This window comes from Heterocephalus glaber, unplaced genomic scaffold (assembly GCF_053883595.1).
Source record: "Heterocephalus glaber isolate CG9 unplaced genomic scaffold, H.glaber_assembly_v1.0 deba00000347, whole genome shotgun sequence".
In the NCBI taxonomy this organism is placed as follows: domain Eukaryota; kingdom Metazoa; phylum Chordata; class Mammalia; order Rodentia; family Bathyergidae; genus Heterocephalus; species Heterocephalus glaber.
The window spans coordinates 27,576,015-27,648,103 of NW_028258143.1; the positions used below are offsets into that span (position 1 = coordinate 27,576,015).

At 35.6% G+C, this 72,089-nt stretch overlaps 1 non-coding gene and 1 pseudogene across 1 annotated transcript; both read left to right on the plus strand.

Annotated features, from left to right (window-relative positions):
• The first annotated feature begins 30,758 nt into the window (after positions 1–30,758).
• On the plus strand, positions 30,759–55,599 carry LOC147829886 (putative T-complex protein 1 subunit zeta-2 pseudogene; annotated as a pseudogene).
• Positions 40,826–40,931, plus strand: LOC147829887 (U6 spliceosomal RNA). The gene has a single exon (XR_015447512.1). It is a non-coding gene; the product is annotated as a U6 spliceosomal RNA (small nuclear RNA).
• Positions 55,600–72,089: the final 16,490 nt, after the last annotated feature.

Here is a 72,089-nt window from a genome sequence, read left to right on the forward strand (position 1 = left end):
TAATTTGGGGGTTTATCTCTTCATTAATTACCTCACCCAGTTACCCACACAGTCATTTTCATAATTATTGTTTATTAACAATATTACCATAAATTTTTGTTTGTTTTAAAATATAATATTTTATTTGATGGGTCGTGAGAATGCTCAAAGACATAAGAGGCAGTGCCAAGACTCCCCAGGGAATTGCAGAAGTTGTCCTTTCTAGGACCAAAGCTCCTAGCCTTTATTTATCTACTTGGCTTAACATCCAAAGATCTCTTGTCTTGGGAAGAAAACAAATATCTAAGTACATCAACTGTGCTATCTTGAATGTGTTATAGAAGAAACTGAATGAAATAGGCACATATTTGGAAGAGTAAAATGTCATCAGAAAAATCTTAATATAAAAGAGGGAATGCTTTGGGGAGGCAAGAAGGGGTATTGTAGGTGCTTATTAAAGTGGAAAGGGAGAAAAAGAAAGTAGATGGAGGACAAGTGGGCATTCTTGAAGCATGACCACACACTGAAGTGTGTATTAGAACACAGCACAGAATGGTGAACAGTGTGGTCTAGAGGAGGAGAGGTGCTTGTGCTTGGACTGATGGCATCAGGCAGTGGCTCTGGTCGTCCTTTGGAGCTGGGGCTTCAACTCTGTGGCAAAGGCAGCCATTAAGAGCTTTCATCAGGGCCCTGGCAGTCACTCCTGAGGCCTCAGGTTAGCTACTATGCAGGGAGAGGGAATGTCCACAGCTTGGAGCAAATGGGTGAGAGGAGCATCCTCTGTCATCTTCTACTCAGAGGGAGAATCAACTGGACAATGCCTTCACAAGGGGACTGGAGTAAACAACCAATGATAAGGAATACTTAATAAATAAAGAGTTCAGGGTTTTCCCTGACCCCTCTCCAGGGGGAGCTTGGTGGCAGCTTGGTGACCCAAACTCTTGCTCACTAAATTATGCTCTTTCAAACTCTTGCTTCAGAAAAGAGAGCATTGCTTTAATCCAATGTACTTGTTAATAATAAATAAAATGCCTGATTTTTGATAACAATAACTAATCTGTTGAGTAGACCAGTGCTCACTCCAACAGGTTTTCCAGGAATCATATCACAGAATACAGACATATCCCTTTGACTATCACTATTTTTGATAGACTGGCTGCTTTGAAGTAGTTTTTTCTACTTACTCACTCAGCCTTAATTAAATCTGCAAATATAAAAGCCAGACATTTCTAAAGGTGGTGTGATTTCATCTAAATACCTAAATACCGTAGCTTAATGCTCTTTTTGGATAATAAAATATAGAAATAAAAATACTTTAGTATACTTGAGGTGCATCAACTAGGAAAGTTGAAAATCTGATAGTTCATTTAATCTAAAATTCTATCTCAAATATTTTTAAGGAGAATTTCTGCAGAATATTGAATCAGGTAGAAGAGGTGACATGGCTATCCATCAGTCATTATATGTAACAGCTAACTACACTTAAAGAATTGACAACTGATTGTAACAAGCAATTTTTAAACTTTTTTAGTACCTGGTAGTACTTATTCCTATATTGTCTACCTTTTCTGGTAATAAAGGGAAAGTAATAAATACGTAAGTGTGCACTAAATGTATAATCACAGACCACTTTGGTGATCCACTTAAGCTCATCTTCAGGTAATAATAATAATGGTAATAATAATAATAGTTGTTCAGACATGCCTATGGGGCCCGAGAGGGAAAATGCTACACAGAATCAAGCCTGGACTCTAGAGGGAATTTCACTGTGTGTCTTCTTTGGGCCAGGGCTCATCTCCTTTATTTATCTGTCTTGCATGTCACATTCCAATTTATCCCAAACCCTTTACAATTAAATGGAGATCTCTTGCTGCTATAATTCTGTGTGAAACATGTATTATGTACAAAATAAAATTGTTTAGAAGTAAATGAAAAAAATACACAGAAAGTTTAACTTATGTCTTATGTCAGTGTTTAAATGAAGACTGAAAATATCAATTTTATTTTTGCTTAGGATAGGGACTGAAACACTGTAAAAAAAAAAAAATTAACAGGAGAATCATTAGTGTAAGCCCAGATTGGGCTACATAGGGAGAGCCTGTCTCAGAAAGAAAAGAAAGAGAAGGTTTTTTTGTATTTTCTCTTGGTTTTCTGCCCTAAAATGGTTGGTCATTCCCACATTGGTGCCAAATTTCTCTTCAGCTTTCCTCTCCATCCACATGGGCCATTGTCCTCAGAGACATCCACTGGATGAGCAGGTGGCTCTTCTCCATCTGTGTGAAACTTGGGATGTGTTTCTGTAACTGGATGAATCAGATATGCACCTGCAATCACTGTGTTAGCAAATGCATTTCATCTCCAATGGTCACTAGTAGGGATTCCTCTTAATGACTGAAATGTGGGAAGATGGCCAATTTGTCCTTGTTGCCTTTTTTCCCTTTTAATTATGTTATTAAAGGGACAGAAGCCTATCAGCCATTTGTGTGTTCAATGTAATAAAGCTAGTAGTAATCAAATCAATTTTAAAATGGCTGATTAGAGAATCACATTTCCTATTTCATAAGTCCAAGATAAATTTAAACAGGGGCAACTGACATACATAATAAAGATAATACAATTTTACTTATCATCACATTTTTAAATAACATTTATGGGTATTATTCCATGTGCCTGATAAATAATAAGCCATTTAGTGATCCTAGCAGCCTTGTTGATATCTCGCTCCTAAAATATCTGGCATTTTACAGAAGAGGACACAGTCACTGCGTGACCTGACCTCTCTAAGTTTACATAGTTTTGAGTGATGAATTGTAGCTCTGAAACCAGAAAAACCCCACACCTCCTTCTTTGTCTTGCCATATTTTCATCTGTGATTGAAGATGGTTCATCTTTTCCAACACCTGCCTTCCCATCTCATTGCTCAATCATGCAAAAGGAGGTGATCTACATCAGCAAGATAAAGAGTACATACACTTATTAACATGTCCTGTAGCTGCCAGACCTTTGGCAACACAAAGGACTAAAACCCTCAGCTACCAGACTCTAGGATAAAACCCTTTATGAAGGCGCTCCATATAAAGATACCCCACACCCAGTAGGTGGTCATGAGACAGCAACAGACCTTTGAAATCAGGCCCATTCATTCCTTTGGGATAAATTGGAATGTGATATGCAAGGCAGATAAATAAAGGAGAGGAGCCCTGGCCCAAAATGGACACATTGTGAAATTCTCTCTAGAGTCCACGCTTGGTTCTGTGTAGCATTTTCCCTCTAGGGCCCCATAGGCATGTCTGAGCAATTAGTAGTAGTAGTAGTAGTAGTAGTAGTAGTAGTAGTACCTGAAGATGAGCTTAAGGGGATCACCAAAGCTGTCTGTAATTATACCTGACATTTAGTATACACTAAAGTATTTATTACTTTCCCTTTATTACCAGTAAAGGTAGACAATACAGGAGGCAGGACTCATCATCCCTAAAATATACACACAGATTGCCTTATCACCTCCTTATGGGAAACTAAAGATCTCCTAGGAGCCAGAGGAGAGTGGCTTTTGAAAACTCCAACTGTAATCACACAGTTTTAACTCAATATTGGTGCTCCTAGAAAATCTACAAAGCGCTAAATAACCTAGGAAAAATATATTTTTTGATAATTGCTGCTGAGACCCTTTTTCCATATCATCAAACCCTCATAAAATGCCAATCTCTCACCCTGACTGAACAGCTACTCTCTGGCTCCCACCCTTGGCAGCATATCTTGATCTATATAAACTCTTGTCCTTTCTACCCTCACTATTGATAAATTCCTTTACTGGCCTGAGTCACCAGCCACCCATGTGCTGCCTTGCATGGCATGCGCCCACACTGAAGATGTGTAGTCACCAGACAGGGTCCAAGGAGTTCTCCAAGCTGACACAAGGAACCTAACCACCCTATCCATAGAATGGGTTTGCAAATTCACTGACTTTCTCACAGAAAAATAATTTTCAGGACTAGTCAGTAAGGTGACAGGAACAATTTTATTAGGCAGAAATTTAAGTGAACACCCAAAGAAATAGGGTGTTGGCCAGAGAGAAAGAGAGAGAGAGAGAGAGAGAGAGAGAGAGAGAGAGAGAGAGAGAGAGAGAGGTGTTTTTTGTTTCTCTTGAGGGAGTGAAAACTCCCCAAAAAGATGCCTCTCCCCAGGAAGTTGATACAGTGGGTGTTGGGCTCCTGGGAGACAGGTTCCAGGTTCTTATGAGTGAGGAACAAAGGACTGGAAATTACACACAGAGCCCTAAGGAAAAGGCAGGTAAATTTAATGAAGTTAATGGGGAAATGTGTTTTCAGAGTGAGCAGATCTGTGCCAGAAGAAAAGGAAAAATAGTACAAGCAGGGAGAAGAAAGTGGCAAATGGCAGGGAATAAGTTGGGCTTTAGGATTCAAAAATGTCCCATTCAGTAATTGTGTGCAAGACACGTGGTGGTCCATGGGTATGAACTGTTAACAAGTGACAAAAGGTCACTAGATCAGGTCAAGGCATCTAACACTGTGGACCCTGGCCTGGAATGTTAGGAATTTCCAAAGGTCTTTGTCATTCTTATTCCTGCTTCCCTTAGAACAGAGGAGGGGATTGGCTGTGGGCCATTACCCAAGTGCAGGTGAGTAGAGGAAGAGTGGTCCATAGCCCTAATTGTACTATATATATTAAGGAGACTAGCTCATTCCACAGATATTATTGTAGATAGGTAAGTTAATTAGATATTTCACAGGCAGTTAGATAGGGCTGCCCTCAAGGAGTCAGCACATCCAGGAGGAGTCAACATGGAGAATCCTTGAGGCACATTTACTGGTTAGCATTACAAAACAGAAAAGAAGTAATACTTCCCCTAGAGATAGATAGCATTGATTGATATTCTAAATGGGGAAATTCCTCATATGTGACTTGTTTTTCAATTTCCAATTTGATCCCCATTTAATCAATATAACCCAGATGGCTGTATTTGTAATCATATTGGTTGGTCATGGTTTTATCCCTTCTCATGCCCACCTTGTAATTTTCCATTAGGTCTTATAGTTTTGTCCCACTTTGAACCTGCCTCACTTTGTGGCTTTGCTCCATAATAACCCGCTGGGAAATAGGGTCCTGGGCAACCCACTTTCTGGTCCCCCTTCTGTCTCTCTTAGACAGAAGCTTTCTTTCTCTCAATTAATTTTTCCTACTTTTAACCTCCATTGTTCCTAGAATTCATTCTTTGATTTTAGAGAACATGAACTCAGGTTTCAAATATTTAGCAAATTTGGGAGTTACATCTACTCCCCCTATGTCAGTATGGGACCAGTTTGGTGTGTATGTGTGTTGTATGTATTCATTTCTTTATTTCTTTTAGATAGATCATTTAAACATTCTTTGAATTCTCTCAACTTGTTCCTTTATCTTGGGATCAGGTTCTTGCTCTTTACTTTCTCAAGCCAATTAATGGACTTTCAGTATTTCTGAGGAATTTGGGTATAATGAATCTGGAAGGAAAGGAGTCTAAACTTATGCAAGGGAATGCAGACATGGATCTGGTTGGATATCTTTGACTGGGTCCCCAAAATTTTAGTCTTCTTAAATGGACACTTTTTAGTTATGATTCTTTCCTTTTTACCTCTTTTATTTCTCCTGTCCTATCTCACTCTCACTTGAACTTATTAGAGGGCCAGCAGAGGAGGGCAGGAGGAAAGTGAAGGGAACCAGAGCCACTGTTAATACCCAGCCTAATCAAAGGATCATGGACTGTTAGCACTAAAGTCTCCATCATGGCCTGGAACCCTTAACATGTAAAAATTAAACTTTGACTTTTTTTCTACTAAAAGAAAAAGCCAGAATCATTTTGCAGCTGTTTTGGAGCATGGCAGAAGTGCTGCATAAAAGATTTGTATATTTCTTAGATAAATGACCTCATAAGTAATAGGTCTTCCACTACCTCAGCAGCTATTATGTATAGTAGCTGCCCTCTTCCTATCATGCCTTGCCCCCTCTCCTGTGTGACATCATGCCAAGATGGTTGCTCTCACCAAAGAATGAACCCTTCTTCCCAGTATGCCCCTGTTCCTGCCTAGAAAGTAACCTAATACTCGCTCACCTCCTACCACCTAGTGACATCACCGGCTCCTCCATTCCCTAGTCACTACCTCACTCAACCCTACTTCAGCCCCTACAAACCCCACCCCAGTCCCTATAAAAGACTCTCCCTGCCCTGACCATATTACTTTTGTCTCTCCTTTGTTCAGAGACAGCCCGGCAGATCTATTCCCCTAATAAAGGCTTGTTGTGGCCTGGTCTGGTCTTGGTCTTCAGCCCTTTTACCTGACAATAAGGTGAGCTTATTTCTTGTGTCCATCTTCCAGATGGGTTCAGTGAGCTTTAGTGAAGGGATGTGACTTCGTGGGCACACTGCCTCTATAAGATAAGTCTCAATCACTCACTTAAATGTAAGGCAATTTTTGTCCTTCTTGTCATTCTTGTTCTATTTTGTTGGTAGACATTTCCCTATAGGAAGTTTTCAAAACTGCCTTGAAAGCATAATCCCACAAGGACAGGCTGCCTGTCACATAAATGCCAGGAGTAGATGCCTTTAATTCCATTACATGCCTTCTCCTTTTGTGTCTATAATTATAGAGGCATTGTGTTTGAAGTCTGGCCAGTGTCACCCATTCTTGTGCCTATGTTTGGTTCTGAATCACTCTGTAGGGACAGTGGGTCAAAAGGATGACTTTCTCCAAAGTATTTTGGCTGGGTCAGGATAGTTTTTGGCAAATCTATTGTGCGATAAAATACCCCCTCTTTTCATATATTCTTCCTGTGACATTTTTCTGTGCCCTGAGGTTAGACTATATACTGCATCTCTGAGACTTGATTTCTGATTATATCCTCCATAAGAAAAAAGAAAACTCATTCTGAAGCTTCACTTATGAAGCTTCTGTCATTATGTGAAAATTACAAGAAAGGTATTGCAAACAACTTCAACTAGGCATTTTCTTTTTCTCATCTTGATTGGGTAATTAATTACAGGGGACCTGAGTTACAGAAATGTTGGGACTGTTATAGGTTATTTTTTAAAGCAGATGTTTTTGCTTATTTGACTGTTATAATAATACCTACTATTGTAAAAGATGTAAAATTGTTAAACCTTTCTGATCCTGAACAATAATAAAAGGAGTAAGTGGTAAATAAATGGCAGATAAGATGGGTTGTGATTTGTCTTTCAGAGTTAAATTAATCATTTCTATGTTGATAGGTATTTAAAAATATTAGTCCAGATAAACATATTGCCAATCTTACCTTTCATTTTAAATGAATCACATTTCTTTTGTTTGCATTTCAATCCACTTTAAGGAGTCACAGATAAAATATATTATATCATAAAAATCATAAAATGCAGGTGTTAGGATGAAAGAGCATCTTAGCACCTGCACTTTATGGGGACATAAAGGAGATATATAATACCATTGAAAGAAAGTTTGCTTTGCCTTTGTTTCCTCTGAGAAAAAATTTTAAAATGTTTGGTCCACCTATAAGGAAACATGAACTACCATTGTTTTTGAAAAAGAGGCAAAAAGAAAAAATATTCCATTTCTTCAGAATAGTCATGTCCAGGAACGTATATTGTAAGATGATTTGATAAATGACATTATAAATAAAAAACATAAAAATATCAAAATGTGCTTGTGTAATTATCAGTTACTACTTCCCAGTTTATGTTTCTAAGAAACTAGACTACTCTACCTATACAAAAGTAGCACCCCCTAATGCACACTTTCCACCTTCTGACTTATAATTATTACAGTATTTATAAACTCTAGCAGGGAAAACAAAGAATGAATCCAAGTCAACTTTGACATCCTCTAAGACTCCAAACAAATGCAAATGTATGAATCAAAAGCAGCTATAATCAATCTGGTCTGTTATCAGTCAGCCAAGGCATCAGGGTAAAGATAAGAGGGTGTCACATAACAAACAGAAATCAAGCAGCAAGGGGAGGGTAGCACCAGCTGTCCTTGAAGGAGCTTGTCACACAAAATTTTGGGCTCCAGATCCAGTAAAACCCTGTGAGATTTTTAAGTAGTTACATCCCTTGGGGTTTGTATTTATTTATAACTTGACATCAAGTAGTTCCATAGCCCAACTCAACATTTTCTCTCAAGACCAGATGGGTGGATAAAGAGCTCACATTCCCACCTTCACTGAGTCCCCAGAGCCAATGTCTATAAAAGTCATCTTGATATAGGGCATCTGATATAATGACCTCCAAATGATATAAGGGAAATATAGCTGGGGATTTAGCTCAGTGGTTCCACAATCTGCCTTGCAAGCTCAAGGTCCCAAGTTCGATCCCTGGTACAAAAAAAAAAAAAAAAAAAAAACAAATAAGGGAAATATAATAACTCCCAACCTGTTAGATGTCTGATATGTTGAGTTCATGTCTTCTAATATCAAAGAATGAATTCTAGGAAAAACAGACGTTAAGAGTAAAAAATATATATTGACAGAAAGATAACTTCTGTCTAGAGAGACAGAGAGGACACCCAGAAAGTGGGTTGACCACAAGTTCACTTCTCAAAGAAGTCTTTTAAAATTTTTATTAATTTTATCAGTATATTTTAGGTATACAATATGATGGATGACATTCATCATTGAGAATTTGTACCTTTACATAATATATCTTGGTTCTTATTTTTTTCCCTATTCTCCTGCCCTCCCTTCAACCCCTCCACCCCTCCCTATTTACAAAGACTTTGTCTCCATGTTTCTTTTTCTCATATTTATTCCTTTCCCTTCTTTACTTGAAGTTTTATAGAGCAAAATCAAGAGGTGGGTACAAAATCACAAGGTGGGTATAAGGTGGGAAAAAACTATGGTCAACCAATAAGATTAAAAGTATATTTAATCACTATTACCTAAGTATCACTTAGGTAATAGTGATCCAATGGGGAAGCAAGTCACAGAGAAGAAATACATGGAATGCACAATAACCTTTTCTGGAAGGGATGGATCAGGGACCTTTTCTGGAACAGGTGGGTTAAGGTTTTGGTCCCCTACCCTATTTCTATTTAGAATATTAATGATTATTGTTTATTTTGGGGGAAATAGGTGTAGTCATCTTTGTTTTGAGGCCTGCGTTTCAACAAATTTCCCTCCACTCACCGTTGTAATGTGTTCTCCTCTTCTGCACTGACTTCTTCTAGGGCCTAGCCCTGTCTGACTGCCTATAATAGTTCTATCTAACATAATTGTCTACAATATTCTCCCCTCTGAAGAGGTACCCCTAACTTCCGTGAAGGGGCAAAAGGCAATGACTATTCTGTCTACTTCTGGCTGAAGGGGAGAGTCATAGTTGTGATCAGCAGAAATACTCCACAGAGGGTCTATCTAAAGACTATCAATAGATGCCAGGAATTCTCATCTTGGGTAGGCATATAGCTTAATTCTGAAGATGACAGAGTCAAAAAAACAGTTAAGTATGCATCATGGGCAAATAATAACATTAACAAGATTATTATAAATAAAACCAAAAAATGTTTCCACCAGGAAGAGCTAGTAAGAGCCTCCCACAAAGAGGGCAAGGAGAAGGTCCAGGGAATTTCAGAATTTGACATGGAAATAACCTGTTATTTAATATCTTGAACAGCCATTGAGATATTAGCAGAAGAATCAGGAATGTACACACAACATTCAGCTTTTATAATTGCACAAATACCCCTTTGTACTGCTGTTAGAATTGATTTTGGAGGCCAGCTTGCTCATTAATTTTACTTCTTTCAAGAAAGTGAGACTAGTCATGCTACCATCTAGGGCCCATTGAGTATAGTTAGTCAAGGCTTCATTGTGTTGCATGACATCCTCTAATCCTAGGGAAGGGATAAAAATAGAAGCTAGATGATGATGCCATTGAAACATGCTTCTATATCATCAATGTCATAGATGGTGTAAGTTTGTAGGTTTGTTGATATTTTTGACACTCCTGCCTTGTGACCACATAAAATGCAGCATGCATCTCCCTATCCATGCATGGGATAGCCAGGGCCACACATTGGTTCCACAGGACTAAGGATGCCACTGGGGGCTTCCTAATTCCACCGGTGATTAAACCAGTTCATTGTAAACCAGTCTTTGACCCATAAAGTTATAGCGTGTATATACTGCTCAGGGGATGTCCATCCCACATATTTAGCAGTGTCAGGCCAATAAGATTAGTAGTGATTTTTTTGTTCTCAACATACAGGGCCTTTCTATTAAGTTGTCCTATAGTTGGAGTTAACCATATATAAGCATCATTAGCATAAATACTGACTTTCTGTCTTTTGCTGAGTTGTAAAGCCCTTGTCAGAGCTATGAGTTCTGCTAGATGAGCACTAGTCCTAGAGGCAAGTGAGGAACTTTTTAAAGCACCTGATGTATCAATCTTTTGGGGTTTCTTTATAAGCTGATAGAGGGGGTCATACCATCTCACCATATTCTCTTTTCTAAAGGTGACAGAAGTCTGTAATTCTGAGGAACTCCCTTAGTTGTTTTAAAGTCTTGGGTTGTGGGAAGGAAAGTATTGTTTCAATTCCCTCTTCACTCAGCCTTCAGGTACCTAATATCTAATATTATAAGCCCCAAATATTTTAACTCAAGGCTGCAAAGTTATGCCTTAGACCTAGAGACCTTATAACCTCTGTTTGCTAGAAAGTTCAGCAAAGCCTGTGTACCTTGGCTAGACAGATCTTCTGAGGGGGCACCTAACAGTATATCATCTACATATTATAAGAGTGTCACTTGGGAAAAATTGCAGTATTTAAACAAGATAAAATATCTATCCTCAGGAGGGGAACTGGACTCTCAAGCAAAATTAAAAAGGAGAGTGTAAAAAAAAACTGTCCCAATTACCTAAGGGTTATGAGAAATAGCAAGTTACTTCCTCAGTAGTGACTTCTTTCACTGAGGTATGATGACTGGAAGAAAGGCCAGGGTTGAAAAGTAGGACCAAGAGACATGCACCAGTGTCCAGCAAGAGGCTAGCTTCTTTCCCCTCTATAGTCATAATTACTTAGGGGCTCCTCTGTGGAAATGAAAGTCTAGCCAGACGGAGAAGACAAAGAGTACCCCAGGGCCTTTCAATCTTTCTGGACCAGCTGGTAAGATGGACCTGAGCTCTGGGGCTTCCACCTCAGAAGGTAGTTCAACTTCCAGTAGTCACCTTTGCAATCAGGGCTTGGCTCAGTGGGTCTCTTATTGCAATCTCTCCTAAGGTGGCCTGGCTTTCTGCAGCAGTAGAAGGTGAGTTTACTCATTGAGCTCTTCTTGAAGCTCTGAGAATCAGACTTAGAGTCTATTCTTTTTAAGCCCACAACAAAGGGAACCACTTTCTCTTGGACACTGTTTTCTCTCCCTGGCCTCTTCCTAGTTTAATAATAAAATACTGAGGTGGAGCAATTTTCAGTAAAGTAGCAAGGAAGTTGTCTGGAGCAAAAGCCATCTTTTAAGCTTTTTCCTAATATCTGGGGGTGACTGGGTAATAAAGTTGTTTTTAAGAATAATCTTTCCTATTGAATCAGGATCTAGGGATGTATGTTCTATCAATTCCTCTTCTAAATGATCTCAAAAAGCAGAGGGGTTCTTATCTTTCTTCTGATGAATAGTTGACATTTAGAATAATAGAAGGGCTTAGATCTCATCCTTCTTAGACCTTCAAGAATACACATCTGAGATATGGGTCTAGTTATAATCTTTGGGAAGCTGAAACCCAGTGTTTCCAACACCATTTATTAAAGAGGCTATCTTTGGGCTGGGGATTTAGCTCAGTGGTTCTGGTGCCTGCCGCACAAGCACAAGTTCCTGAGTTTGATCTCCGGTACCAAAAAAAAAAAATAAAATAAATAAATAATAATAATAATAATAATAATAAAGGCTATCTTTCCTCCAGTGAGGCTGTTTGGCTCCTTTGTCAAAGATAAGGTGGCTGAGTATATCTACAGTTGTTCGTGCATCTTCTAACCTGTTCCATTGATCCTTGAGTCTGTTTCTTTCCCAGTATATAGTGTTTTATCACAGTAGCTTTGTAGTAAAAACGGGCATCTGAAATGAAAAGACATTTCTCAGATGAAGTAGAAACAGCAAATAAACATATTAAAAAATGTTCAACATCACGGGTCATTCAAGAGATGCAAATGAATACAACTCTGAGATTCCACCTCCCTCCAAAAAGAATGGCTGCTATCAAGAAATCAACCAATAACAAATGCTGGTGGGGCTCTGGAGGAAAAAGTATCCTTCTCCACTATTAGTGGGAGGGTAGACTGGTGCAGTCACTGTGGAAATCAGTATGGAGATTCCTCAAAAAATGAGGATTTTGTCCTCAACAAGATACTGGCAAACAGAATACAGAGGGTCATCAAGAAGTCCATATACCCTGACCAAGTTGGATTTATCCCAGGGATGTAGGGATGGTTCAACATATGTAAATCAATAAATGCAATACACTATATTAGTAGATCCAAGGGCAAAAGCCATATGATCATCTCAATAGATGCAGAAAAAGCATTCAACAAAATCCAACACCCATTCATGATAAAAACACTGCAGAAAATTGAAACAGAAGGTCTGTATCTCAACCTGATAAAGGCTATCTATGAAAGACCAACAGCCATCATCATACTAAATGGTCAAAAACTGAAAACTTTCATGCTAAAATCAGGAACAAGACAAGGATGCCCACTATCACCACTCCTGTTCAATATAGTTCTGGAACCATTAGCCACAGCAATTAGAAAAGCAAAAGAAAAGGAATAAAGATAGGAAAGGAAGAAGGTAAACTGTCATTATTTGCTGATGATATGATAATTTACATAGAAGACCCAAAAAACTCTGCCAAGAGATTTCTAGACTTAATTAACAGATTCACTACAATAGCTGGATACAAGGTCAACAGTCAAAAAACAATAGCATTCTTGTACACAAATAATAGATTCACTGAGAGAGAAATTAGAGAACCAATTACTTTTATAACAACATCCAAAAAAAATGAAATATGTAGGAATCAATCTAACAAAGGAAGCAAAAGACCTCTATAAAGAAAGCTACAGCACTCTGAAAAAAGAGATCAAAGAGGATATAAGAAAATCAAAAGACATTCCTTGTACCTGGGTAGGAAAAACTAATATAGTGAAAATGGCCATACTTCCAAAACTGCTATATAGATTTAATGCAATGCCGACTGAAATTCCAACACTATATGTCACAGAACTAGAGAAAACAATCCAAAAATTCTTTTGGAACCAGAAGAGACCTAGAATAGCAAAAGCAATTCTAGGCAACAGAGACATGGCAGGGGGTATCACAATACCCAACTTGAAGCTATACTACAAAGCTACTGTGATAAAAACAGCATGGTACTGGCAAAGAAACAGACCTGAGGATCAGTAGAATAGATTAGAAGATGCGGAAACAACTCCAGACATACTCAATGACCTCATCTTTGACAAAGGAGCCAGCCACCCTCATCAGAGGAAAGACACCTATTCAATAATTGGTGTTGGAAAAACTGGATTTCAACCTGGCAAACATTAAAACTAGACTCATACCTATCACCATGCACTAAACTAAGATTGAAGTGGATTAAGGATCTAAATATTAAAACAGAAACACTTGAGGCTGGGGATTTAGCTCAGTGGTTTTACCACCTGCTGTGCAAGCACAAAGACCGGAGTTCAATTCCCTGGTACCAAAAAAAACAGAAACACTAAAGTTGCTGGAAGATAAGTTAGGCAGAACTCTTGAAGACATTGGCATAAGAAAAGGCTTTATGAACAAAACCTCAGCAGCACAGAAAATAGCACTAAGAATGAACAACTGGGATCTCATTAAAAAGCTTCTATACTGCAAGAGAATCCACCAACAGAGCTAAGAGACAACCTACAACGTGGGAAAAAAATTTTAGCAGCTGTACCTCAGACAAAGGAGTACTATTTAGAATATATAAATAATTGAAAAAAATCAGACCCCTCAAATTCAAAGAACCAATTCAAAAATGGCCACCTGAAGTGAACAGACCTTTCTCAGGCAAAGAAGTAGAAATAGCAAATAAACATATGAAAAAATGTTGAGCATCACTGGTCATTCAAGAGATGCAGATGAAAACAACACTGAGATTCCACTTCATCCCAGAAAGAGTGGCTGCTATCAAGAAATCAACCAATAACAAATTCTGGCATGGGTGTGGGGAGAAAGGAATCCTTGCCCATTGTTGGTGGGAGTGCAGACTGGTTCAACCACTGTGGAAATCAGTATGGAGATACCTCAAAGAACTAGGACTAGAGTTCCCATTTGATCCAGCTATTCCTCTGCTGGGTACCTTCACAAAAGAATTAAAAGAATCATACCACAGAGATATATGTGCACCCATGTTTATAGCAGCACAGTTTGTAGCAGCTAAAGCTTGGAAAAGCCCAAGTGCCCAACAACTGGAAACTGGATAAAGATGATGTGGGTTTTTTTATAAAATGGAGTACTACTCAGCCATAAAGAATGAGAAACTAGACACATTTATAGCTAAATGGATGCATGTTGAGGAGATACTCTTAAGTGAAATAAGTAGGACACGTGTAAATACTGAATCGTTTCTCTAGTTGGAGAAACTGAAAATGTAAATATGAATTAAAAGGATTACAATGAATAATTGATAATCTGAAATAGAAAGAAAAGTTCCAAAAGGGTAGGGGAAGAGGGAGGGGAAGAGCAAAGGTAAGAAGGGAAAGGAAAAATTATAAAAAAAGGGAAAAATGGAAACAAAGTCTATGTAAATAGGGAAGGGTGGAGGGGGAGAAGGGCACATGGGTAATGGGGAAAATATAAGAATCAAGATACATCATGTACAGGTACAAGCACCCAATGAAAAATGTAAATGTATTGTATACCTAAAATGTACCAATAAAAGAATTTATGCAAAAAAATGAGGATTTTGGTCAGGGATTTAATCAGTGACACTGCACCTGCCTCACAAGCACAAGGTCCCAAGTTCAATCCCCCAGTACAAAAAAAAATTAAGATTAGAGGTCCTATTTGACCCAGCTATTCCCCTACTGGATATCATCCCCAAAATTGAAAGCATCATACCACAGTGATATATGCACACCCATGTTTATAGCAGGACAGTTTGTAATAGCTAAAGCTTGGAAACAGCCCAAATGCTCATCAGTTGGTGATTGGATAAACAAGATGTGTTTTTTGTATAAAATGGAATACTACTCAGCCATAAAGAATGATAAACTAGAGGATTTATAGTTACATGGATGCACATTGAGGCCATAATCTCAAGTGAAATAAATAGAACACATGTATAGAAATACCAAATAGTTTTTCTATTGTGAGAAACTGAAAGTGTAAATGAAGACCAAAATATATAATAGATAATGTTAAGTAAGAAGAAAAGATCCAAAGGGGAAGGGGAAGTAGGGCAGGAGAGGTAGGGGAGAGGAAAAAGAGAAAGAAAAAAATATGAGAAAAGGATAAAATGGAAATAATTTTTTTTTGTAAATGGGGTGTGTGGAGGTAGAAGGAAGTGAAGGGGAATGGGAAATAAAGAAGAACCAATATATATCATGTACAGGTACAAATTTCCAATGATGAAAGTGATCATAATGTATACCTAAAATATACCGGTAAACTTAATAAAATTTTTTAAAATGCATGTCTGAAGATGTCTCTTATTACAATCTCCCATCTGGTTTTTCCAGTAGGGATCTTGTGTAGGAACTGCTTGGGCTCCAATAAGAACCAGCTGTTCCCCTAGCTGCCTGTTTTCTGGCCTTCTAAAATTAATAGTATCCATCTCCAAATGTAAGAGCAGCTTGTAATGCTGCTTGTCTGTCATTAGAAGCCAGTGTTTGATTTAAGAGTAACATATCTTTACAGTCTAGTTCATGGATCTGAGTAAATTCCCTAAAGATCTCAATATATTTATAAGGGTCATTCAAAAACTTTCCTAGATCTTGTTTGATTTGTCTTAGGTCACTGAAAGGAAAAGACACATGAGCATGGGTATGGTGTCCAAATTGGCCATTTACTCCTGGTGGCTTATAATTTACATTTTGAACACAATTAAGAATTATTTCTTAACGTAAAAAAAAATCTGAACATAAAGTAATTCTGACCATTTTCCCTTTCTTACAGTAGAATTCTACTTATGAAATAGAATCATAATCAATACTTCCCTCTGAATTGGATTTTGGCTCCAGGGGCTAGACAGGCCATCCACAAGAGCACACAAAAAAAATTAAAACTTTTTTTCTCAATTTGTGAGGGTCAAACATTTTCCAATGTTTAAGAACACATTCCAATGGAGTAAGAAATTTTGACATTGAGTCTCCCATTTGAAAAGACAAGAGAAAGAATTGGCATCTTTTTAATTTTTGCTTTATTTTCATATCTTGAAGGTGTCCTCCAAGATGAACCACTCCAGAGCAGATGGCTGCCACCTGAAGAGTAGGTCGGGTCAGGCTATCCACCCTTACCATCTCTCAACCCTATCTTCCCCAGAAACTCACACTAATTCTGGCAGGTGTTTCTGAAAGTGTAAGCTACAAATGGTTTCAGCTGAACAGTCATGTTTAAAGAAAGAAGCATTGCTAACAAAACAAAAAAATCAAGAGATCTAAATCACTGCTTTCCAATTATTTGAAAGAGTGAAGAAAATAGATCAAAGAGTAAATTGGAGCACTTCTCAGCCTGCAAAAGAGATAACCTTTAGAGACAGATAGAGTCAGATAATGGGAAAATCCTGCTGTATGCCCTAGGGCAAAAAAGTCTCCAAGACATTTGTATTATCTACCCAGTTACCTAGGTCGTCTTCCCTAGCAAGACTAAGCTAAATTTTACTCTAAATCTGCACTAATATTTCTGTCTCTATATCTGCATCACATTTATGAAACTCACAGGTTAAAATTATACCTGTTACCCAGCAACCACAATTTACATGTTGGTAAAGGCACATTCATTAGTTTTCTATATGTACCTGAAAGAAGGAAAAGCTGACTAAAACTCCTTTTTCACTCCTGGTTAGCATATGTAAGGCACAAGTATAAATCACTTCTCTGATAGCTGGTTTTTGGGGGGTTTTTTCATGAATTGCAAACAGTTTTTGCAAGCTGCCTCAGTATGACCTCCTAAAGGGAGCAAGGGATTAATTACAATGTGGTTTAGTCAATCAAGGAGTTCTAAAGTTAACTATCAGTGGGTTGGAGAAAAATTAGCGAGTCTAACTTACTAGCAGAGAGAAAAGTCTAAATCTATAGCAGCTGAACGTCTCCAAACTTTTATCTTCAAAATCTCCTGTCAGAATTTATCTTTCAGAAGACCACTGAATTCCAGATTTGACTACTAAAAATATGCAACAACGACAACAAAATGTTTTTGAAGCACTGTTGCTTTTCTTAGAGAAATCATAATTTTATTCATTAACATCTTCAAGGACAAATTTGCTAAGCTATTGTATATGTTCAATTACATTTTTTCTCTAAAAACATCTCTATGGGAGGCCCTCAGATGTCTGGTCAAAAATTGGTATCAAACTGTCCACAATCACAATGCTACACTGAGGCTACAAGGAGAATAGAGTGGCAAGTGGTGGACTAGATAATTCTTTCCAAATATAGGCAAAACAATAGGGTAAAATGGGTATGATTAACTAACTTACTCTCTGCAGCAGAAGGCCATTAACATGAGAAGTTACACAATAGGCTTGAAAATTACTCTTCAAAAGCTAATGCAGAGAAAATGAAGAGGAAAGAGGTAAATTCAAAGGAGTAATTGAGTCCCTACAATAAGCCAAGAAATTCCTGGGGCAGATTTTGTCTTCTCTTCACTGTCCTACTAAGGTGGCACTGTTATCCCTGCTCACAGATGCCCAACCTTAGATTCCATCATGTGTAATTTAATTTCAGATGAAATTAAGTATTGAAAGAGAATTGTGTGTCTCCTTGTGTGTACAGTTTTCCCATATTGCCTTTAAGTCATATTTATACTGAAAGCTTGCATTTTCTTGAAAGGCAAAATAATGCCCACTTTTTGCATCATGGAGAAAAAATAGCTTGTTCTCATATAGCTTATCAGTTCACACCACTTGAGGACCCTCCTCAAAGTCTAATATTTATCTCTTGGTGATGTTCATATTTACAGTCATATCTTTAATCGTGTCATTTCAAACATGTATTCACAACAGAGAAATAAACGTCATCACTTGCTAGTAACTGGCCACTCATCAAATTAATGTACTTTTTGAAAAAAATATAAATACCTAAATCATTTCCTGAAATATAGTTATAAGATATAATATTCAAAATAAATGAAAAAGTAAGGGCTCCATGGGAGCTGCAAAAGTCAGCTGAAGTTTGATAATTTTTTACATTTTTGTTGTACCACTCTAAATACACTCATTTAAATACACTTATTTAGTTCTATGCATCCATCTTATTTTGGGGGGTAATAAAGCAAAGAGAAACATGCTTTTAGTTTTATAATAAGAGAAAAATATTATATTTATATCTGACATCAGAACTCTCCATGTCAAAAAAGTCACCTAGATTATTTTGCATGACAGATGAGACCTTTTATGATAATTTTGAAGAGAAGCAGAGAGAAGAGAGAGATGAAATTTTTAAAAATGGAATTAACTCAGCAGAGAAAGTGAGATGAAAATAGCAAGAGAATTCCACGGTAGGATTTCCTGAGATCTTAAGTTAGACATAATCAAGTGCTCCATTTGAAGTTGTTGGCCTTGCTTACTGGTCATCAAATCCATCTTGTGATTATATTTCATTGATATTCATGAAGGTCTGAATTGTCTAAATGAATGCAGCAACTAGCGATGAGGTGATCCTAATGTTGAAATATGGCTAGAAGACCTCCACTGACACTGTGGCATTATTATGTGCAAATACTAAGACTGACTTATTTTATATACCTTATTTACTCTTCATAATAATTTTGAAATTATTTTCTTTTTTACACATGGAGAAACAAAGTCCAAAGAGATGAGAGTTTGTCTTTTCAAATATGTATATTTATAAAAAAAAATGAAATAAAAGCTGATGTATTTTATTCCGAAGTCTATAATTCTAAAAATTCCCTATGCACAACTAAATGTTCCTATTTTAAAACAAATAAGAATAATCATATCATACACTGTTTTTTTTTTGGTACCGGGGATCAAGCTCGGGACCTTGCACTTGCAAGGCAGGTGCTGGAACCACCGAGCTAAAGCCCCAGCCCCATAGCATACACTTTTAATGAGCATTTTATATAATTACTCTGTGTAGTGCTGTTTTAAGAACCCATATTAATTCCCTTAGTCTCAATATATTGCTAGTTAATTACTTATGATGATTTAATTACAATATATTATTAACTCTTCCTTTACACAAATCACAGAGAGGTTAAGCAACTAGCCAAAGGTCACAGAACTAGTTTGTGAAGGACTCAGGATGCTAGCACAGGGAATTACGTGAAGTTTGATGCTTCATAGCCTCTCAGTATGCCATGAAGACCATTATTAGGAAGTTACCTGTCATATAAAAATATCTGTTATTTAAATATACTAGTCTCAGTTTTTGACTAAAGTTTCAACTGCAAAACCAGGGCTTGATCCACTAAAATGGTATTTCTAGAACTTTTGATTTTAATAATTGATAAAACAAGTTTCAAACATATTACCATCTCCCCTTATCATTAGGTGAAAGATGACTTCAGTATCACAGTGGATGGAATGACTTTCCAGCCTTTGCATTTTTCTCATCTGGCATTCTTTACTGTTTCCCACTAGTGTTCCCTTAGAAGTGAGTCACTTAATTAGTGTCTGCTGATTGGGATTGGTGACAGAAATCTGGCATGATGCTAAGATACACAAACAGAATCTCTCCCTCAGGGAGCTGTCCATGAGACTAAGATAGTCTGTGAAAAGGAAGTTAGCAGAGTGACAACGGGAGAGGAGGAGCTTATAAACAGAAAAGAAGTCATCAGTTTGTGGCTGCCATGGCCACAATCAACAGTAGGAGGTCACAGGGCTTACTCTGTGCCACAAGCCACAGGCTATGCCCAGCTCTGAGCCCTCAAGGACACACATTTTAATTCTTTCCCTAGTTAGGCTTTCCTTCATTTGCTTTGAAGCGCCATTGGTAGATAGGCATTTTCCTGTTACATCCCAGACCAACTTTCTGTGCTAGAAAACAAGTGGCAGATTCGCTCTTATGTCTCTCTACATATTTCTATATCAAGGCCTTCAAAGACAACCAGCATATCTGTTCCGCTTAAGTTTCACTCTGTCACCCTGTGGACTTGATTATTAGATTGATATGGCAAATAGTGATGTTTGTTAATTAATTTTTTTGAAAAAGTTTTTCTACTCAGCTTTAGAACTGAGAAAATCCATTTTCCTAAGAGTCACTTGAGTATGGGAAGAAAAAGAGTGAATTTTTCAGGGCTCAGTACTACAAGACAATTTTTCCCAAATGTAGATTTTTTTTTTAATGTAAAAAAAAAGCTTATATGGGATTTTGCTCGATGTTTCTGAAAAACTAAACTTAAAAATATTTAAAGGAAGCATGAAGCAGCTCTCACAAAATGAATAAGTGCATATTTGTCTTAAGTCTATGACTTTAAAGTCATAGTATTACAATGTTGTTCTGTGTCTCTGTTATTGGTGTTTACAATGTGCCAGATATTTTATCTAGCTACTACCTACTACTGTCCTTCCTTTTACAGATGAAGAAAGCTGGGACCAAAAGAGGTGGTTAGTTGGTTGCACTACACGTGAGAAGATTCAGAGTCCATCTTACTACATTAAGAATATAAGATCAGGGCCAGGGATTTAGCTCAGTGGCTTCACCGCCTACTGCGCAAGCGCAAGGACCCGAGTTCAATCCCCAGTACCAAAAAAAAAAAAAAGAATATAAGATCAAATACTTGGTATTTAACATAAAGTAATTGAAGACATTTATACACAACATGAAAAGTAAATGTAAGACCTACTGTCAATTTACTGCTCTTTCTCACAAAAATTTGCTGGATAAACAGAAAAACAAAAATGGTAGGAGAATCTACCATTGTCAGCCATACATGAGGCTCTCTCACATGCCCCCTAACATACCTTTGCTCCAGTATACTTGGCCTGCCCTCCCTGCCATCAACACTAAACTCTGTGATAAAATTTTGCTGTTCTTGTGTCAGAGAAATTATCAGTAAAGTTCTTTTTTTCTATATGCATAATGAATTTACTCAAAACTTTTCAGCCATTGATTTCTTTTTTGTTGTTGTTGCTGAAATTCTTTTATTGGTACATTTTAGGTATACAATATGTTTACATTTATCATTGGGTGCTTGTACCTGTATGTGATATATCTTGGTTCTTATTTTTTCCCCATTACCTGTGCTCCTTTCACCCCTCCACCCTTCCCTATTTACATACTTGGTTTCCATTTTTTTTTCTTTTCTCATAATTTTTCCTTTCCATTCTTTCCTTTCCCCATCTTCTCCCACCACCCCTACCCTTTTGGACCTTTTCCTATTTCAAAGTATCAATTATTAGTTATTAATCCTTTTAATCCTTATTTACACTCTCAGTTTCTCACACTAGAGAAACTATTCAGTATTTACACATTTGTGTCTTATTTATTCCACATAAGAGTATGGCCTCAATATGCATCCATTTACCTATAAATGACTCTAGTTTCTTGTTCTTTATGGCTGAGTAGTACTGCATTTTATTAAAAAAAACCACACACCTTTATTCAGTTTTCAGCTGATGGGCACTTGGGGTGTTTCCAAGCTTTAGCTATTACAAATGGTGCCGCAATAAACATGGGTACACATATATCTCTGTGGTAACACTCTTTTAATTCTTTGGGCAAGATACCCAGCAGGGGAATGGCTGGGTCAAATGGGACCTCCAGCCCTAGTTCTTTGAGGTATCTCCATACTGATTTCCACAGTGGTTGCACCAGTCTACACTCCCACCAACAATGGAGAAGGGTTCCTTTCTCCTCACACCCCCACCAGCATTTGTTATTGGTTGATTTCTTGATAGAAGCGACTCTTTCTGGGGTGAGGTGGAATCTCAGTGTTGTTTTCATCTGCATCTCTCAAATGACCAGTGATGTCGAACATTTTTTCATATGTTTATTTGCTGCTTTTACTTCTTTGAGAAAAATCTGTTCATTTCAGATGCCAATTTTTGAACTGAGTCTTTGAATTTGGAGGGTCTGATTTTTTTCAATTCTTTATATATTCTAGATAGTAGCGCTTTGTCTGAGTTACAGCTGCTAAGAATTTTTTTTCCCACATTATAGGTTGTCTTTTAGCTCTGTTGGTGGTTTCTCTTGCAGTGCAGAAGCTTTTTAATAAGATGAAATCCTGGTTGTTGATCCTTTCTACTAGTTCCCATGCTACTGAAGTTTTGTTCATAAAGTCTTTTCCTATGCTAATGTCTTCAAGAGTTCTGCCTAACTTTTCTTCCAGCAAGTTTAGTGTTTCGGTCTTAATATTTAGATCTTTAATCCACTTCGATCTTAATTTAGTGCATGGTGATAGATATAGGTCTAGTATTAATCTCTGACAGGTTGAAATCTAGTTTTCCCAACACCATTTCTTAAATAGGTTATCTTTCCTCCAATGAAAGTGGTTGGCTCCTTTGTCAAAAATGAGGTGGCTGAGTATGTCTAAAGTTGTTTCTGCATCTTCTAATCTATTTCACTGATCCTCAGGTCTGTTTCTTTGCCAGTACCATGCTGTTTTTAATCACAGTAGCTTCAAGTTGGGTATTGTGATACCCCCAGCCATATCTCTGTTGCCCAGAATTGCTTTTGCTATTCTAGGTCTCTTCTAGTTCCAAATGAATTTTTGGATTGTTTTCTCTAGCTCTGTGAAGTATATTGTGGGAATTTCAGTCGGCATTGCATTAAATCTATACAGTAGTTTTGGAAGTATGGCCATTTTCACTATATTAGTTCTTCCTACCCAGGAACAAGGGATGTCTTTCCATTTTCTTATATCCTCCTCAATCTCCTTTTTCAGGGTGCTTTAGTTTTCAGTGTAGAGGTCTTTTGCTTCCTTTGTTAGATTGATTCCTAGATATTTCATTTTTTTGGATGCTATTGTAAAAGGAATTGCTTCCCTCATTTCTCTCTCAGTGAGTATGCTATTTGTGTATAGGAAGGCTATACTTTTTTGAGTGTTGACCTTATATCCAGCTACTCTACTGAATCTGTCAATTAAGTCTAGAAATCTATTTGTAGAGTTTTTTTAGGTCTTCTATGTAAAGTATCATATCATCAGCAAATAATGACAGTTTCACTTCTTCTTCTCCTATCTTTATTCCTTTTATTTCTTTCTCTTTTCTAATTGCTGTTGGTAATGTTTCCAGAACTATATTGAACAGGAGTGGTAATAGTGGGCATCCTTGTCTTGTTCCTGATTTTAGCATGAAAGTTTTCAGTTTTTGACCAGTTAGTATGATGTTGGCTGTTGGTTTTTCATAGATAGCCTTAATCCGGTTGAGATAAAGACCTTCTATTCCAATTTTCTGTAGTGTTTTTATCATGAATGGGTGTTGGATTTTTTTCAAATACCTTTTCTGCATCTATTGAGATGATCATATAGTTTTTGTCTTTGACTCTGTTAACATACTGTATTACATTTGTTGATTTATGAAGGTTGAACTATCCTTGCATTCCTGGGATAAATCCAAGTTGGTCAGGGTGTATGATCTTCTTGATGACCCTCTGTATTCTGTTTGCCAGTACCTTGTTGAGTATTTTTGCATCTATATTCATTAGGGAGATTGGCCTGTAGTTCTCTGTTTTGGTTGGGTCTTTCCCTGGTTTTGGAATCAAAGTCACACTTGCTTCCAGGAAGGAGTTTGGAAGCCTTGCTTCCCTTTCAATTTCCTTGATGAGTTTAAAGAGTGATGGTATTATTTCTTCTTTAAATGTCTTGTAGAACTCAGCAGTGAAGCCATCAGGACCTGAGCTTTTCTTTGTTGGTAAATTTTTATTACTTTTTCAATTTCACTCATTGTAATTGGGGTATTTAGAATTTCTATATCTTTTTCATTTAACTTTGGCAATTCATATGTATCTAGGAATCTGTCCATTTCTTCTGTGTTTTCCATTTTATTAGAGTATAGGTTCTCGAAGTAGGTATTGATGATGCTCTGGATTTCTGCTAGTTCTGTTGTGACTTCCCTTTTTTCATTCTTAATTGCACGGATTTGAGTCTTTTCTTTCCTTTTGTTGATAAGGTTGGCAAAAGGTTTATCGATTTTACTTATTCTTTCAAAAAACCAACTCTTTGATTCATTAATTTTTTATCATTCTCTTAGTCTTCATTACATTGATTTCTGCTCTGATCTTTATAATTTCCTCTCTTATGCATGCTTTGGGTTTGTTAGGCTCTTCATTTTCTAGGAGTTTGAGGTTCTGCATTAGGTTATTTTTCTGAGTTCTCTCTGTTTTCCTACTATGGGCATTCACTGCTATGAACTTCCCATGTAAAACTGCTTTTATTGTGTCCCACAGATTCCTGTATGTTGTACTGGCATTATCATTTACTTGTAGAAACTGTCTAATTTCTTCTTTAATTTCCTCTGTGACCCATTGGTTGTTCAGGAGGGTGTTATTCAATTTCCAGGTTTTGGGGGAGTTTTGCAGTTTCTCATGCTATTGATCTCCAATTTTATTGAACTGTGGTCTGATAATGTACAGGGGCTAATTTCAATTCTTTTACATTGACTTAGACATGTCCTATGAGATAGCATGTGGTCTATTTTGGAGAATCACTTGTGTGCAGCTGAAAAGAATGTGTATTCCGATTTTGTGGGGTGGAACACTACGTAAATATCTATTAAGTCCATTTGTTCAATAGCTTGGTTCAGTTCTAGAATTTCATTGTTAATTTTTTGTCTAGATGATCTGTCTATTTGTGATAGTGGGGTATTGAGGTCCCCACTACAATTGTATTAGTGCTTATTTGGTTTTTCAGGTCCATTAATATTTGTTTTGTATAGTTGGGGGCATTTATATTTGGTGCATATATATTTAGGATTGTCATCTCTTCCTCTTGGATTGTTGTCCCCTTCACAAGGATGTAGTGACCATCTTTGTCTCTCTTAATTAGTTTTGGTTTGAAATCTACTTGGTCTGCAGATAAGATTGCTATCCCTGCTTTTTGGGGGTTCCTGTCACATGGAGAGCCATTTTCTATCCTTTTACTTTCAGTCTATGAATTTCATTCTGAGTTAGATGTGTTTCCTGTATACAGCATACTGCTGGATTTTGCTTCTTAATCCATTCTGTCAGTCTATTTCTTTTGATTGGTGAATTGAGGCCATTAACATTGATAGTTATAATTGATAGATATTGACTCATCCTTGTCATGATGTTTTACTGATGTTAGCTCTTATTTCTTTTTCTCCTTTCCCTTTAGTTTCTTACTTTGTCTGGTGGTTTCCCTCTGTTGAGCCTCATGGAGTTGTGACCTTAGTTGCCTTTTTCTAGGATATTGCTTAGAATTGTTTGGAGTGCTGGTTTGGTGTTCATGAAATTTCTCAGGTGTTCTTTGTCGTGGAAGTATCTAATTTCCCCATTGATTTTGAAAGATAATTTTGCAGGATACAACAGTCTAGCTTGGAAGTTATTTTCTTTTAGGGCTCGAAATACTTCACTCCAGGCTCTCCTTGATTTGAGGGTTTGTGTTGAGAAGTCTGCCATGATTCTGATGGGCTTTCCTTTATAGGTGATTTGTTTCTTTTCTCTAATTGCCTGTAGGATTTTATTCTTCTGTTGGGTTTCTGGGATCTTGATTATTATATGTCTAGGTATAGATTTTTTTTTTTTTATCATGGCTGGATGGAGTTCTATATGCCTCACTTATATGTATGTTCAATTCTCTACCTCTGGGAAGTTTTCTACTATTACTTCTGTGAACAATATTTTTTTATGTCAATTGTACTTTCTCCTGTTTTTTCTTGGACTCTTGTCAGTCTTATGTTATTCTTCTTTGCATCATCTAGCAGCTGTTGAATTGATTTCTCATGGTACCTTACTATTTCTAAGAAATCTCTGTTTTCATGGTCTTTCACCACAATTCTGTCTTCTGTACCTACCTTCTGATATTCTACCTTCAGATTCTCTTAATCTTCTCTGCATGCTTTCAATGGAGTTTTTAATCTCCTGAATATCTGTTTGAATCTGTTTCATGGATTCCATTTCTTTCTTATGGTGGGCAATCATGGTTTCCATTTCTTTCTTATGCTGGGCATTCCTGGCTTCCAGCATGTTTCTGAGCTCATCTATTTTTTTTTTTTTTATCAGTTTCTGTTCTAGAGCCTCTAATCATGTCTTTCACTCTGCTCACCATCTCTGTAGTTATCTGGGAGATTATTTCTGCTTTGAATTTCTCTAGAGCCTCATTCATCTGTTTTGTTACTTCCTGTGCTATCAGTTCAGGGTGTCCAGGTGGTTGATTATCAGACTTTTGCACCTAATTTCCCCCAGAAATTGCCTTTTGTGGGGTGGAAGTCTGGATTTGTGACTGGCTTAAATGTCTTCTCATTTTTGTTTTTGATACTGTCCTTGACTTAGTGCCTGGGTTATATGTTGAAGTTGCTTATTGTAAGTATTTTTGTTGATGTATTTAAAATCCTTATGGAATGATTGCTTCTCAGAGGTGTCTTCCAGATATAGCTGGTCTTTAGGTCTTTTGAGTCTATAATGACTCTGAGGCTCATTTTCATTATACCAGGAAGGAAAACTGTTTAGATTAATCCTAACACCTTAGTCCAAGTCATACAGTCAGAAACACCATAGCATCAAATACCTCTTAGAGAATGACAATTTGTGGTAGTTATTAATCTATCACCTTTAAAAAATAAAGGGCCTCCTTCAGGGTATGTCTCTGCTGTCACAACAGACAATGTGGGCAGCAGTGTGCAGTTATAAGTCAATGAGTCTCAGTAAGCTAGTCCCAGACCCATGAGATTCAGGCAGATTACTGGTTGTAAGTCTCAAGTTGAGCTCCCTGTCCTCCTGCAGGGTTGCACTCTGCAAGTTTCTACTGCAGGTTTCAGCTGCCTTTCCCCTGAAGAAAGTCCAGTTTCTGATGGGAGCTGATGATCCCTCCATCTTACCAATCACGGTGGTCTGGTGTGCCTTTATTGCAGAGATTCCCTTCACTTTTCCAGTGGACTTGTTTTGATCAGGGAGCCTGAGACAGGCACTCTCTCTGTTGTTCACTTCTGCTGCTCAGGACAATGGCTTTTATGTCCCCCTGTGCCTCTGCAGTGTGTAACCAAGTAGCTGCACAGCCAAAAGCCCAGAGGCGGGGGTGGGGGGTGTTGTTGGAGGCGCCCTAGCAGCCAAGCCGTGGGCTGGTGGGCCTGCCCGGGGTGGAGGGGTTGTCCTCCTCACCCTGTCCTGGTGGCAAGCTGGTGGAGCAAGCTGGAGCAAGCTTGAGCAACCAGGCACGGTCAGCCTGCAACTGCGCTCAGCCCCTCTCAGCCCCACCCCTCAGACATTGATTTCTATAAAAGATGATAATTCTTCCAAAAAGCACACTTAAGATTAATTTTATTGAACTTATATCTCTTTTAATCTAAACATATGGGACATTGTACATTGTCCTAAGATATGATACAATCTCTATTCTTTCCTTTCTGCCAAGCTATCTTTATCTGACCTTTTGAATTTTCCTCCAGATCATTACGTTACACACTATGGTGATGAGATTATGTAGTTCAGCATGTTTGAAAATACATCACTTCATAGGGTAACAACTGAAAGAAAGCTTCTTATTAATGAATCTCATGCCCATTTAATATTAAGTATGCTATAATTTTACCCTACCTATGAATTATTTCACAAGAAATGTGCAATATGAAATGTGAGATAAATTTAGTGTGAGAATCCTCTAGAAATCCTGCAGCTCACCTCTGACATCTTTCCCTCAATCTGAGCTTTAAGGTAGAATTAAGTGAAAATAGAAATTCAAATACAATGCTAATTTTCAGCAAGAATTACCTTTAAACTCACTTATTTTCATTTATTCATTATAAGTTCAAAGTATCATCCATTCATCCATCCATCCATCCATCCATTGAGTTAGCCATCTATTCATTTTCATTACCCTCAGCCCAGTGTTCAAAAACAGGAAGATCAAGATTAAAATGGAGAATCCTTAATTAATTATTTTTTAAAATAAGACTTCACAACCAGGGAGGTTTTGCTCCATGGAAAATTGCATCTTAAGGTGACACAATATCATACCATATCTTTGAAATTTCATATTCTGTATCATGATCTGTGTACATTGTGTTAAATATAATGAAACGTTGAGCTATATGTTTATGCCATTTCAATAACAACCTCCAGTGTTTTATACATTAACCTATTATATTTCCTAGTAGGAGGTAGCATTGGATTCATGTATTCATTTGTTCATGTATTTGACATAGAAGAATAAATAGAATAATTCAACTGTCAAGTATTAAATTCCTACTGCACATCAAACATTATTCTAAACCTTGGGAAGAAGACAATAAATGCCATGCCATCCTTGTCCTCAAGAGATTTGGACTGATAGTGACAGAGAAGTCAACAAATAACCAAGTTTGTCCATGTCTTATGCTATTTCTTATGTAACCCAAGACCTCTTGGAAAGTATCCCCCAACTATCAAAAAGCAAGACTGTTTTAAAGAAATTGCAAATGAAGTTGACAGCATTGGCCATTGAAGGCACACATCTGTGGGTGTGAATCTTGGCTTAATGAAATATCTAATCTTAAAATTCTATGAGCTTCCTCATCTGTTAGTGTCTGTTAATGTCATCCATTTAAGATGATATTTTGAAGAGGAGTTGAGATGATTATAATTAATTCATTCAACAAATCTTGGTGAAACTACTTAATATATCTGGCACTGTGGTAAACAATACTCTTGTCCTTAGCTCTAAAAGAAAATAAAGGCAATATACAAATAAACAATAGGTATATTAGGCAACTAAAAGTGTTACAAAAATATCCATGAATAAACCACACAGAGTAAAGAGTGGGAATTTAGATATGGTAATCAGGAAAAAGTAAATGATAAACTAACTAATGATCAGAGACATTAATGACCCCTAAATTGCAGAGATATAAGGATTAACTAATTTCACACAAGTTCCAAAGCCCTGGAGTATTCATCTGTTTAATTTTTAAAAGAACAGTGGTGAGACCATTGTTGCTAAAGATAGTGAGTAAAAGGAGAACAACAGACAGAGGCAAGAACACATCACATGTATTCCTCCAGTGCAGTGTCTGAACCCTGTCCTAAGTATAAGCAGAAACTATAAATATGTGTTGAGCTTGGGAGTTACATGATCTGATCATAGATTGTTCTGGCTGTTGCAAAGGTGAAATTTCCACAGATAAGAAGCAAAGTGAAACAAGATTAGTTTAGAAACTATCTCATTTAGGCTAGGTGAGACATGACAGCATCATATATAAATGCCCTATGATGGGAACTGGACAGCTCAAAATGCCTTTGAAAGATGTACTAACAAGATATGACAATGTGTTAGATGTGGTTTGTAAGCAATAATATGCTTATAAATTCTTAACCAACTTTAAAAATTAATAAGCCCTGAATTATAGCATTTTCAGTTTCACTGGTGTACATATTTCCTACATGGCTAATGTCAACCTAGCCATGAAATATCACTAAAGACAGAGTCAGAAAGACAGGTACACAATCTGCCTTCAGGAGCCAGAGCCAATCAGTGTAGGGTATCACTTGTATTAGGTGGCCTTACAGGAGCTCCCAAGAGACTTTTCCTTTCTGATTTCTACATCCTGGTAAGAACTCCTCCACTTGGGTATTTAAAAATGTGACAAAACGGATGAGATGTCACTTTGACTAGATGGCCAAAGGAGTGTGACTTCCATCTCAGGCTCTTGTTATGTCCTGGTTTTCTCTTGAAACACTTGATGTTTTTCTCCATCTTTCAGAACATTCGTACTGGAGAAAATGAGCTTTTAAGTTGTAAGAAGCTCTATGGAGAGGCCCAAGTGACAAAGGCCAGGTTCTAAGATTCTCAGCCCAGTAGCCTATGAGGAACTCGTAGGCTGTGAAAAACTATAGGCGTGCATCTGAGAGCAAGTCCCTCTGTGATGGTCAGCTATGGGCACAGTGCACTCTGGAGGACAGTTTGGCTGCAACCTCAGGAGGGGCCACAAGCCCACAATCAATTTGTGCCTTAATGTTTGACCCACATGATTTGACACAATACATACACATGTTGTTTTAAGCCATTAAGCCTGGAGTAATTTGTCATGCAACGATATATAAATACTATAATCAGGCATTGGAGTAATTTATGATATAACAATATATTAGTAATATATATGGTGTATAAAAATGACCAAGTCATAGTGCCTGAGTATTTGGGCAAATATTGCTGTGGTTTAGTGAGTCACTAAAAAACAATCAGTTGTGACATAGAAGTCAAGGTTTGTTAATAACCACGATAATCTTTGAAACATAATTACACCTCCAGAAAGAAGTGTCAGGTAGTCTTTTGTAAGAATCAGAAGTTCACAGAAGGTATTATGGATAAAGATCCACATTTGGAGGGCATCTCCTGGACTTCCACTATGTGGAGTCAGTTGATATTATCTAGAAAGTGAGAGCAGATTGAGAGGAGAGGATATCAGAGGTCAGGCTGGTGAGGAGAGTGGGAAAAAAAAAGATTGCAAAATGTGCAAGCCAAGTCAAGTGAAGGAGCTGTTTGAAGACAGTGTGATCAAGTAGGTAAAAGGTTAGCCCTGAGGTGAGTTGAGGTGAGCACTGAGAATTCACTACTAAATTCACCATCTTTGATGTATTAGTGATCTGGACCATAATGTCCACAGGCAATGGTAGAAACCAGCATCCAATATGGAATGATGTATGTCCAATGGTGAATGAATGAGGCCATCAGTATTTGACTTTGTAAGATAATGTTGCCATACAGGTATGAACAGAAAAGTTAGCACTAATATAATAAGAACAGTTAATCCATTTCAAAGGGAAGTGTAAAAGAACAGACACATGAGTCAGAGGAGGTGAAGACTTCGCTGAAGTTGATGTTATTTTGTGTTGTTTTGTGTCTTCTGAATGAAAAAAGATTAAGATCAGCAGCTGAAAAAGTGGAAGTGGGATGGGTTGTGGAAATTTGAAGAAGCATATATGCATAAAATAGTCTTTTGTAAAGTCTTCCATAAAACACTTGACAGTGTTTGCAGAAAAGGCATGTCAGTCTTGCTAAAAAAATTTGAGAGTCTACCTAAGATATCCAATATTCTACAGGTGAACAGTCAGCATTTTTTGGTTTTATTTTATTTTTGATAAATTTGATCAGCTGCTCTGATAAAGAAATATACTAGAGAAAGATGGATTTCACCAAAGATGTTTTCTAGAAAAATGCAAAATGAGAAAAATTTATTAGGGAATAGAGATTCAGATTTATTTGTGCATAACTAACAAGGAGTATTCTATTTATGGGGTTGAGCAGAATAGGAGGTGTTCCAGAAAAAAAATGAATAGCTTTGTCTTTAAATGACAATGACATCCTCACAATCAGCTAGATTTAAGTAAGAGCAAGGAAGTAAAAGAGTTTGAAGAAACAGGAAGTATTGCTCCTGAATGACCCTTAAGCTCTAGAAGACAAACTGGGACAATTGGGGGGAATTGGACAGGGTCATAGTGGACCCATCTAAGGGATCTGTCACTTTGACATTAGATGGTTATTATGAGAGTTCAGTGTAGCCAAAATCAGTGAGTAGAAGTAGAAAGGCAGAGTTACAGGCAAGGGGGATGAAGAGGGGGTAAGAAAAAGGTAATGAAGCAGCATGGGTTTATTGTATTAACTGTGATAATGGGGAAAAGAAAGGATTAGTCCCAACAATGTGTGGCTGGGTGCAGGCACACAGGTATGCTGGACTGGGCAGGGGGATGGTCCACAATAGCTGAAAATGAGAAAATGTTCTCAGCTGAGTTCAGCCTCCTGCTAGGAACTATTTCTGGAGATGGGAGGTGAGGAGATGGGATCCAATGAGGCCTGGGAGGCTGGGGATTTAGCTCAGTGGTTCCGCCACCTGGTTCACAAGTGGAAGGTCCCAAGTTCGATCTCTGGTACCAAAACAAACAAACAAACAAACAAACAAACAAAAGGTCTGCCAATGAGGCATGGGGAATTCTGGGAACAACTTCAATGTTGGCAGTGGTAGTTCAGGAACACCATATTAATTACTTCAAAAAATGAAATCAACAAGAAAAATTTCTATCTTTGAAAGAAACCTGATTAAGTCCTGATGTGGATGGAAGAGCAAAAAAGACTTAGCTTGTCTTTCATTTTAGCTTGGATGATGAAGATTCTTAGGCAGTGCCCTTCAACAAATAGTATTTTTGAGACATTAAGAAGGCATGGGGAACCCTCAAAATACCTTTTCTTCACATTTGATTCTAATTAAAGTAGAACAAGCAAACAATGAAAAACCATTTTGGAAATCTTATCAAGTTTCCATCAGCTCATTAATATTCTTTTAATCTTCCATTTTTCAACAGTTTAATTTAGTTGATGTTTCTAATTTACATACAGACAACATTCTTAATTGATTTAATTCCAGCGTCTGTCTTTCTAGCAAGCCCTATTGCTATTTATTGATTTTCACTAATATATGCAGACCTCAGATTTCAGCTTTGCCAACCACAAGTTTCTCTCAGGTGGTCTTTCCCTTTGTACCAAATTTTAACACATTTTTTTGTGTGCCAGCTGTTGACTGCCTTATCTACTTCATTAATTTATTCAAAATGTATATCGAGTACTTATAATGTCCTAAGCAATGTACAAGTTTGAATTGGTGAGGGAAAATGATAATATGTAAATAATAGCAAGGAAAAGGGTGTTTTTTCACATGGAGTATGTAGAAAGTGATGTCTAAAGACAGATGCCATTGAGGCTGAACTCTGAAGAAAGAAAACAATCCTTCATGGAAAAATAGAAGTAGAGGTTTTCAGAAAGTGGGGGCAACATATAGAATTCCCTTTGACTGAGAAGAGTTTTGTTTGTGTGTTGTCTGGAAAACCACAGGGAGAGGGGAGAGCGGAGCACTGGAGAGCCTCTGTGCATGGGCCAGGAGAGGCTGCGAAGGGAGTTGGATGCCATTCCATGTGCAATGGGATTCAAAGTTTTATTAACAAATAACATGATCCCATTTATGTGTGACAAGGAATACTTGACATAACAGCTTTACTGCCAAACAGACTTTGCCTAATGTGTGTGGCACAGATACCCAATGGTGCTACATTTGTGCTTCACAATGTATTTAAATGATTCATTTTTGGCTATGTTACCTGTAGTATTGTTTGAATGATTGAAGGCATTGTACAAAACATAGTATGTTATTGGAACAAAGATATTCAGTATGGGAATTTTCCTCAGTTTGCTAAAATTTAGTAATTTATAGTAGATAATTCTAGCATTGGAAGCATCATGCAGAGAAGAATGCATGACATTTTATTTCATTAAGGGAGAACAAAATGTCACATTTTGAGACCATTTTTCAGGTTTGTTGAGATATAAATTACAATAATATTCACATTGTTTAAGTGAATAGCTAAGTTTAGGCAAATATATATAGTCACTTAGCTACTACAACAATCAAAATACAAAACATTCCCATCACACCGAAATAATTCTCACATTTCCATTTTAAATTGGTGACTTTCTTCTATTAGATGGTAGATCCTGGCAATCTAATTTTTTTTTTTTTGGTCTTTTCAAAAATACTTTCTAAATGAAATCATATTTTATGAAATATTTTGGATCTGATTTCCTTCACCTACTATATCCTTTTGAAATTCACTCCTGATGGGTGCATCAATACCTAATATATTTTTTACTGCTGAGAACAATACATAGAATTGGTCTATCACAACAATTTGATGGACACTTAGGTTATTACCATAATGGTTGCTTAAGTTCCTTCTTGGTTGTTTAAATATGGGAACATATACTTTTATTTCCTATTAGTAAATTCCTTTGATTGTTAAATTACTTAACTAAAGTGGCTGTGACATGTGGCATTCACACTAGCAGTGTGTGAGAGTTCCAGCTGCTTTTTGTATTCACCAGCATACACACACACACACACGAGAGAGAGAGAGAGAGAGAGAGAGAGAGATTTAAATTTTATTGAATGTTGTTGTTTTGTAATGGAATCTTATTGATCCTTTTAAGATTTGTGACCCTACATATTTAATTATTATTTAGGTCAAAGCAACTAAAATATTCTTCTTTCTTTCTACTCATCTGACTCACGTTCATTCAGTAAATATGTATTTGGCACTTCCTAAGTCCTTAAGCATTTCATGTTTAATAATAATAGAATGTGCCAAATGCTTGAAAGGGTCACAGGCTTTATGAGAATATGGTAATTTCACAAGAGTGTTTTTTCTCACTTATCTTAAACTAAGTCTTAAAATATAAGAAGGATGTAGGAAAATAATGCATTCCATTCAGAAGGTAACATGGAAGACCCCAATATTAGTCTTTTTCAAGCTACACATAATTTAAGGCCAACATGAGTAGTACAGATTTTGCTAACAGTGACTTTATTCTTTTTATGTGAAGTGTGTGTTAGGAATAATTGGGCATTGTAAAAGGATGGAAATAATCATTTTGGAATGTCCTTCTAACACATTCATGCACTTTTTTATTACTAGAATTTCTCCTTAGTGGAGTAGCTATTTTTCTCAATGACAGCAGTCATCAACTGAAAGAAGCTAAATTTATTCAGTCTCTCTTTACTTTCAACAATTTGATATCTCATACACTTTGTCAACAGTAAGAACAGTCTAAAATACCCAAAGACAGATGAATACATTTTCTGCTGCCATCCACCTGTCATGCTCACCCCAGTCCCTCTGACTTGTTAGACTCACTCCTGGTGGGCTTGACAATCAATTCTAGTCAATGCTAATCACATCTCTCTATGATGGCATACAAAACCTAAGTCTTTAAATCAATTTTAATAGGCAATTCAATGTAATGAGCAATATTACTTATACAATATTCTTTAATTAAGCTTGTAAGCCTTACATCTGAAAGAAGAGTAAATGGGAAACTCAACATTGTAGAAGAAAGAGCACTTGATTTTGAGTAAGATGAGTACCAACCTAGAATCATTACTGCCTTCCTTACTGGTGATTTAAACACGCACAAGTTACTAAACCACTTGATGCCATAAACAAATATGTTTCATCTTGATAGAACAAGGGCTTTATTGTGTTACTGAATGACTTTGGTGATTAGGACACAGTCACTGGAAATTTTTAGTCAAATCTGAGAGTAGATTCAAACTTTTGATTCTTGAAGGTACCCAGAAATAATAGACAACATACAAATATAAACTAGATACAAGCACAAATCAGAATTAATTTAATCTATTTTTCTTATGGCCTTCTGGGTAGATGAATTCTGAGGTAAAATGGCAAATTTAATAATGCCTTTCAATTCAATACAATTTTTGAATTAAATTAGATTTACCATATTCAAGGGGAAAATGATAACCTGGAAAATTTATCTTAAACTTCTGTCTAAATCCAACTGTGAAACCAAAATAAACAGATATGAAATATCCTCCTCAAGACAGATCAGGTTGAAGTAACAAGTAGTTCCCAGTTGCAATTGGTTGCAACAACAAATAATTCTCATTCACAATAAATTAGTTCAGTGTAAGTCTGTTCCAGGCCAATTTTACTCACAGATCCAGATGCATATTAGGGCTCTCAGAAGAAATATTGAAAGAGAAAAATCCTTCCATAAAAAATTTGCTAACAAGTGGTACTGAGAAAGTTACTGAAACAATGTTATTTTTATTTCCATTTCATTGGCCAAAGAAAATGAGATTTTTAATTGGAAAATGGAATTCCTCAAGAAATATAGGCCTGGAATATTAATATAAATACATAGAATGAAGTATAGCAAATGAATACTCTAACACACGTGTATTCTAGAAATTTAGAGATTTTATTTTTTTAAACATATCAGTGGGTTCTGCACATTCATGGTCAGTGTGATGGAAATGCATCAAAGTTGAGAGAAAATCTCAGGGTTCTTTTAATTGGAATTTTTTCATTTGAAATAAGATCCTAAAACCCTAAAAAATCTACTTTTCCTAAAACAGTAACACAACTATGACAGAAAAGTCAAAATGTAGAAAGCTAAAAACATATTACCTACAATTTGGAAAGGTACATACAAAACAACAACAAATGGTGGGGGCTTGATATCATTTTACTTGGATCAGAGAAGTAGATATATGACTAAGTTTCATCCCTTTTCCCTAGGTTCCTCAACACAGTGGGAATCACGGACCCTATGGAGCAACATTTTCTAATCTAGGGGATCAAGGAGGCAAGGGCAGAATGTGGGGAAAAAAGAATCCTTCTGTGATTAGAGCCATGTACGTAGCTGTCAACTAATGACAGGGTAAATCAGCCCATCTTCACACAACAGGGAACTGATTAATGAGTTTCTCAAGTTTCTCAGGAAATCAAAGAACAATATAGAATCAAAGTCTGTTTTAAAACAACTGACAAGGCCATGTTAGTCTCCATCCATCTTTTAAATTAGTCATTCAAACCTAAATCATCTAGGCCTTCCCATTAAATTCATAATGGAGTTTCTCAGTGCTTATGAAAGTAGAAAGGAGATGCAAGAAGTCAATGTTTTGAGACAAATAACATGTTTTGTTGTGTGGGCTGTAAAAGTTTAAAACAAAACAAAAGCATATATCTTATAAAGACATTTTACAACATAAAAGGAGAAAAATAAAGATAGCATGTGAGAGACAGAAGGAAAGGAGTTAAAGGATTAACTCCATAAATCAGAATAATAGTTTACACAGAAATTGCTTTCTCTGCACATGAAAAAGACATAATCTTGATGATTAATGAGAAAATATAACAAATTGAGATGAATTTGAAGCCGAGTCATTAAAAAAAAGTTAGAAAATTTGTACTGGTGAAGAATTGACAACTATTTGAAAAATAATATGTTGCAGAAATGGCATGGCAGAAAGTTGAGTCAGAGACATGGAAAAGGGAGGACTGGTGAGAAAACAGATTCCAAAGATCATGTCAGAATAAAAAGGAGTAGATGCATAAGGTATGTGAAGAAGTCTTTGTCTCACCACATGCAATCTGTCCAAATACCTAGGTCTCTAGATATGGTAAGTCCACAGCTAGTTGTGATATCTGATAGTAAAAAGAAAAAAATACTATAACACTACACAAAATGAGTAGCCAGCACATACTTTTCAAGAGACTGAAGATAAGTTAACTTCATGATATAAAAAGAAAACAAACCAATAAATTTAATTGAATAAGGAATTTAAAGTGAAAGGTTCTGCAATATTATCTTAATATAAGCTTGACTGTGGTGAATGTATTGAAATCAATAAGGATAATTTGTCTATATTTAACAATGTATTTCTTTTGCCTTGTAACTTCCAATAACCAGCAATCATTCAGAAGAAAAGAAATCTGAAGGCTTAGGAATACTGTGAATATACCTTATATCAGAAAAATTTTAGAAACTCAACTAAGAACATCAGAAATTAGTTTATAAATGTAAGAATTTTTTCGTCTAGTTGATCTATCTATTTGTGACAGTTGGGTATTGTTCCCCACTACTATTGTGTTAGTGCTTATATGATTTTTCATGTCTGTTAGTATTTGTTTTATATAGTTGGGCGCACTAGTGTTTGGTGGATAGATATTTATGATTGTCATCCCCTCCTCTTGGATTGTTCCCTTTACAATGATGTAGTGTCCTTTTTTGTCTTGCTTAATCAGTGTTGGTTTGAAATCCACTTGATCTGCAAAGAGGATAGCTACTCCTGCTTCTTTTTTGGGTTCCTGTAGCATGGAGTATTATTTCCTACCCTTTAACTTTCAGTCTATGAGTTTCTTTTTGAATTAAGTGTGTTTCTTGTATGCAGCATATTGTTGGATCTTGCTTCTTGACCCATTCTGCCAGTCTATTTCTTTTGATTGGTGAATTGAGACCATTAACATTGATGGATATAACTGATATGTATTGACTTATGATTGTCATGAATTTTTCTTTTTGTTGGATTCTACCCCCTTGCTCTAATTTCTTGTTGTACCCAATGGATTCATTCTGCTATGCTTCCTGGGGTTGTGATCCTCATTGTCTTTTCCTAGGATATTGTCTAAAATTTTTTGGAGTGGTGGTTTGGTATTCATGAAGTTCTGTAGGTGTTCTTTGTCATGAAAGTATCTCATTTCTCCATCAATTTTGAAAGATAGTTTTGCAGGGTAAATCAATCTAGGTTAGAGGCTGTTTTCCTTTAGGTCTTGAAATAGGTCACTACAAGCTCTTCTTGCCTTGAGGTTTTGCATTGAGAAGTCTGCTGTGATTCTGATGGGCTTTCCTTTGTATGTGATTTGTTTCTTTTCGGTAACTGCTTGTAGAACTTTATTCTTCTGTTGGGTTTCTGGAATCTTAACTATTATCTGCCTATGTGTAGATTTTTTTTTTTGATCAAGGCTATTTGGAGTCCTATATGCCTCACTTATCTGTATGTCAAGTTCTTTTCCCCTGCTTGGAAAGTTTTCTGCCATCACTTCTGTGAACAGTTTTTTATGTTGTCTGCACTCTGTCCTGTTTCTTCATTGACTTTGATCAGTCTTATGTTATTCTTCTTTGCATCGTCTAGCAGCTGCTGGATTGATTTCTCCTGAACCCCTACTATTTTAAAGAAATTTTTCTTTTCCTGGTAACTAATTGCAATCTTATCTTCTGTATGTGAAATTCTATCCTCACATTGGTTCATTCTGCTGTGTAAACTTTCAATGGCCCAGAAGGCTCAGGCTCACCTCCTCCTTGGTGCTGTGGGTGACTCTGCTCCTGGGCACTGGGGGCAGTAGTACGGTAACCCAGAAGGCTCATCCTCAGCGCAGGGGGTGGTGCTCCAGACCTTCTTTGGAATATGATTTATTTGGACATCAGAAAAAAAATTTTCTTGTGAATGGTCCTGTTGCAAGCCATCTCTGCCTAATCTGAAGTAACCACAAAATTTGCCAAGATCTGGCACTTGAGAGCTTCTGACTGCAGAGGGAGCTGCATGGGTCTGGGCAAGAAGCTGGGGGTCATGGAAGAATTTTTAAGGAGACTATACAATTGTAAAATAAATATCGTTAAAGACATCTTAGTTCCTTTTTCCCCAAAGTACAGGGAATGTAGCAGTTTTTGTGTTTCATAGTTCTAAAAGTTTATCATTAACTTCATGAGATATAAGTATAACACTAGATGGGAGGAAAGAATATCAATATCTACAGATTCTTGAGCAAAAACTATAAAGTATGAATCCTAAATTCAGATGGTCTACATACCTACTTCTGAGTTCTGGACTTGGGTATCTAATTATATGTTTGACATTTGAATTTTCCATTTAGATAACAAATAGCAATTGTAAAACAAACACATCAATACTGTACAAATTTTCTTCCATCAAAACTTTCTGTTCATGGTATATAACAACTCCATTCCTCAGATTGCTGAAACCCAATCCTTGGAGTTATTCCCAACTTCTCTATTTCTCTCACACATTTTATACAGCGAACCATAACCTTGTGGCTTCTCCACCTCCAAAATGAATACAGGGTCCTAACACTTTCCATCACCTCCATAGCTGTCATCATAAGCAAGCTACCATTGTTTCTTTTTCAGATTATTGTCATGAATTCTAATCTGGTGTCTTGCTGTTTACTTTGTTTCTCTTTCCCTTTATTAGTTATTTTATAGAGAAATCCTTTAAAAAATATAAGGCAGGATGTCTTTCTTCTGCTCAAAGCTATGAATTGCTTCTCATCTCAATGAAAGCAGAAGCTAAGAAATTTATAATAACTACACAGCTCTGAATGACCTGGCTGGGTTCCAACTGCCTATCTGTCATCATTGCACATGCTTCTCTCTTATGCACAGAGTGGTGCTCAATAAAGTTTATTTCAGTGAATAAATAAACACTTTAAGCCAAATAAAGTCAACATTTAGACATGCAGTATTTCCAAAGCATAACCTCTTGTCCTATGGAAAAAAATACCTTAATTGGTACTTGACTTTCTTCTCTAATGTATTCCACAGAGAAATTTCAAGATAAAGGAAGATGAATAAAACAGGAAATAATAATGATTATACTAAAGCTAGCAAGATGTTAAATATTTTTTCATGAAGGGATAAATCAGATATCATAAAAAGACATATGATAATAAAAATATTTATAAAAATTGGAGGTAATATTTATAAATACTCAAGCAAAATGCAAAAGTTAGAAAATGATGATGTTAGCCAAGAGATAAATGTTTAATAGATAATTTTACTGGGTGAGAGTTGAGTAAATAAAAGAGTACTGACATAGAATTGACATTTATATGATGTTTAATTAGACCTAAAATTATCTTATTGTGATCTCTTGAGTTAAAAACCAATTATTAGCCAACTTTGCAAGCATTTTAGAATTTCAAATTAAGGGGCAGAAATGGTGTATACATATGAGTGGACGGGGGCGTGGTAAACAGAAAGATAAGTAAAAAAAAAAAACCTATCAGATTAGGAAGAGAAATCAAAGAAATAGATAAAATTAACAAAGTTAAAAAAAAGTAAGAAAATCAAAGGTAGTAAATCTCGTCATAATATATGACAGAGGGGCAAAAACATTTCAGTAGTAGCAGTGGGTTAAAAATAATTTAAGTGTGTGCTTGCTTCAACAGCATATATACTAAAATTGGAATAAAACAGAGAATATTATTATGGCCCCTGCACATGAGGACCCACGATTACATGAAGTGTTCCATATTTTCATGACAAAGAAAACTGCAATTCCACTAAAACCAATAAAAAGAAACTATTAAGCAAGGCAAGCAATTAAACAGAGGAGAAAGTACAGGAAATGATATGACAAGGATAAGACAATACATATCAGTTATAACTATCAATGTATATGGTCTCAATACACCAATCAAAAGAACCAAGTTGTAAGAATAGATCAAGAAACACGATCCCACAATATGCTGCATATAAGAAACACATTTAACTCAAAAAGAAATTCATAGACTGAAAACCAAAGGAAAAAAAACAATACTCCATGTAACAGAAACCCTGATAAAAGCAAGAGTAGGTATTCTATTTGGAGACAAAGTGAACATCAAGCCAAGACTAATCAAGAGAGACAAAGAAGGTCACTATATCCTTGTAAAGGGAAGATTCCAAGAGGAAAAGATTACAATCATAAATACATATGTACCAAATGCTAGTACACCCAGCTATATAAAACAAATATTAACCAACATAAAAAAATCAATTAAGCACTGACACAATAGTAATAGGGAACCTCAATATCCCACTGTCACAAATAGGCAGATCAACTAGACAAAAAAAATTGATAAAGAAATATCAAATCTGAAATATACTTGTGAACAAATGGACTTAGTAGATGTCTACAGAGTGATCCAACCCACAACATTATTCCTCTCAGTTGTGCATGGGATGTTCTCCAAAATAGACCACATACATGCTTAGTGAACCTGCTTAAGTAAATGCAAAGGAATTGAAATTATCCAATGCATGTTATCAGACCATAGTGTAATGAAACGGAAAAGAAACCACAAAAACTAAACTCATGGAAAATAAATAACATGCCACTGAACAACCAATGTGTCACAAATGAAATGAAAGATGCAATTAATTTCTACAGTTAAATGATAATGCTGGTACAGCATATGAGAACTTATGTAACCCAATGAAAACAATCTTATGAGGAAAATTTATAGTGACAAATTCTCAATTCAGAAAAATAGTGAGCTTAAATAAACATGTTGAATGTTAATGTTGGACTTCAAACTTCTAGAAAAAGAACAAGTCAAGCCCAAAGTTAATATGAGGGAGGAAATTATAAAGATCAGAGTAGAATTTAATGCAATTGGAACTAAGGAAACAATATAATGAATCAATGAATTGAAGAGTTGATTCTTTGAAAGATTAAAGAAAATTGACAAACCCCTAGCCAGTCTTATCAAAAAAGGAAAAAAAGACTCAAATCCATGCAATTAAGAATGAAAATGATGAAACTACAAGACATCCTGCAGAAATCCAGAAGATTATCAATATCTACTTCAAGAACTTGTATGTAAGGTGGAAAATACAGAAGAAATGAAGATTCCTACATGCATATGAATTACCAAAGCTGAATCAAGAAGATGTAAAAATTCTAAATAACCCAATATCAGCCAATGAAATTGAAAATGTAATTAAAAACCTACCAACAAAGAAAAGGTCACCTCTCATACATTCAATGCTGAATTCTACAAGAAATTTAGAGACGATCTAATGCCACTACTCCACCAACTCTTTCATAAAATTGAAAGGAAAGCAATACTCTCAAAGTCATTCCTGGAAAGTAAGTGTTACCAATACTAAAAACAGAAAAGACCCAAGAAAGTAAAAGAACTACCAGCCAATCTCTCTAATGGACATAGATGTAAAAATCCTCAGTAAGCCACTGGCAAACAGAATGCAGCAAATCAGATTATACAGCACAATCAAACAGGATCCATCCCAAGGATCCAGGTATGGTTCAACATACACAAATTAATAAATGCCATACATCATATCAACAGAACCATGGACAAAAATTGCATGACCATCTCAATAGACACAGAAAAAGCATTTGATAAAGTCCAAAATGCATTCATGATACAAACTTTATCATGGAAAATTGGAATAGATGTTCTTTATCTTAATTTGATAAAAGCCATCTATTACAAATCAACAGCCAACATCATACTAAATAGTCAAAAACTAAAAACTTTCACCCTAAAATCAGAAACAAGACAAGGATGTCCACTATCACCACTTCTATTCAATATAGTTCTGAAACATTAGCAGAGCACCCAGACAGGAGAAAGAAATAAAAGAAATAAAGATAAGAAAGGAAGAAGTGAAATTATCATTATTTGCTGATGATGTGATACTTTACATTAAAGCCCCCAAAACTCCACCAAAATACTTCTAGATTTAATAATCCAATTCACTAGCATAGCTGGATACAAGTCAACACTCAAAAATCAATAGCCTTCCTGTATACAAATAACACACTCACTCAGAGAGAAATTAGGCAGACAACACTTTTCACAATAGCATTGAAAAAAATGAACTACTTAGGAATCAATCTAACTAAAGAAAGTTCTTTACATTGAAAATTAGAGTACTCTGAAAATTGAGATCAAAGAGGATACAAGAAAATGGAAAGATAACCCTTGCTCGTGGGTAGGAAGAACAAATATAGTGAAAACAGTCATACTCCCAAAATTGTTATAGAGATTTAAGGCAACTTTGATCAAATACAAATAGCATACCTAACAAAACTAGAGAAAACAATCCTAAAATTTATTTGGAACCAGAAGTTACCTAGAATACTATAAACAGTGCTGGGCAATAAAGGCAGGAGGCATCACAATTCCTGACTTGAAATTATACTACAAAGATAACTGTGATAAAAGCAGCATGGTACTGGCAAAAACAAAACAAACCAAAACAAAACAGACCTGAGGATAAATAAAACAGATTGAAAAATACAGAAACAACCCCAAACACACTGAGCCACCTGATCTTTGACAAAGGGGTCAAATAATTTTACTGGAAGAATGATAGACTCTTTAATAAATGGTACTGGAAAAACTGGCTCTCCACATGCTGAAGATTAAAACTAGATTCATGTCTCACCATGCTTTAAACTAAAATAAAAATTGATCAAATATAGATATATTAAAATAGAAACACTAAATCTGCTGGAAGAGAAAATTATGTAGAATTCTTGAAGACATAGGTATAGGCAAAAGACTTTATGAACAAAGCCCCAGTCACATGGGAAATATTACAGAATCAACAACTGGTCTTTCATCTCATTAAAAAGCTTTTGCACAGCAAAAGAAATCACCAACAGAGTGAAGAGACAACCCATAGAGTGGAAAAAATTTTTGCCAGCTGTTCCTCAGATAAAGGACTATAATACAGAAATAAATCAATACCTTTCAGTAATAATTCATAAAATGAATGATCTCAGCTCCCAAATAAAAATAGATAGATTGGCAAATTGTATAAAAAACCCTCAAAATTTAATGGTATGTTGTACAAAAGAAACACATTTAATCCAACGATAAATTCATAGACTAAAACTCAAAGGATGGAAAACTGTTTTCCATGCACCAGAACCCCCAAAACAAGTAAGAGTAGATATCCTATTTTCAGACAAACTGAAATTTAAGCTAAAACTGATCAGATGAGGCAAAAAAATGTCAGTACGTATTGAGTAAGGGAAAATCAACAGAAAGAGACAATTATATATGTGCTGAATATGGACACACACAACTTCATAAAATAAACACTTACGGACATAAAATATCAGATATACATCAACACAATTTAGGGCAGGAACTCTCAAATAGATCAACTAGATAAAAAAAATCAATGAAGAAACATCAAAGTTCATCCAAACCTTTAAACAATTGGACTTAATAAATATCTACAAAGTGATTCACCCAACAACAACAGAATATATATTCTTTTCAGCAGTACATGAAACTTTCTCCAAAATACACAACACACTCACTATTCCATAAAGCAAGTTTAAGAAAATGCAAAAGACTCAAAATTATCACAAGCATATTATGATATCAAAGTTCAATGAAACTAGAAATCAATGGCAAAAAACCCCACAGAAATTATGCAAACGTATGAAAATTAAACAGCATATTCTTGAATAGATGATAGAAGAAATCAGGAATAAAGTTACTTCTTTGAATCAAATGATAACACCAGTGCAACATGGCAGAATTCGTGAGACATAATGAAAGCGGTCCGAAGAGAAAAATCCATAGTTCTGTACATATGCCCATAACAGAAAAACAGAGAAGGCACAAATAAATTACCTAATGAGACACCCCAAATTCCCAGAAAAAAAAATCCACAGCCAAAGTTAGTATAGGGAAGGAAAGTATAAGTATCAGAGCAGAAATTAATGAAATTGAGCTAAAAAAATTATAAAAAGTCAATAAACAAAAGAGGTGGTTCTTCAAAAGAATAAACAAAATAGAAAAAAGTCTTTAGTAATCTTACCAAAAAAACCCTAAATCAATGGGATTAAAAAATATGAACTCACAATGGACACCACTAAAATACAGAAGATTATTAATAACTACTTTGAAAATCTGTACATCAATAAATGGGAGAATCTAGAAGAAAATGATAGATTCTTAGATTTATGTGAATCACCAAAACTGAATAATCAAAGAATAGGCAATTAAATTGAGATCAATAAATTTTTCAAAATGTGGGATGTGTCATTGTACATGTCCAAACTCCCCATGATGACTGTTATTATTATGTATGCCTAAAATGTACCAATAAATGTTTGTTTAAAAAGTTTAAAAAATAAATAAATTAAACAAACATACCAACTATGAAAAGCCCAGGACCTGATGAATTCAACAATAAATTCTACAAGAAATTCGGGGAAGTTCTAATATCAATTCTTTAAAAATTCTTGAAAATTCTTTAAAGAAAATTCTTTTAAAAAATTGAAAGGAAATTAGTGCCAAACTAATTCCTGGAAGCTAGCACTTCTTTGCTTTCAAAGCCAGTGACAGATTCAACTAAAAAACAAACAAATAAAAACTCTAAGCTAATCTCTTTAATGAACATAGTTGTGAAGTGCTTAGCAAGACACTAATAAAGAGATACAACAAACCATTAAAAAGACATCACATCATGACCATGAAGGCTTCATCCCAGTGATGCAAAGATGGTTCAAAAGTATACAAAACAGTAACTGTAACACATCATATAAACAGAAGCAGGGGCAAAAAAATCACATGATCATCTCAGTAGAGCATATGTATATATGTGTATTGTAACATAGCCAAAGCTCCAAGACAGAAATGAATATTTTTTAAGTGATTGAATTCAAAAAGTTGTTAAATTCTCATGTCAAAGTACAATAAAATCTGAACATGAACCAGCTGGGAATTTGGGTGGTGACTGCTAATTTTCCAACCAAATTTCTTTTTTAGTATTTTTCACAGGAGTAGAGAGTTATTTGTGTAGAACCACCCACTGGGTACCCTTTCTGGTGTCCTGGCCTAATGTGACCTATGCCATCAAACCTTTTATTTTAGTCTTTATTTTCATTTTATTCTTTTTTCTTTACTCTTTCTTCTCACTTTCTGTTAAAGTCACTTGAATCATGCTTTGGAAATCACACTTCCATTAAAACTGATTTTGTTTTAATTGCTCAGAAATTGGTCAATTTTAGTTTTTATTTTACTTCATCAACTAGAAACTAGGTGAAGATAATAATTCTTTTGTTTTTGGATACTAATTCTTTATTTGTATTTCATGGATTGCTCCTAGATTCTGGCCAAATTGATGAGCTTTAGGCTCTCAAATATGGAGACCATCTCAGGAGTTATATGAAGGTCATCTAAAAAATATTCATAATGAAGATATTGCTCAAGGGTGGTCTCATAAGGGTTCAGCAGGCATACCCAGCTCTCAACATGATTTCAAGGCACAAAGACAGAGAAATTTCTGTAGCTCAAAACGTTAAATACATGGCATGAGCTTAAGAGTGATGGTTATGTTGCAATCAATTTTTATTCTTAAAATTATCAGCAAAAAAACACAAAAACAACAGTAACAAAAACAAGAAAATCATAAGTAAAACAAACTAGAAATTTTCATCTGATGAGTATATTCAATGCAGTTAAAATTGATATCTTAGATAGACCAAGTTTGGAACAAGGTACAGGGGAATTGTTACTATTTTACTAGTTACTATTTTATTTTCATTTGTTATAATATAATTTATTCTAAGAAAAGTAATATTTATTAGTTATAAAATAAAATCTTTCAAAACATTTTATTTTCCTATTAAATAATAAATTTTAAAAGCAGCCTCATGTGTTGAAAGACACAAAAACGGCTAAACAAAATAATTTGAAATTTGATGAATTAACTAAATAAAATGAACATATACACAAAAATGAAGTTTATTACATCCATTTATCTTGTAATAAAATGAATAATCATGATAAAAATATAAATAAAAAAGCCAAGCCATTTGGAAATTAAGATGACTTTAAATATTTCTAGTATTATATAAGAAAACAAAATCACAATTCTAAAATACTTAGATAATTAAAATTGAAGCAACATATATCACACTTCTATGATGTGCTGCAAATTGTACTCCAGTCAAATCTGTAATCTATAGCCATTTTTATACCAAATATGATACAATTTTAAAAAATAAATGAATAACCATTTTATGAATGATAATAAAAAATAATAATGATGTTGACAGAAAATAATTAAGGAATTAATATGTTTGTAAAAGAAAATAACATTAAAACTGATAAATCCATGGGCCGGGGATTTAGCTCATTGGTTTCACTGCCTGCTGCGCAATCGCAAGGACCCGAGTTCGATCCCCAGTACCAAAAAGAAAAAAACAAAACAGAAAAACCCTGTTAAATCCAAGTAATCAAATTTGAAAAATAGTCCAGAAAATAGAAAAACAAGCTAGAATAAATAAAAGTTTAAAAATTATACAAAATTAAAAAGCTAATAACAATGAAATAACAATAGATATAAGCAAATAAAAATAATACAAAAAGTGTTGATTTATTTTAGAATCTGCACAAACTACTACATGAAAAATATAAAGTTCTATATAAAATGTAGAAAAGGTGAAAATTCAAAAAAAATTGCCATAAATAAATTGGAAAAATTAAATCAAGAAATTAATCCCCAAAAGTCTTGATAATTGAGTATGTCTATGCAATAAATTGCAGTGGTTCCTTGGTTCATGAATTTAATTTGCTCCACAATTCTGGGAAAGATGATTGTGTTTGTATTTATGCTGGGAAGATGGCCAGAGTTGGGTTCATCACTCAATGCGAAGTACAGGAACGGAAGGAAAATTTTGCTGAATACTTTTGTTTGCACATGAATTGCTCATGAACAGAAGCACTCGTGAACCATAGTATTGCTGAATAACACATTTACTTGTTTAGTACTTAAGAGATCCCAAGCATAGAGAAGAAAGTTCTCTCCATACTATTTCTCTGAAGCTTGTAAAATTTGGCTTTATACAACCTGTATAATGTGAATAAAAAGAAATAGATATTATACAATTTCATTACTTAATAGAAACTCAATAATTCTTAATAAAATATTAGAAAATAAAACCCATTAAGATATTAAAGCACTATTCTCTGAACAAGAAATATTCATTGTGCAGTTTCATGACCATTCTTATCTTTAGGAGAAAAAACAAACAACAGGTATATAATTTTCATGAGAGACACTGACTGAAGTCCTTGGTCTTTTTGTTTTTTGAGAAGATTTTTCTCTGGCTTTATTGAGATATAATTGAGAAATAAAAATTATATATGGTGATACATGTATATACTGTAAAATAACATAATCAAGCTAATTAGTATATACATCACCTCAACAGATGTTTCATATTTTATTTTAATTTGGCAAAAACTTTTAAGATTTATTAAAAATTACAAGTATAAAATATATTAGTAACTATTTTTAATTTGCTACATATTGGATCTCCAGAACTTGTTTATTTTATACCTAAAATTACATCCTTTGACCATAATCTCCCTATTTGTCCTACTGCCCAGATTCATACAACCACTAATCTCCTTTCTGCTTCTCAGTTTGGCTTTCTTAGAGTCACATATAATTGAGACCATATAGTATTTGTACTTCTGTATCTGGCACATTCCTTTAGGCATAATGTCCTCTGGGTTCATTTATGTTTCTACAAAGGGCAAAATGTCATTCTTTTATATCTATATCTATTTATATATAGATATATCTATAGATCTCTATCTCTATATCTAGATAGCTATAGATATTTGTATACATGTACATGTATGTATTCTTTATCCAATAATCCAGCAACTGGCACTCAGATCTGTTCCTGGATCAAAATGTAAATAACACTGCAGTGAACTTGTCATGCATATATGTTTTAGAGATCCAGATTTGAATTTCTTTAGATATGTCCAAAGAAATATGGTTGCTGGATCATATACTAGTTCTATATTTAATTTGTTGAGGAAACCCACACTATTCCATCACAGCTGTACCAATTTAAATTTCTTCCAACAGTGTGCAACTCTTTTCTTTACTCCACATCCTTTCCAGCACTTATCTTTCTTCCTTTTGATAACAGCCATAAGTGACATCGCATTGTGGTTTTGATCAACATTTCTTTCATTAGTGGTTTGAACACTATTTCATATACCTGATCATTTGCATTTATTCTTTTGAAAAATGTCAGTTTAGTTCAGCTATGAAATGAATTTTACACCCTCATCTAATTCATATGTTGAAATCGTAAATGTAATGGTGGTAAGATGAAGAACTTTTGGGAGGGTGTTAGCTCAAGCATGCAGGGCCCTCATGGATATTAGTGTCTTTATGGCAAGGCTCCAGAGAACTGCCTTGGTCCATCCACCTTGTGACAATGATGCCATCTATGAGAAAGCAGCCCACACCACACATGAAATATGTGGAACCATTTACCTTGGATTTCTCAGCTTTCTCAACTGTGAAAACATAAATTCTGTTGGAAATAAGCTACCCAGTTCACCATATTTAGTTACAGCAGGCTAAACAGACCAAAACAAGTTATTTACCTATTTTTAAAACAGGTTGTTTGTTGTATTGCTATTCTGCATATATAATCTGTATATATTCTTCATAGTAATCCCTGATTAGACATATAACTTGTAAATATTTTCTCCTACTCTACAGATTTTCATTTCTTTCTGTTAAATGTTTTCATTGGTGTGCAGAAGTGTTTGCATTTATCAAAGCTCAATTGTCCATTTTTTCTATTCTTTTCAGATTAAATAAAAAAGTCATTGATTAAACTAATATTAAAATGCTCTTTCCTTATCTTACCTTCTAGTAATTGTAAAGTTTAAGCTTTTAGGTTTAAAATGTTAATTCGTTTTGAGTTGATATTTTGTATATGGGGTGAGGTAAGGGTCCTATTTCATTCTTCTCTACTGTTTATGATTTTAACCAATACCATTCACTTAAAATGTATATTTTCTTCATTTGATGTTTTAGAAGCTTTACCAAGTATCAACCAACCATAAACAGATAGATTTATTTCAGGAGTATCCATTCTGTTTCATTGGGTAATTTATTTGTTTTTATGCCAGTACCATATTGTTTTGATTACTGTAGCTTTGTAGTATATTTTGAAATCAAGCATTATCAACCCTCCTACTTTGTTCTTTTTTTGCTAAGATTTTTTTAATGTTTTATTATATTTTGTGGCTGTGTATAGACTTTAGGATTTTTTTTTTCTATTTCTGTTAAAAAATGTCTTTGGTGTTTTGTATGGATTGGATTGAACTGGTAGACTGCCTTGGGTAGTATGGACAATATAACAGTTTTAATTCTTCTGATTCTGAACACAAAATACCTTCAAATTTGTTTATTTTTTTCTCATTTATTCATCAATGTTTTAGAGTTGCTAAAGCACTGATGAGTTTTGCATGGCCTTAGAGTTCTCATAGTTATTTTACTATTTGTGATCCTATTGTAAAAGAGATATTTTTCATATTTTTCAAATGCATCACTGTTAGTGTATATAAAAGCAAACTGAGTTTGTGTAGAAAAGATGATGGAAATAAACATTCCTTTCTTGAATTAGTAAGCAAACTTGACACATCTTTACTTACATTGTTACCACCAAATAAATAAAATTATAAATAAAACCAAAGTCATTACATTTGCTATCACAAAAACACAAAGAATGATAGGACTACTGTGAACAATTATACATCAACAAATAGAATATCCAAGAAGAAATAGATAAATTCTTACTAATATATAAGCAACTAAAATGAATTATGAAGAAATAGAAAATCTGACCAAAAACTAATGAGTGAGAATGTTGAGTCAGTAATCAAAAAACTCCCATTAAAAAAAAAACAACTCATGGCCAGTTGTCTTCTCTGGTGAATTCTACCAAGCACTTAACTACAAATAAGTATGAATTCTTCTCAAACTGTTCAAAAACAGAAGAGGAACAAACACTTCCAAATTCATTTTACAGCCAAACATTATCATGAATATCAAAGTCAGGCAAGGACACCTTGAGAAAAAGTTTATAGGACTAGGTATCACTGATTAATATAAGTGTAAACATTCCCTTAAAACTACTAGAAAACTGAATTAGCCAACAAATTAAAGGTATTATACACCATGACCAAGTACAGTGTGTCTGGGTTATAAGGCTACATGAACAAATCGAGAAATGTCATATATAACATTAATAGAATGAAGAATAAAAATCATATGATTATCACCACAGATACAGGAGAAACATTTGACAACATCCTTTCATAATTAGAAGCTTCAACAAAGTAAGGAAAGAATGTGGCTCGACATAAAAAAGGACATATACAACAAACACACAGCTAAATCATACTGAATAGTGAAAAGCCCAAACCTTTGCTTCTGAAATCAGTAATAAGACAAAGATATCAAATGTGAGAGGGAAGACAAGGATGAGCACATATTGAAGCTTCTGGGAAGAGCAATTAGCAAGGTGAAAAAACAAGTTATCTAAATCGAGGGGTAAAAATTGTCTCCATTTGAAGATAACATTATCTTAGTAATGAACCCCAAATCCTCCACCAACCATCTATTAGGTCTAATACATCAGTTCAGTAACTGAAGGATACACTATTACTGCCTAATTCTATTTTATAAATATAGTCTTAACAAACAAGCAAAATATTCTATAATATAATTTTTAAATAATTATCTGAGAAAACAATAATTATTATTAAATTTGAAAAATAATGCAAAAGACCCAACCCAAATTTTCAAAGAATGATACAATAAGAAAAATCAGCTAAGCAAGTAGAATTTAATATATGATTAAAAATAGTATAGTTTCCCCAGTGAAATATACATAAAATCAAAAGAGTAAATTATAGAAAAGTATTAATTCAGAACAAAATCAAGCTTAAAGCAAAACTACACAAATCATTCAATTTCTTTCATAACCTTCATGATTAGTAAACAAAAATAATGTTATATTACATTTCTACAGCAACAAAATTATACAATCATTAAATCTGTTTTTGAATCTTTAAAACATGTGCAAGAGTGGCATTTATGTTCACATGGCTTTTTCTTTGAAAGCCTATCCTAGAACATGCAGCTTAGAGTTCTCTGTGGCGGCCATAGAAGCTATACATTACCAGGTGAAATTCTAAAAAATAAAAAAGACCAAAAGACAAAAGATCTGAAATGCCTATATAAATTGCTGTCACATACATACATGAACTGTGCTCATTCACAGAGAAGGTAGCAGAGACCTAACAGAGAAAGGAAAACAAGAATATCCAGAGACTTTACCAGTCACTGACCTAAAGAAGACAGCTTTTTGTTTTATTCTTACCTAGTTAGAAAGGAAATGCTCCAAGTATTCCTTTGAGTCTCAAGAAAACCCATGCTTAATAAGTTAAGAATAGCTAAATCAAAGAAGTGTCCTATATGCCTTTCAACAGAAGAATGAATAAAAAATGTGATATATATGTGTATGTATGTATGTATGTATGTATACATAGTAAATACTACTCAGCCATAAAGATAAATTGGAACAATTTGTAGGAAAATAGATGGAATTTGAGACCATAATGGTAAGTGAAATAAGTCAGTCACAAAAGGTTCAATAGCACATGATTTTTCTAATATGAGAGACACCATATATAAGAATTTAAAGAGCAAAATAAAATACCAATGTTAAGAAACAAGGAGGTAGACTTGTAGAGATGAGAAATAATGGATGTGGGGAGCCAGGGAGAAGAGAGGGTATGCATGGGAAATAAAAGTAATCAAGATGTGATATGTACAAATATCAAGACACCCAGCTCAATGCAGTTACTAAGTATTGCAAACACATGCTAATAAATTATTTTAAGCACAAAAAATAATATTTCTTATGCTTTAAGTTTTCTACCAAAACAAAGGACAAAAGTCAAAGAGAGCTTTGCTAATAACATGGAAAGCCAATCATTCACCATTTCATTTAACCAGTAACTTACCTGCTTTCCTAAATGAAAATCAATATTATTCCAAGGACAAGAGGAAGCAGAGACTCTAGAATTATTCAGAATGCAATAAAATATTAATATATATGAAAGGAAACATAAAAATATAAACTATGTTTAAGAGAAAAGTCATTAGAAATGGATTCACAGTTCACACAGATGCTAGAACTATCAGGCACTCACTTTGAAGAACCCATTCTAAATAGGCTGAATAACATAAAAAAATGGCATGATGAACAAATAGATGGTAAATAACAGTATAGTAATGTAAGTGATGAAAAATCAAACCAAATTTTGAATTCTAAAATTAAAAAATATAATATCTGAAATAAAATTCAATGCATTGGTGTAACAACACATAGAAGACAGGAGGAAAAAATAATCGAGAAACTTAATAATGAAACAATAAACACTATGCAATGTGTATTATATAGAAAAATAAAACAGTTATATACAGTTATATAGTTAGCTGTAGAACAATATGACATTGTCTAAAATATATGTAAAAAAAGTTCCAAAATGAAAGGAAAAAGGAAGGAGGCAGAATATCTAATAAAAAACATGCCCAAAATTTGCCAAATTTCATGAGATAAATAATAAATACATCCAAAAATTTCAGCAATTTCTGAGTGGTGGAAACCAAAAGAAGGCTATTGTACTCATAAGGAACTGTATTCTAGATGCTGATTGCTGATGGCAAAGATAAGCATGTGTACACATTGTACAAAAGGCAACAACTGTTAAAATTATAGTTGCTTTCTTACTGGAAAAAAATGGAGGCCAGAAAACAATGATAGGTCATTTTAAAGTACTGAGGAAAACTGAAAAGAATTTTCTATACAATAACTAAATTCTGTAAAAATGAATGCTACATAAAGCTGATACTAAATGAACCCACAATCAACCACAAAAGATTAAGTTTTTCTTGTTGTGGCTAGCTAAAGAAAACTAGAGGTGTACAGAAGTTTTATTAATGAAGTGTGTGAAATATTTAAGAAAAGTATAAATAGGATATGACTATTTCAGGGAAGATGGCAGAGGAAACACTATCTACCTCATTCTGTGAGATCACTACAATTTGATGTAAAAAAACCCCAGTAATGCCATTATAAGAAAAGCAATTATAGCCCATATTCCTCATGAGCATAGACAAAGTCATCCTTAAGAAAACATTACAAAATAGAATTCAGCAGTACACTAAAAAGGAAAATGTAGCCAACTGAAACTTACAAAGAATACAAATTTGGTTCAACATTTGAAAATTAATTATATACTAAATGGAATAATAAAACTAGACAAAGAAAATAAATATCTTAAAAATTTTAGCACTTGGTCTTTGCTTCCCAGAGCAGCACTGATCAGACCCAAAGCTCAGCTTCTTCTCAGTCTCATTTTTCAACCTTTCCTATAATTTGCTGTGTGCTGCCATGGCTCACAGGAGACTAGGACTTACTGCAGAGGTTCTGGTAACGTCCCCTTTCCCTGTTCCCTACATTTGGCGCCCAACGTGGATGTGAATCGGATCCACAAGTGAACTCACCTGTGAGACAAACTCGGAGTAACAGAGACAACACATGGATCTCCCAGGACGATTTCTGGACTTGGACAAGGGACACTGGTGCAAATTCAACACCCAGCAGCTTCCTTGATAGCAAAAGTAGCAATTGCACAGAATGACATTACAGGAGATGGTACTACTTCAAATGTTCTAATTATTGGAGAGTTACTAAAACAAGCTGATCTTTACATTTCTGAGGGCCTGCACCCTAGAATAATATCTGAAGGATTTGAACCTGCAAAGACAAAAGCACTTGAGGTTTTAGAGGAAGTTAAAGTAAAAAAGGAGATGAAAAGAGAAATCCTCTTGGATGTGGCTAGAACATCTTTGCGAACAAAAATTCATGCTGAACTGGTTAAAGTGTTAATAGAGGCTGTGGTGGATTCTGTTTTGGCTGTTAGAAGATCAGGTTATCCTATTGATCTCCTCATGGTGGAAATCATAGAGATGAAGCATAAATCAGAAACAGATACAAAGGAACTGACCCATTTTCCTTAGATACTCTTGCAAAACATGGAATAGTATCTCTCTGCAGAGCAAAAAGAAGAAATATGGAAAGGGTGAAGAAAATTTCACTTTTATAGAGGGTTGTGTTAACCCTCGCTCTGTCACTTTGTTGATCAAGGGACCAAATAAGTATACTCTCACACTAATCAAGGATGCCATAGAGATGGGCTTCATGCCATCAAAAATGCCATTGAAGATGGAAAAACACAATCCAGGCTTGAAGCCTTTGGTAGTTCCATCTGATTCTTAGAATTTAGGATACATAGAATGAATGGATTACTCTTTATAAAAAATATCACTTCAGAGAAGGTGAGCCAGTCCCAGCACCCGGAAGGAAGCTCTGCGCCACCATTTCAAGCTCCTAGGTCAGAGAACGTGAGCTGGTCCCAGAACCCAGAAGCAAGCTCCCCCACTGCCATCCCAAGCTCCTAGGGCAGAGAAGGTGAACCGCACGGGTGCGTGAAGCACCCCCCACCCTGTGGAAATGAGAAAACACATAAACAAGCCTCAAAAACAGACTTCCAGATCACCTACAGCAACCCCAAAGGGAAAAGAGGTGGAACAATCTGATACTCAACCACCTGGACTCTCTGAACTGGCAACAAAAGAGGATCTGGGAAAAATGAAATCAGAAATAATTATTCAGATAACAGCAAAGATTGTGCTCATGGTGCAAGACATGATTAATAAATCTAGAGAGGACTCAGATAAAAAAATAGAGGATCTGAGGAACATAATGGAATCCAAACATAGGAAACAAATGGAATCCATAAAACAGATGCAAACAGATTTCCAGGAGATTAAAAACTCCATCGAAAGTCTGCACAGAAGAATGAACCAATGTGAGGATAGAATTTCACATACAGAAGATAAGATTGCAATTAGTGAGGGGAAAAGAAAAATTGCTTTGAAATTGTAAGGGAACAGGAGAAATCAATCCAGCAGCTGCTAGATGATGCAAAGAAGAATAACATAAGACTGATTGGAGTCAATGAAGACAGAGGAGAGAATGCAGATGACATGAAAAAACTGTTCACAGAAGTGATGGCAGAAAACTTCCCAAGGAAGGGAAAAGAACTTGACATACAGATAAGTGAGACATATAGGACTCCAGCTAGCCTTAATCAAAAAAAAAATCTACACATAGGCATATAATAGTCAGGATTCTAGAAATCCAACAGAAGAACAAAATTCTACAAGCAGTGAGAGAAAAGAAACAAATCACATACAAAGGAAAGCCCATAAAAATCACAGCAGACTTCTCAGTGCAAACCCTCAAGGCAAGAAGACCTTGGAGTGATGTATTTCAAGCCCTAAAGGAAAACAGCCTCCAACCCAGATTGATGTACCCCGCAAAACTATCTTTCAAAATGGATGGAGAAATAAGATACTTTCATGATAAAGAGCACCTCAGGAACTTCATGAATACCAAACCAAAACTCCAAAAAATTTTAGACAATACCCTAGGAAAAGACAATGAGGATCACAACCCCAGGAAACCCAGCAGAATGAATCTATTGGGTGTGACAAATTAAACACAAAGGGGGAGAATCCAACAAAAAGAAAAAGTCATGACAAGGCTTTTAAAACTTTTGACTTCATCTCCCTAATGAGCGTATAATCCAATCTTGTTATTGTACTGATTAGTATTTTTCTGATTCTAGAGTTACACACCTTTCTTTGTGCTATGCTGGCTATTTATCATCTTCTTATGTCTACAATTTAATTGGGTTGTCTATTAATGAGCTGTAAGAATTCTTTATATATTCTGGTCATAGGTTATATGCATTGTAAATATGGTCTGTTTAAGGACTACTTTTCTTTTTAATGATGTCATTTAAAGTTCTAAATTTTGATGGAAACTCATTTATCAATTTTTTTCTTTTATACATCATATCTTTTGTATCCTAGGTAGTTCTTGCCTACACTGAATTCATAAATATTTTCCCTTATAATATCTTCTTAAAGTTTTGTACTTTTAGGCTTTCATATTTAGGTTCATAGATCCCTTCAAGTTATTTTCATGTATGGAAATAAAGGGTTGAGGTTAATTTTTTATATATGGATACCAGATGTTCTAGTGCTGTTTGCTGAAAACACTTTCTCTTCCTTGGCTCTTGAATTGAGTTTATATTCTATAAAATGCTAATGTTAAATAATCTTTCAAAACTCAGTGGACCATATATGTGTGGTTCTATTTCTAAATTCTCTGTTTTGTTCAAATGATCTATATGTCTTTCCTTACACCAACACTGCCTTGATTACTGTAGCTTTAGAAGAAGTCTTAAAATTAGGTACTAAACATCTTCCAACACTGTTTTTGTTTTTGTATTTTTTAACTTTTCTAGGTCCTTTGTACTCCTACATTATTTTTAAATTTCAATATCCAATTCTTCATTTATAGCAAGTATACACAGATCTGAATTTTTATATATACCTTGTGTTTTCTAATTCTTCTAAATTCTAGTACAAGTTCTAGGGGCTCCTAGAGATTTCTTAGTATTTTCTCTGTAGATGATCATTTCATCTACATATAAAGATTTTACTTCTGCCTTGCTAATCCTATCCTAATTGGGTCATTTTATTGCCAGACTATTTTGGTTTGGGCCTATGTTTCAAAGTTTAATGGACAGATGAAGAGTTGGCATATCTGCCCTTGTTCCCCACCTTAGGGAGAAAGCATTGTATCTTCTCCATTCATATAAGGGGATTTTGCTGGAAGTATGGAGTACATGTCTTTAATCTGTTGAGAAGGTTCTGTTCTACTTCTAGTCTGCTGATAGCTTTTACCATGGACAGCTGTAGAATTTAGTCCAATACTTTTTCTCCAACTACTGACAGGATCATATGGCTTTTTCCTTTCTTCTGTTAAAATGATGACTTTGGGGGGTGGATCTTCCAATGCTGAACCAACACTGCCATCCCTATAACAAAACCACTTTCTACATACTGCCGGATCTGACTTCTAATAGTTTGTTTTGTTAAACAAATTTCTTTCCATGTTCATACTTTTTTCTTCTATTATCTTTATCCAGTTTTAGGATTAGCACAGTGTTGAGTTCCTAAAATGAGGGGAGAAGTGTTTCTTCTTTTTTCTGCTTTAATTGTTTGATATAATTTATCAGTTAAAATGTATATGAGGCTGCTGTTGTCATATAGGTAGGTTTTCAAGCTAAGAATATACTTTCTTTTTTTTTTTTAATACCGGGGATCTAACTCGGGTCCTTGCGCTTGCGCAGCAGGCAGCGAAACCACTGAGCTAAATCCCCGGCCCGTGGAATATACTTTAATAGGTGCTATTCAAATTTTATATTTTCTCCAGAGTTAGTTTCATTAATTTATCTTCCAAGGTACTTCTTAGAAGTTGTCAAATTTATTTCAAAAAATATTTTTGTAATATGCTTTCTATATCCTTTTAAATTCTGTAAAATCTGTGGTAATGTCTCCTAGATCTTAATATTGTAATTTAAAAAATGTATAACTGATATTGTGTAACAGGAAGGAAAGGTCTAAAGGAGCAGGGGAAGTGGGAGAGGTAGGCTAAAGGAAAAAAGGGAAAAGAAAAAATATGAGAAAAGGAAAAAAATGGAAACAAAGTCTTTGCAAATAGGGAAGGGTGGAAGGGGTGAAGGGAGGGCAAGGGAAGGGGAAAAATATAAAAACCAAGAGACTCATGTAATGGTACAAGATCCCAATGATGAATGTAACTGTATTTTATACCTAAAATGTACCAATAAAGTTAATGGGGGAAAAAAAAATTTTAACACTTCATTTTGATTAAAATTGTCAACATTCAGGAACAAGATAGAACATCTACAGTCTAAGAAAGGGGCTTACAAAGGCCCATATAGGAACAGTCTTCCTGGAGATATACTGCGTGATGTCTTTCCTCACCTCTTGTATTGAGCATTGTGCTGGAGAAAAATCTCAATGAAAAAAAAAAAACTAGAAAAACACTAAATGTATACATTTTAGAAATTAAAACTAAAACTGTCCTTATTTGAAGGTTGAATTGTTTTCAAAGAAAATATTGACAATTCTACAAAACAACCACTTTTTCTATAGTTAGTAAATTTAACAAAATCACAAGTTAAAAAAAATCAATACACAAATAATAATAGCATTTCTTTCTACTAGAGACAAAATTCTAGAGATTAAGCATAAATATATTATTTGGACAACACAAAATAACATAGAAAAATTAAATATAAGGCAATCAATATGTAAGAAAATCCAATATTGCTTAGAGAAATTGAAGAATGTAATTTGCATCAGTTATGTTAAATAAAATACACAAGGAGGCCACTGTTTTAGAGTGAGTTTCTTTACTAGGTAAACCAAAACAAAGTGAAGTCATTTGTGCTGTTTCACATAATCAAACTAAAATACTAAAAAAACAGAAAAATACTTAACAGACCACTGTTTCCCCAAAATAAGAGGTATCTAACAACCAATTTAAAAAGACTCATTCAACCCAACCAGGTATGGTTACCAAATCCCCTTGGCTTCAATTATTGCAAGGGAACTAATGTGAAGGAACTTTATGTCGACTATTGTTTTTATACTTTCCTGCTTCCTTGCTCCTGCCAAAGGTACCTTACAAAAACTAACTGTTCTGCCTTAGTCATCTGAGCTCCTTCTGCTTTTTAGATTGGATGCTGTGCAATTTAAGAGTCACTAGTAAAATGGGTTTGAGAATATCATCTCCATTCTATTGTTTGGCTGAACTTATTAAAAAATGGTATTATTCTTTCAATATCTGTCACAGTTCAATGGAAAAGTCACTGGGGTTGGGCATTTCATTATAAATAGTCTTTCAATTTTTTTTGTTTTGTTTTTGCAACTCATTAAATATCTATTCACATTTTCTATTTCTTCTGAAGAAAAGAAATATATTTGAACAAATAATAGGTAAAATCATTTTCAAATGTAATGAAAAACATTAATCAATTAATTTAAGGAGCTCAGAAAATTCCAAGTAAAAATTAAACACCAAATAGAATAGAAAAATCCAGAGAGATCACTACACAAGCTCATCATAATAAAATACTATAGGACAAAAAGAAAATTTTGAGAGTAGTAAGAGTAAAACAATTCAATACACACAAGGAAAACTAAAACTATTAGCAACCAACATAACAGAAATAAAGCAAAAAGCATTGGAAATCCATACATATATATATATATATATATATATATATATATATATCAAATCCTAAACAATTAAAAAATCTATCAACTAAAAATTCTATACCCTACCCAGTTATTTCTGACAACTAAACTTTAGGTAAAGACATTCTCAAATATTAAAAAGAATTAATTGCATCTTGATCTCAGCGAAAGTAATAAAAAAATTTTCAACTTGTAAATAAGTAATTCAAGATCAATGGTGGTGAACCTACAGTACATGTGTTATTGTCTTTTTCTTTAAATACAAATGATGTTAATGTATTAGTGTTTTTTCTAAAGTAAAACCTCCCTAGTCAGGTTTAATTACAGTGTCGGTACTTTGTGATAAATAAGTTAGTTTTGAGTTGAAGTTTGAGCACTTGCTGTCTGAAAGTTTCACCATTGCTGGGATGGTATTCTGAATACACACACAGTAAAAGAAGGAGCAGTTGCAAAGGAAATTAGATGGCTTTTAAAAAACAGTAGGACTACACAATTTTTCTCCTTTCATTTCCTAACTAATTTAAAAAGTAATTATACACACACAAATTGTTGGGTTTATAGCTTATAAAAAGAGAAACGGGGCCCAGGGATTTAACTCAGTGGTTTCGTCGCCTGCTGCACAAGTGCAAGGACCTGAGTTCGATCCCCAGTACCAAAAAAAAAAAAAGAGAGAGAGAGAAATAGAATAGATTTTTGAATATCATCACAAGAAGATGGGTTGTGGCCAGTTGACTGGCTGTGTCAATTTGAGAAGTGTAGTTCAGAGAAGCTTAACTAAATCAGCTCAGCAATTCCACACCCTAGGGTGTGGAGGAGGAAGTGAAGGACCCATCCTATGGTGGCTTGTGGCCTGGATGGTATAAAAGGGAGATGAGGAAGGATGGATCTGCTTCTGTTTCTTTGGAGAAGCTCATCTTTGCCTTCACCTTGGAGTCATTTCCTGGCTTCCAGAGCAGACTTTTCGATCTGGCAAGGATCTTTCAGCCTTCCAGAGTAGACCCTTCAGCCTTCCATGGCAGACCCATCAGCCTCCTGATACAGACTCCCATGGTACCCTGCAGTGAGCTCCAGACCTTTGACTAAATCCTTTTCTCTCCACTGTACAGACAGACCCTCTGCACTCTTCCTCATCCAATTCTATGAATGGCCATTGTGAGCGAAACTTGTAAATGCATATATATTTGTCTATTTTGTGTTATATCTGTTTCTCTAGCAAATACTGATACATGGGTCTCTACAAAATTGTATTCAAGTAAGAAATTAATATTAAGAGCTGGTTATTATAGATCATGGTAGAGTATGTGCTCAGCAAGTATAAGACCCAGAGTTCAATCCCCGAAGAAAGAAAGAGAAAAATGACATTAAGTGGAAACTCACATTTATCAAAACAGACAAAAAGTTTTGCAAAGGATAAATAAGTTTAATATACAAAGTCAAGAAAACAATTATATACATGCTTCAGGAAAAGAAAAATACTGTGATGCTTTTTCAACAAATGATGTTACTCTCCTCTGTGAGAAACTAGAGGATTTCATATATCATAGAAAACCCACTACACTGCTGGCCCTTCGAGAAGAAATTGAAAATGCATGTGCAGCAATCTCAATGACCAAGGTTACCCAAGCAGCAGTTCACCATACTAATAAACATCTGGAAATTAATGCCCACAACTTTGAGCACTTCGTGTAATTGTAGATTCCAAAGGTAACTTGCATTAAGTGCGTGATGTCTCAATAAATTCAGTATTAAAATATTTATACAAGCTTTTTTTTTCCTGAAGTGTGTATACATTTTTGGTGGACTCTGTATATGTACATGCACACATACATATATGTGTGTGTGTATCTTTTGTTCTTTAAAATACATAAAACTACATAAAGTAACAAATTAAAGATTATATTGTTGGGCTTATAAAATAAATAGATAGGATATGCATATCAATTGTAGAACAAAATATATGGAGTGAGAGTATAAAATTACATATGACTTTTTTCTATACATCATTTGAATTAATTTACTATAAAAGTGAAATTGATTGTGAGAAGATTCATGTGGTAATCCCAGAATGATCACTAATAAATAACTCAAGAAAGAAAAAAATCTTGTAAAAGATTTAAAATATAATACATTTAGTCATAGTAAAAGGAAGGAGTTAAGAACAAAAACACCTAAAACATACAGAAAAGTAAAAATAAAATGACAGATGTTATGTTTTAGATCTTAAATATCTCCTACAAGTCTCACACATTCAGTGGTTGGGCTTTCAGAGAGTTACTGAATTACAGAGGGACTAAACACATCAGCTGATAAATCCATTGATAAGATAGTTCATACCTGAATGTGCCATTACAAGCTGGAGACTGATTGGAGGAGGGCCTTTCCCTGTTCCATGTCTACAGAAGGTATATTTCCAGTTCCAGCTCTTCACTTTCTCTGTTTCTAGCCACTGTGAACTGAGCAGTTTTCCTTTACCATCTGTCACACCATTTCTGCTTTGGACCCAGTTGACCTTAAATTTGACCAGAAACTGTGAGTCAAAATAAACAGCTTCTCTCTTAAGTTGTAGGTCTCAAGTATTTTGTCCCAGTGACAAAAAATGATGTAAATTCAAGTGTATTGGCAATAATTTAAATGTTAGTAGATAAAGCATTCCAATGAAAAGACTGAGGCTGTCAAACTGAATGGAAAATAAACAAACATGATCCAACTATACGATGTCAAAAGAAGATAGGTTTTAAATATGTAAGTAGATTGAAAGTAAGAAGATGGAAAAAGATACAGTACATAAAGAGCAATCATAGAAAAGTGGAGTGGCTGCAATGTTATTAAATGCAATAGATTTGAAACAAACAAAAATGTTACCAATAATAAGAAAGAGTACTGTAATAAAAACATGTATCATTCAAAATATGTAACAATTATCATTGTTCATATGCTTAAAATAGAGCCCTAACATACATGAAGCAAAAACTGACAAATTGAAAAAAAGAAATGTGCTATTAAAAAATAACATTTGGAGACATAATTATCTCACTTTCAAAAAAGAATAGTCCAACTAGCTTGTTGATGATCCAGAACATAGAAGACCCTAGCAATTTTATGAACAAATTACACCTGAGAGGCATCTATGGAATATATCATTCAAAAACAGAATATAATTAATTTCAAACACATATGGAATATTTTCAAAGATAAACTATGTTACACCATAAAACAAAGCTAAACATACTTTAAAAATTGAAATAATGTATATTTCTAGTGTTAGTAGACTTAAATTAGAAATCAATAACAGAAAGATTTTTGCAAAACTAATATGAATGGAAAAACTAAACATTTCGATATATGAAAGAAGATATAACAGAAAAATCAGAAGATGTTTTCAGATACAAGGAAAATAGTGTACTAGATATTATGTAATACAAAATAAAGCAAAAGCTATATATGGATATATAACTTCAAATATATATGCATATATTTTATATACAATGTTTTATTTATATAATAGAATGTATAAATGATATATATAAATAAAATATATATAAATCAAATAATCAGACTTTCACCAACCTAAAGAATATAAAAGAAAAGCAATAGTGAAAATTAGAATGGAAATTATTGAAATAGAGAATCAAAGATAATGAAAGTAATAACAAAATTTGGTTACTTTAAAAGATCAACAAAGTTAATTTAACTTTAGATTAAAATTAGGAGAATATAAGCAATTAATATTACAAAATCAATAGGGAAATTACTCCATACTCACATAAATAAAAAAGGATTCCAGGGAATACTGTAAATAATTATATGCCAACTATATTGAACACATTTCTGGCAAGCCAGAATGTAATGAAACTTATTTTTCTCCTTTCCTTTAGTTATTACTTACATGCTTGTGTACTTAGATTTGTGCAGTCTTTATTTTTTTCTTTTCCCTTTTAAAGATATGATCTCTATTTATTGATCTATCTTTCAATTTGCTGATTTCTTCTTTTGCTGGTTCATACCCTCTCTTGAACTTCTCTAGGATTTTCTTTTTCATTTTAGCTATTGTGCTTTTCAGTACCACAATTTTCTACTTTTTCATTCCTATCTCTTTATTGCTGTTCTGTATTTGATGAAGTATTGTTATTAATTTTTAGCCACCATTTCCATAGTTATTTGAGTACAGTTATTATGGCCAATAGGAGGCATCCATTACCTTTGATATGTAGACACTAGCACAAGCAGCTTCTGTGGTCTGCTTTCTCTGCTGTGTATAAATCAGTCTTTCTGGTTTCTTTGCAGTTATTACTTTTTTCTTGAAACATAGAGATTATAGATAACAAATTGTAGCAACTTTGGTTGTGTGTCTCCCTCTTCTGGTTTGCCCTTTCTGCTTGCTTATTTATTTGTTGTGTGACAGGCTGAGTTATCTGTACCCTGACTGCTCTTTGGCTGGTGCCTTTGTTATCTGCAGGCCTCCAGGATGTCAGCAATTTTAATAGAGCTTTTCCTTTCTCTTTTTCTGACCACACCCGGCTGTTGAGTTCCACTAATTGCCAGCTGATTGCTCTATTATTTTTAACAATACCCTGTGGGATAACTTTTCCACAGTCTATTTGGCATGCTTTGCAGTGGCATTTTCTGAGATCAGTTTTTATGCTTTTTCTGACCCCAGAAAAACTCTTCTTAGAAATCTCTGGTTCTCCTGGGCAAACAGTTGCCTTGGGGTTTAACTTGCTTACTATCAAAATCTCCATTGTTTTCTATAGTGCCCTCAGGCCTAAAATTCCTCTCACTCTGTTTTAACTAAGTTTAGCTCTTCAAACATGTATCAGTCAGTGCTTAGGAGAGAAAAAGGCTTAATGCATGATATACAAATATATGAGAATATATAAAATAGGCTTACAAGGGCTGCCCACAGAGTCACAAGTGGAAGAGTGTAAAAGGGCTGTCCACACACTGCAGATCCAAAGGATCCAGTCAAAGGCTTAGAGTTCAGTTTAGTGTCTGATTGGTGTCCATATCAGGAGGCTGAAGAGTCTACACTGGAAAGCTGAGGAGTTTGTGCTGGAAGCCAAGAGATGAGGTCCAAGGTAGAAGACTGGAGCGCCTCCAAAGAAACAGCAGCAGTGGGCCCTGGGATTTAGCTCAGTGGTGGCACTTCCTTCCTGCCTTACAAGCACAAGGCCCTGAGTTCCATCCCAGGTACAAAGAAAACAAAAAAAGAAAGAAACAGAAGCAAGCCTTCCATTTTTGTTTCCCATCTATATTGACCTGGCAACAATCCTCCCTAGGGTGGGTCTTCCACACCCAGAACTATGCTAAACCAATTTAGTTGGGCAGTTTTTACACAAATTGGCACAATCAATTGACTATCACAAGAAAAAACTTCACAGTTCTCTGTTGTATGCCTTGCTTTCCCCTTGGAAAAATATCTTATCACTGCTCTGGAGCTTAAATTGGGAGCAACAGCACACTTGTTTCTGACTTGTCCCACTGCTTTTGGTACAGCAGTAACCTCTGATATTCCAGCTTGACTCTCTGTGCAAGGAAGCTTGTCTCATTTGTGCACTAAGATGAGGGTTTCTAAAGTGCCATTATTCTTGTCTCCCCATACCTGGGATAGATTCTCTGCCCTGAGTATTAGCTTCAAGGAAGAAGGGTTCCCCCAACCTCTCTCCTTACACTAACCTGGTAAGTAGAGGAATTTGGGGAGTCTGACTCTCCAGGGAAAATATTTTAGTCTCTGTGGTGGTTTAGATCCAAAATCCCCTCCCATGGTCTTATGTATTCTGAGCTTGGCTGTAGGAAGGTGACTGGATCAAGGGTCAGTGATGGTATTATAGCTGAATGTGCTATGAAGCGGTGGTGCCATAAGGGAGAAGGAAGTCACTAAGGGCATGACCTGAAAGTGTGGATTCTTGTCCCTAGCTCCTCCCTTTTCTGAATGTATCCTGGCTGCCATGAGCTGAACAGCTTTCCTTCACCATGCCCGTCTACCGTGCTATTTCTGCCTTGGAGCCAGCATAAGTTAGACAGCAGCTTAGACAGAAATTAATACAGTACACAGTCAGAGAGGACTGGGCTATCAAGGAAGTCTGGAGAAAAAAAAACAAAGATAACAGAATTGTGGCTGGAGATTCATTTGAAGAAGGCCAGGCCCAAGATAAAGACACAATGTCCAGGTCTACATGCCTCGCCTAAGGCATGAACAATAACTTGAATTATATTGGAATTAATTCTAGAGCAGTGGTGATGAACCTATGACACACAGGCTGTTTGTGTCATTAAAAGCTCTAAGAGGTTCAGTATAATTGACCTAGACCATTAAATGCAGATAGGCATTAGTCACCCAGGCGGGTGGGTAACCAGAGCATTTGGACCATCTCTTCCCAAAAATGCCTTTGTTAATTCTATGTACCCTTGCTATGTGTGTGTACCCTTCCCTATTGGAACAATATCAGCCAAGCAGCTGTACTTGGAATCCTATAGGTTGATTGTAGTTTGACCCATATTTTACCCACCTTGTGACTTTGTGGTATAAATTACCCTCAACAAAGGGCCTCAGTCACAACACACTTTCTGGAACCCTCCTGTCTCTCAGGAGCCTTTCCTACTGTTAACCTCCATTGTTCTTTGGAATTCATTCTTCAATATTCAAGGGACTGGAAATTGGCACATCTGACATCTAGCAGATTGAGAGTTACACTTCTCCTATATCAAGCAGATCAGAACTTGCCCTAGTCTGGGTCTGAGTGATTCTCAGACTTAACCTACCCCACTGTTGCAGGTTCGCTGACTCTCATCACTAAGAATTGTCAGAGAGAAGCGTGGGTAGGGTTTATTACACAAAGACAGAGATTATAGGATGCACTCAAGAGAGAGGTGCAGGCTCTCAAAGAGAGCTGTAAATGCATGGCAGTGTGGAACCGGGTACATCCATACTTTTCTTGAAGATATGAAAGCTAGGGGAGAAGTGCACTGTCATTTTGCCCCTCTCTCAAAAGTTTACAATCCTATTTGCAGAGCTTTTCTTAATAGGTGATTTGAGCATTCTCTGGATTGGCTCAACATGTTTACTTTCTTAATAGGCCAATTTATGACCTCCCAGTGATGTGTCTAGGGGGAATGAGAGTGTAAACCTGGCCAAGGACTATTGGCATTAGGACAGCCCTTAGCTCAGGGCCTGGCTTCTATTTCTTACTTTCTTAATGACCCTTTTAGTGATGGTCCTGGAGGGAAAGAGGTATAAAGCTAGCCAAGGAAGGTTGGCATGGGGCTATTTTGTGTGTCTTTGGCTAAGACCTGGAAGTTGCAGTCAGTCTTCTTACAAGGTATAATTTATAGTTAGGATTTCCTTGTCTTCTTTCTACTCATCTTATTGTAGCAAATATAACTCACAGTGTTAAAGCTCTAGGTGGTATAACAGAATTAGGCTGAGAGGAATCGAGCACACACCCCGGAAGTTGGCAGCAGGTTTATTTCACTAGCAGACTGATAGGGGATTTCTCCACAAAGTAATCACCCCGTCTTGGGGGTGAACAGGGTCTATATAGATTTGGGAAAGGAGGGATAAAGATACAGTGGCAAGATATGTAGGATTCATCCATTGGGTGAGGTAGATATATTTAGCTTATACAGTTGGATAGAAAGGTACACTAGGTACACTAGAAACACTAGATACACTAGGATTCACCTTATGGCGAGAAGCAGGGGTCACAGAAACTCTACTGAGAACACAGGACAATGGAGGGAAAACATGTCCTGTTCTCACTCAGACTTGCCAAATATGGTTTAGGTTCAGGAGGGATCAGCAGAAATCATTTCCCTGTTCAATCTTCATTTCTTCCATCCTACCTCAGACAATCTTCAAAACTCAGCCAAAATAAACCTCTCCTCATTTAAATTTGTGATGTTGGGTATTTTGCTTCAGTGATGGAAAAATGACTAACACAGCACCTGTATGTTAGCTACAGGTGGAGGAAATTTTGTTCATTTTAATCAGAAAAGATGACAAAAAATGAAGTCCTGCTTTTATTGTCACAAATTTTTGCCATTTTACTGAGTTTCATTAAATTTTTTGAACAAATAGCTCTTCATTGCCAGTGTGCCCTGAAAACAATTTCAAAAGACATTAAGTGGTAGGTGTTTAAATAGCTGTTTTTGCACTGAAAACTGTATCTGCATAGATCCTTTAGCCATTCTAAAGTGAATCTTCTAAAGTGAAAAAAATTTAACATAGCTTAATTAGTATAATACATATAAAGTTGTATATATTTATTTTCTTAATAAATTATAAGTTTATTTTTATCTCTCCATCTATAAATTTTTCCTCAACTCCAGAATACTCAAGTTCCACATAAAGATTGAGGAAATAGTAGTGTAAAAATCATTTATTTGCATGTATGTCTAAACACAGGACAAGAGAAATCACTCTTAAGCACCAAGCAAAATGAATCGGTATGAGGAAGTGGTTATCTGAGTGACATAGTGCTGAAAAGCTCAAGTGAACAGGGTCCTAAAGCCTTTTCCCTCTCTGAACTGTAGGGAGAGGACCCCTAGGTGGAAACTGGGAACACAGACTTTTGAAATTGATACTGGATTCAAGAGGAGAGACATTATTTCCCAGACACCTAATACAAGGCAAAAAGAAGTAAAAGAAATATCTTGACTCCTCTCTTCTTCCCACTGCCCAGTCTTATACCAGTCCCTACCTCAGTGTATCCCAGACAGAAGCTAGTTAAAACAGAAGCTTAGAACACAGTCTATGACATGGATGAAATTTGAGGGCATTATTCGGAGTAAAAAGATATCATACTTCTACACAAAAGATGTGACAAAAATACAGTAAATGTTTAAATGTTTAAAATTTACTGCACTAAAAAATACATTACCAATTATCCCCTTGATTCTAACACACTTATCACATTATTTCTGCCACTTACTGAAGCAGTTCTGCAAGACCTCTTTAATGAGTGTTGTAAGCTACACAGTCATGGCTTCCTCAATGCCCTGAATCCATTCAAAACATTTCCCTTTTACTGTCATTTTGATGTTGGGAAGGGGCCAGAAATTGCACAGTGCCAGCTCTGGTGAATAAGGTGGATAAGGACACACTGTGCTGCTTTTATAAGCCTGCTTTTCTGTTTGATAGAACTCTGCAGCAGCATTTATTGTATTACTGATCACAAGTCATAAAGATGCTCAAGGAGAGGATTTCCAGAACTTCTTCAGAAAGCAGCACGAATGCTGGGCTAAGTCTGTGAAGGGGAATATTTTGGGGGGATTAATGGTAATGTGGCACTTACGGTAATACAGTTTTTATTTAAACACACATTATATATTTTGATTACCCTTTGTATATATTATCTAACTAAGGCAAATTTATAGAAACAAAATAGAATGTTGGTTCCCAAAGGGTCAAAGAAGGAAGCAAGGAGAAGTAATTTTTGAAAAGATACAGATTTTCAGTTTTGCAAGATCAAAATTTCTGGAGACCTGTTTGACAGCAATATGATTATACTTACCATTACTGAACTACATGTCTAAAACTTGTTAAGGTTTGATGTGTATTTTTTTTACCATGCTATGCTTTAAATATGTATCCTAAAAATTCATGTGTTGGAAAATGAATCACTAAATTCATATGCTAAGGACTTTGGGCCATATTAAGATAAAGTGGTGTTATAAGTATGGGCCCCCATGATGGCATTAGTGGCTGTATAAGAAGAGAAAGAGAGGTCTGAATAGTATACTTGCTCTGCCTTACCAAAGGGCGCTCTCCATTATGTTATACAGTAATTGTAAGGTAAATGGTAATATGATGACCCAATAAAGAACACAACCAGGCTGAATTTGGGGTTTCTGGGCAGCACCTCCTGGAGTAACTCCAAAGGAGCATCTGAGTCCAGTTTATTGAGCTGGGTCTTTTGTGAATAGAGTAGGTGGTTAGTGGGGTGGGCTTAGGTGGATTGACATGGGGGGGGCATGAGCCTGGGGGAGCGAGAATGACTGAGTATGTGGCTACAGCAACAGTCACTGTGACCTAGGAAGTGGGGTGGGTGTGTCAAGTTTTATCAGTGTAGGCACTGTTCCTGGGCTGCAAGATATAGTAAAAGGCTATGATTGTTCTTGGAGTTCAAGAACTCAGGCAGCTGGGTAGAGGGAGACGGGGATCAGACCTATCATTTCCTGGGTATTAAGAATAATAGAGAAAAAAATGAGGTAAAGGATTGGGTATGGGCGGTGGGTCTTCACTGAGCTCCTTCAGCTAAGTAGGGGTGGAGTTTTGGGCCTGGTAGGGGTAACTGGTGAGCCCTTGAGAAGTAAACCAGACATCTGTGTTTGGACAAAGCTAGACTGGGTGTGCAGGAGAGAAGGGGCAAATGTGATTAGGAGGAGAATTGAAACAATGGGCCCCAAAAGGGGTAACAGCCAGGAGCTCCAGGAAGGGGTCAGCCAGTCATGAAGGCCCGAAGGCTGATTCTGTAGAGTGGTGGATCAATTACACAGCCTTTTGATGCCATCATACAAGTCCAGGCTTGCTGGGGAAACAACAGGCCTCCCAGAGAAAGCCACAGAACCCACCTTTTTGTGGTGAATAAGTGTATGACATTGCTGTTATGGAGTATAAGAGCAGCCAGTGAGTTGATTTGAACTTGTAGGTTAGTGAGTTTAATAGGTACCTGTTTAGAGAGGGAAGAGAAATGGTGAAGGGGAGTCAGGCAAGACAGATGACAGGGAGGTCAAGGGGGTGTCAAGTTCTGGGCAGTAGGAGGTCTTTGTGCCCCAGAGTAGTGAATTTTATTTGTTCTTTATTGGGAATTGGGGGCTGGGGATGAACCCGGGAAGGCCCTTTGGTTTGGGAGACAACACTGTAGGTAATCAATTTGGTCTTGAAGGTTGGAGAGTTTGATGGATATTTGAGGGAGAGAACTGAGAAACTGAATGGAGTCTTAGTTTGACTGTCCCAGTGCAAAAGCAGTAGCTATTCTGATTCCTATCAGGCAGGGAATTAACTAAACAGCCCACAAAAAAATCATTGTTTTGTTATTTGGGGTGAATTAATAGAAAGTGGAGGCAGAAGGTGAAGAGGCTGACATGGTGTGAAGTCAAAGAAGCTGTCCTGGAGCCAGAGGTCAGTGATTGTTTGGGGGAATGAAGTTGGGGTTGGAAGGAAGGCTCGTATAAGGGAAAGGGTAAAATAAGTGAGTTCAGTGAGCAAGAGTCATAAGAATGACAGGTAGCTTTGGGGGAGAAACCTGCAGGGAGGAGGCTCAGAGTAGCCTGACATTTTGGGATTTTAAGCATAAAGGCAGGGTGGGAAGACAGTGAGAATGGGTATGATAAGGAGAACCATATGGAGTTTCTCTTGTGTTGGTTGAAGAGTGGCCTTTTGGAAGGTTTTGAGCAGGACCTGTTGTCTGGGAGTGTGTAAAAGAAAGGAGGTAGTGAGTGTAAAGGCTGGGGAAGGAGAGTTGTGTGTGATTGTGGAAGTGGTCTAAAGTCACTGAACACAACCCCCTAGGGAATGAGTAGGAAGAAAGGAGGTGACTCAGTATTACTTTGTATGGGGGTGG